The following is a 71,300-nucleotide window of genomic DNA, read 5'->3' as shown; positions in this document are numbered from 1 at the left end:
TTTACTATTGGCCACGAATGGCCGTACAAGTCAAAAATTACATTGCTGCATGTGATACGTGTAAGGAGGCGAAACATACCACGCAGACGACCAGACCAACTATGGGAGCAGAGGTGTGCACGTCGCGGCCGATACAGAAGCTGTATCTGGACTTCCTGGGCAAATATCCACGATCCCGAAAAAGTAATGCCTATATTCTAATAGTGTTGGATCACTTTACTAAGTTTGTGTGGCTCAAAACTATGCCAAAAGCGACGTCCGCAGCGACAATAAAGTTCTTGAGGGAGGAACTCTTTAACACGTTTGGAGTACCGGAGATAGTACACACCGACAACGGGAAACAGTTTACCTCCAAGGAGTTCGAGGAAATGGTGTCCCATTTCGGGATCACACATACGCGGACAGCAGCCTATTCACCCCAAGCAAACGCGTCGGAGCGGGGTGAATCAGTCTATTTTGACGGCGATAAGAACACATGTTGGCGAGGATCACAGCTAGGGAGATACAATACCGACCAGGTCAGGAGGTGTGGAAGCGCAACTTCGTTCTCAGCGACTTCAGGCGAAATATAAATGCAAAATTCTGCAAAAGGTATTCTCGATGCAGGATAATGAGACCAGTGTGCAAAAACATGTATGAATTAGAGAACTTACATGGCATCCAATTGGGAGTTTTCCACGCCAAGGACTTGAAGCAGTAGATGCAGATGCCTGTAGTTTAGCCCGGCTAACTAATGATTGTGGCGGAGAAATATGATCGGCTGACTGAGAGAAGGTATCTCCCACAAGGCCCACTTTTCACTCCTGTTTCCTGGTAAGACCGAAAACCGAAGTGTGCTGTTATGGGCCAAATAATTGATAAACAACAATACAGCTGTTATCGATGGGCTGGCTCGTTAGCTAGAAAATTAGCTGGGAATTTGGCGCGAAAAAACCAAGAGAACCGAGCTAGTTCTGGGAGCGGTTCCAAATCCGGGAACAAAATTTGAATTTTTAGGAATCTAAGAGAGTGGAGGAGTTGAGTCTTTTTTGGAAAAAAAGAGGAAGAGAACGAAGAAAAAAAAAGAGGAGTTAAGTTCTAGTAGTAATGAAAAAAGGAGAAATGTCTGAGTAGAGTCTTGTCTATGTGGGGGTGAGATGACGACGGGATAGTCCACAGAACATGGGGCTGCCAGGGAGTACGGGGCCCAAGGTAGGGTGGGTAGATCCTAGTTAATATACCAGCTAATTGTTAATTCCATAGTCCATCTTCCCGTCCGAGTGTAATGTTTTTTGTATAATTTTTGTTACCCGATTAATCCATCCATCGAGGTCGAATCCATTCCTGAGCCATGCGAGTTAGCCGGTGATCGATGATGGATTGCAGAAGAAAAATAATCGGATTATAACAAATTCGGTTAACTAAGCACCTGCTCACCCAGTTTAAATAAACGTTTGAAAAATAAGTGCAACAGTTTGAAGTGCATTTGCACTCTGTGTGTCAGAGTGTTTGAGTGTGTTTGTGTGTGTGTGTGTTACATTTACCCAGTTTGTTGAGTTTGTTTTGACTGCCCACCCGAAAATCCACTTTAATTACAGCTACAGTTTTACTGTCACTGGTCTGAGCAGGTTGCATACAATAATGCAAATAATAAAGGAAAGATATTCGAACCAGTTTTAAAAGCGTTTATTTTTGATTTCGTTTGCTATCTGGTTTTTGGATTTTGCCAACATATTCAAACGAGTCATTCCGACATGATACAAATATGATATCCGCCTTTCGGCCAAGAAATATTTATGCTAATCAATCATTTCAATTTTTTGTTTTGTTTTTTTGTGTACAAGGACACCTTGGCCCGACAATTAGAATGAGCAAAACTGATTTATATAGAACGTGGCCAACACCCGCACAAGAGGAAATGGAATGCCGTTGGCCAAATCAAACAACATTCTAAACCGAAGAAACCCGTTTATGAGTTGTATGTTACGTTTTGTCGTTGTTTGGCAATTATTTTTCCGTAATTGTATTTAATTTGCCCAGCACTTCACAGCATTAAGAGCAGGGCTGGAACAAGAGTGCTGTAAAGGGGGTGTTTGGCGTTGTCTGTATTTGTATCAATAATAAATTGACACTTGACTTAAACATTGTGGGTGTGGATAACCACGGTCTATGTTCGTGTCCACAAACCTCATAAACTGCATTCCTTAGAATCGCCACACTTCACTTTACTTCCTAGATTTTACTCTTGATATGAATATAGAGGTTTGACATTTTAATGATGGATTAATTTTGTGCCGAGCCCCATGAACAAATGGGTTAGAAATACACGAAAAAAACTTATATTTCTGGTTCATCCCTTTTCCTTTTAAAAACAACTAATCAATAAAGTATAACTAATCCATGTTATTTTACACTTTATTGTATTCTAAATCATAATGCTTTCTATTTTAAATTTATATTTCTAACTAGCAATCCTCGGTATATGAGTTGTCTAAGTGGCCCAGTCATTTAGTCAACTGAACAACGTTAAGTTGTGCAAGAAGAAAAAAAAACTGAAAAGTGCGTGTGCCTAGAAGGAGCATCCCACCCATCCTTGAAGACCAAGAATTGCATGCGAGACGCAGGACGGACACACACAGGAGCCTTCGGACAGCCAATTCGACGGGATCCAATCGGCCACCCAGGTCCGGGTGCTCCAGGTTTTTTTTCTCCATTTAACCTCAACATTAGGCTGTTAGAATAAGAAATTGTATTTTGTTTATTTATATAATTTATTTAATTTATATTTGTATACGTCCCAGTGGTACCCTGGTTAGGCTCAGTCAATATTGTAAAAAAAAAGTGAAATTGTTTAATATAATATATGTGTAATGAAAAAAGGAGAAATGTCTGAGTAGAGTCTTGTCTATGTGGGGTGAGATGACGACGGGATAGTCCACAGAACATGGGGGCTGCCAGGGAGTACGGGGCCCAAGGTAGGGTGGGTAGATCCTAGTTAATATACCAGCTAATTGTTAATTCCATAGTCCATCTTCCCGTCCGAGTGTAATGTTTTTTGTATAATTTTTTGTTACCCGATTAATCCATCCATCGAGGGCGAATCCATTCCTGAGCCATGCGAGTTAGCCGGTGATTGATGATGGATTGCAGAAGAAAAATAATCGGATTATAACAAATTCGGTTAACTAAGCACCTGCTCACCCAGTTTAAATAAACGTTTGAAAAATAAGTGCAACAGTTTGAAGTGCATTTGCACTCTGTGTGTCAGAGTGTTTGAGTGTGTTTGTGTGTGTGTGTGTTACATTTACCCAGTTTGTTGAGTTTGTTTTGACTGCCCACCCGAAAATCCACTTTAATTACAGCTACAGTTTTACTGTCACTGGTCTGAGCAGGTTGCATACAATAATGCAAATAATAAAAGAAAGATATTCGAACCAGTTTTAAAAGCGTTTATTTTTGATTTCGTTTGCTATCTGGTTTTTGGATTTTGCCAACATATTCAAACGAGTCATTCCGACATGATACAAATATGATATCCGCCTTTCGGCCAAGAAATATTTATGCTAATCAATCATTTAAATTTTGTTGTTTTGTTTTTTTGTGTACAAGGACACCTTGGCCCGACAATTAGAATCCGCAAAACTGATTTATATAGAACGTGGCCAACACCCGCACAAGAGGAAATGGAATGCCGTTGGCCAAATCAAACAACATTCTAAACTTTGTCGTTGGTTGGCAATTATATTGCCGTAATTGTATTTAATTTGCCCAGCACTTCACAGCATTAAGAGAAGGGCTGGAACAAGAGTGCTGTAAAGGGGGTGTTTGGCGTTGTCTGTATTTGTATCAATAATAAATTGACACTTGACTTAAACATTGTGGGTGTGGATAACCACGGTCTATGTTCGTGTCCACAAACCTCATAAACTGCATTCCTTAGAATCGCCACACTTCACTTTACTTTCTAGATTATACTCTTGATATGAATATAGAGGTTTGACATTTTAATGATGGATTAATTTTGTGCCGAGCCCCATGAACAAATGGGTTAGAAATACACGAAAAAAACTTATATTTCTGGTTCATCCCTTTTCCTTTTAAAAACAACTAATCAATAAAGTATAACTAATACATGTTATTTTACACTTTATTGTATTCTTATCATAATGCTTTATATTTTAAATTTATATTTCTAACTAGCAATCCTCGGTATATGAGTTGTCTAAGTGGCCCAGTAATTTAGTCAACTGAACAACGAGGATCCGGGTTCGAACTTCTTCTGGGGAATAAAAGTCTTTATAAAATAGGCTTAGTAAGAAATTTCGAATGATATAGAAAAATCGTATGAAATACAGAAATCTTTGAGAAACGTAACTTATGCAAAAAAATAAAGATTTTAAAAAGGATCGCACTGCAAGGGTATATAAACTTCGTTGCAGTCAAAGTTAGCTTATTTTTTATTTGTTTTTCAATCTCATCCTTAAAACTTTATAGAACAAAAGTGTACTGTACTTTTTGTATTTTTCTTTTAACCAGTTAAAGTTCAAATAAAATCTTCTGAAATTAATAAATACACAAACAAGTTGCCTCGCATGATATTTGCCAATTATCTAGCATCATCAAATCATACGATTTCCAAGATTAAAGATAATTGTTTCTTGTTTAAGATGCAACTCAATAATTTGATGTTTTCCAAAAAAGAAAAAAAAAACTTTCGAAGCGAAGAATGCCAACGAATAGAGTTTACCATTTAGCAACAAATTAATATAAATTATAGAAAGCTAATTTGCTGTACACTCAGTTATTGACGTTCGGCACACATGCATACATACATACATGCATACACGAATCGCTGTATGCCACCTAATTGGTAGCACTTTTCTGTTTTGTTGGCACATGTAAAGCTTTTAGTGGAGTAGTAGACAAACTTTGCGCATTTTGCTCCTACATGCATAAATGTTTGCATATGTATATCTCTCTCAACCACCAGCTCGAGCTCCAGCACCGTCACCACCGCCCCATATTTGTTTAGACAATGGCCAACACACACACACACACACAAAGCGGGCGAAGCAAGTTAAAAAAAACCAGCTGGAGAGCTTTGGCGCAATAGTTTTATTTTTTTTCTTTCTGTTTGTTTCTATGTTTTCTTTGTTTTGGTTTCTGTGTTGCTCGCTTTTCGGTTTGTTTTGTGTAACAAGTTTGCATATGTAATTAACCAACAGCTAACGTATTAGTAAATATAATTAAAACTAAAATTGGAATGTAATCGTCTATTATTTCTCCCTCACTGTATGAGTTGTGTGCATTTCATTTATAAATAATGCGACAAAAAATTATTCAATAAAAATCAAAAGACTTAGGCCACAAACTTGCCGACTAATAGAATTTCTTTCAACTCAATTTTTTTTTAGCTGATTCATTAAAACTTCTACATAACTTCCCTTTCTCTATCTTTATGTCTCTCTATCTGAATATCTCGCTTGACATTGACCTTCATCGGTGTATTATTTTCTAATTAACAACTCCCCCGGGCTAGAAGCAATAGAGAATATACCAAAGAGGAAGAGAATTCGTGCCCAATTCTTGAAAGATTTTTTCGATATACCCTAACGATAAGTGGGTATAGTGCTTATATTGCAGAGATATCACGTCTATATATTTGCTCGATTTGTTGCTATGCTTTAATGTCATCTTAACAAAATTCAAAAGGTATGAAAATATCGTATGCAGTTAACAAGACATTAACTGCCTCATTACTTTTTCATGTGGCCAAATCGATTCAGCATCATTATGTCAAAATTCTTGCGACTTTTATCACTCATCAAAGACCTAGCCAAACCCTTCTTTTGATTGCCCTTCTTTTGATTGCCCTTCTTTTGAATGCCCTTGATTTGATTGCCCTTCTTTTGGTTGCCCTTTTTTGGTTTGAGTAACATCAGATTTTGGACTTCCGCAATCTTGCGTCTTACCATAAGGATATAGTGCATGCGTTTAGGTGGCGGTAGATTATACCAGGCCAGACGTGAGAGACGACCAATTTGTCGCTTGCTGAGTCTAGCCACTTGACGAGCATCCATGGCAGCGACATAGTCCTTGTGGAAAAAATTATGGGAATGCAAACTTTTTATGTATTTTTTCATGTCTTCTATTGTTGGTGCCACGGGCTGCTTTGCAGGTAGCACGGGATGCTTTGTAGGGCGTCGTGGAAACATGGTGCGTGAGAGTGGGACTCCTTTCTTCTTGTTAATATTATAAATACTAAAAATTTAGTTAAAACGTTGATAACAAATTTAGAAAAATACTTTTTTTTTTAAGGGATTTTTCAACCGATTTGTTTGTTTCTATCTTTCAGACTGAAATGAATTTGTAGTTACATTTTTACATTTGAGCAGTGACAGAAATCGATATGTATAATTGATTATAAGTTTAAGTCATATTTTTTTACTTGATAGTTAGAATAAGAAGTAGATGCACGAATATCCAAGTAAATGGTGGAGAGGTTTATTCTGAATAGACCCAAATATGTAATAATTAGGAAGTAACCCCAAAAGCTTTCCTAAGTTGTTATGGTAACAATATAAAAAGTGTTTAATACGAATTTTTAAAGAACGTGCTTTATCCTCATCAATCGAATAAATCTGGTCTTGCGGGTATTGTGGAGCCACTTAAAAGCCATTAACTCAATATTCCACTGTAAATACAACTAGATTATAGACTAAAATCAGTTCTTTACCGACAAAGGCAGTAGGCGGGAGAGTGAAAAATAAAAAGTGAAAAGTAGGCCATGTCCATTTGCCTAGTTTACCTGCCTCATTTCCTACTTCCATATTTCACATTCTAGAAAATCGTGCTCGAGAGTATAGTTCTAATAATTAAAACAAATTTAAAGTAAAAATAAATTTCAAATAAAAATGCCCAATCCCTATTGGCCTAACTTTAACAAAAACGGCAAGTTTAAAAAATTTGCCCAAAAACTGAAGGTTCCAAAAAAATGGCTACAGACTGGCGCAGACAAATTATGAAGCCCAAGCCAAAATTTAATTTAAATTTAATGCTCGTCCAAAATTCAAAGGTTTAAAGCGGATAAAGTTAAACCTAGAACCAAAACGGAGAAGGCGGTATTTTCGCCTAATACGAAAGTGGCAGTGATTGCCCCTTTTGGCGGCAACGTGAACAAAATGGCGGTCAAAAGCCTGAAGTCAGATGGTAAAGAAGTACAAAAAATAAGAAATAAAAAGAATGGCTTAAGGCCGCAGCTAAGGTCGATCAACTGGAAAAGTTCAAGAAAATCGTTAATAAAAATCCCCGAGAGCTGGCCACACGAAAAGGACACACCAAGATAAATATCACTGGAAATGACCAAAAAGTTTTGGTTAAGGTGAAGAAAGATGAGGACAAAGCAAATAAAAGAAAATAAGGCTTACGTATATATTGAATTTTTTTGCATTAGAATTGACAACGATTCTATAAATTTTTTAAAATTTCTATAATTACTTTTTTCAACCCATATTTGGATTTGAAAATAAGTAAACATCTGGATTGTTAATGCAATTTATATCTTTTGCTCTTTACAATGGGGAAATTTGGTTGCTTGGTAGTTTGATTGGTCGTCCCGAGGAGCTCATCTTATTTTGGACCGGAATTCATCCAATTAGGTATTGCTTTCAGAGAGCTAAAAACAGGCGGACATTGCCAATTTTTCTAGCTAGCAGACTGATGTACATTTTTACATTTGAGCAGCCAAAATTTAATTTAAATTTAATGCTCGTCCAAAATTCAAAGGTTTAAAGCGGATAAAGTTAAACCTAGAACCAAAACGGAGAAGGCGATATTTTCGCCTAATACGAAAGTGGCAGTGATTGCCCCTTTTGGCGGCAACGTGAACAAAATGGCGGTCAAAAGCCTGAAGTCAGATGGTAAAGAAGTACAAAAAATAAGAAATAAAAAAGAATGGCTTAAGGCCGCAGCTAAGGTCGATCAACTGGAAAAGTTCAAGAAAATCGTTAATAAACATCCCCGAGAGCTGGCCACACGAAAAGGACACACCAAGATAAATATCACTGGAAATGACCAAAAAGTTTTGGTTAAGGTGAAGAAAGATGAGGACAAAGCAAATAAAAGAAAATAAGGCTTACGTATATATTGAATTTTTTTGCATTAGAATTGACAACGATTCTATAAATTTTTTAAAATTTCTATAATTACTTTTTTCAACCCATATTTGTATTTGAAAATAAGTAAACATCTGGATTGTTAATGCAATTTTATATCTTTTGCTCTTTACAATGGGGAAATTTGGTTGCTTGGTAGTTTGATTGGGCGTCCCGAGGAGCTCATCTTATTTTGGACCGGAATTCATCCAATTAGGTATTGCTTTCAGAGAGCTAAAAACAGGCGGACATTGCCAATTTTTCTAGCTAGCAGACTGATGTACATTTTTACATTTGAGCAGTGACAGAAATCGATATGTACTTATAATTGATTATAAGTTTAAGTCATATTTTTTTACTTGATAGTTTGAATAAGAAGTAGATGCACGAATATCCAAGTAAATGGTGGAAAGGTTTATCTTGAATAGACCCAAATATGTAATAATTAGGAAGTAACCCCAAAAGCTTTTCTAAGTTGTTATGGTAACAATATAAAAAGTGTTTAATACGATTTTTTAAAGAACGTGCTTTATCCTCATCCATCGAATAAATCTGGTCTTGCGGGTATTGTGGAGCCACTTAAAAGCCATTAACTCAATATTCCACTGTAAATACAATTAGATTATAGACTAAAATCAGTTCTTTACCGACAAAGGCAGTAGGCGGGAGAGTGAAAAATAAAAAGTGAAAAGTAGGCCATGTCCATTTGCCTAGTTTACCTGCCTCATTTCCTACTTCCATATTTCACATTCTAGAAAATCGTGCTCGAGAGTATAGTTCTAATAATTAAAACAAATTTAAAGTAAAAATAAATTTCAAATAAAAATGCCCAATCCCTATTGGCCTAACTTTAACAAAAACGGCAAGTTTAAACAATTTGCCCAAAAACTGAAGGTTCCCAAAAAAATGGCTACAGATTGGCGCAGGCAAATTATGAAGCCCAAGCCAAAGTGGAAGAATGCACCAAAATGTGCTTAATTTAATGCTCGTCCAAAATTCAAAGGTTTTAAAGCGGATAAAGTTAAACCTAGAACCAAAACGGAGAAGGCGGTATTTTCGCCTAATACGAAAGTAGCAGTGATTGCCCCTTTTGGCCACGTTTCCCGTGAGGTACGCCCACTCACTAGAAGTCCTACTCCCAAACCAAGGAGTATCAAGAAAAAACATCGTGTGGCCGATAACGTGAAAAAAATGGCGGTCAAAAGCCTGAAGTCAGATGGTAAAGAAGTACAAAAAATAAGAAATAAAAAAGAATGGCTTAAGGCCGCAACTAAGGTCGATCAACTGGAAAAGTTCAAGAAAATCGTTAATAAACATCCCCGAGAGCTGGCCATACGAAAAGGACACACCAAGATAAATATCACTGGAAATGACCAAAAAGTTTTGGTTAAGGTGAAGAAAGATTGAGGACAAAGCAAATAAAAGAAAATAAGGATTACGTATATATTGAATTTTTTTGCATTAGAATTGACAACGATTCTATAAATTTTTTTAAATTTCTATAATTACTTTTTTCGACCCATATTTGTATTTAAAAATAAGTAAACATCTGGATTATTAATGCAATTTTATATCTTTAGCTCTTTACAATGGGGAAATTTGGTTGCTTGGTAGTTCGATTGGGCGTCCCGAGGAGCTCATCTTATTTTGGACCGGAATTCATCCAATTAGCTATTGCTTTCAGAGAGCTAAAAACAGGCGGACATGGCCAATTTTTCTAGCTAGCAGACTGATGTACATTTTTACATTTGAGCAGTGACAGAAATCGATATGTATAATTGGTTATAAGTTTAAGTCATATTTTTTTACTTGATAGTTTGAATAAGAAGTAGATGCACGAATATCCAAGTAAATGATGGAAAGGTTTATCTTGAATAGACCCAAATATGTAATAATTAGGAAGTAACCCCAAAAGCTTTTTTAAGTTGTTATGGTAACAATGGAATAAGTGTTTAATTCGATTTTTTAAAGAACGTGCTTTATCCCCATCAATCTAAAAACTCTGGTCTTGCGGGTATTGTGGAGCCACTTAAATGCCATTCCCTTAATATTCCACTGTAAATACAACTAGATTATAGACTATTTGAAATATCTTAGAATGTTTATTGATTAGGTGATATTAAAATTACATATATATATATCGCAAGTTTATAACGCGAGTTATGCCATTAGCAACACTTCCCATAACAGCCGACCCAAGAGGTCTACACTCCACATTAATGTAAACATAAACAATACCATTCCATTAAACATAGAGTGTCACAAGATAAGTGACAGAGTCCCTAAACATAGAGTGTCACAAGATAAGTGACAGTTTCCCTAAACATAGAGTGTCACAAGAAAAGTGACCAGAAGAAAACATTATAAACACTTAGATGTAAGCCAAACCAGAATATGATTTGATTCAATAAAGCAGTCTTGATTTAACACTCAACCAGAACAGACTCAATCTTAATTGGCGCAGTCGGTACTCGAGTTCACAGCTAAAATATTGTGGAAACTTTGAACGCAATCAAAGATAACGAAACAATATAATACTGTGGAAAACAAAACATTTAGTGACAAAATAAAATATATATATTGTGGAAACTTTGGAGAAAATCTAAGCCAACGAAACAATATAATATTATAAAAACATTTTGTGACAAATAACGAAACAATAGAATATTGTAAAAACACTTTGTGCAAACAAACAGAATTATTGTGGAAACTTAAAAAAAAAAAAAAAGTTAACGAAACAATAAAACATACACCATTAAAATGGCACAAATTAACGAAATACAACAATGCATTCAAATGCTAACATCAATAATAATATCCAATCAAGAGATGCATTCTAATCCAACAACAAGGGAGAGAAACAGCATCGAGAAGGAAACAAGGTACTTGCCGGTGTTCACTGGACAGGAGGGAACGTTACATGGTTTCATTTCGGCAGTCAACCAAATCATGGAGGAGTATGATGATAACGACCAGGTCTTCACTGTTATATTCAACACCAAAATTCAAGGTCAGGCTAGAACTATGCTTAATATTAACCCCCCTACATCTTGGGCTGATTGCAAAACTCGTCTTCGACATCATTATCGCCCAAGAACGGATCAAATGGGTCTAACCAGAAAAATTAATAACTTAAGGGTAACTACCGTTCGAGATCTTGATTTTAAAGTAAGAGCAATTGTTGAGGAAATTACTGATTTTTCGGTCTTTGAAAACAATAGCAGATTAGTTGACATATTAAGTGGTCTCTTAATTCAAAGAGTAAAAGAATTATCTTGTGGTCCAATGGCCATTGCCTTAATGAATAAAACAACATTAACAGATATAAGAATTGAACTTGCAAATTATATTGGTCTGAATTATGGAAATTTAAATAAAAAACTATTATTAACCAAAAATGACAATGACCATAGTACATATAACAAACAGACAACTAATAAAAATACAAACCGAAATACTGAACAGAGTCAAAATGTAAAACAGTCTCAAAATCCAATAGACAACAGAGTCAAAATACGAGACAGTATCAAAATCCGAATAGACAACAGAGTCAGAACGTAAGACAAAATCAAAATTATCAGCAACCACAAAATAATCAGCAACCACCAGCAGAAGCAATGAGTGTAGATAATATAAATGAGGAAGTAGTAAACAGCACAGATAATCAAGAGTTTTTTACCAACTAGCCTCGAATGAAAAAAAAATTTTTATAAAAGGAACAATAGAGGAAGATACTTATATTATTTTAGTAGATACAGGATCAACCATAAGCATTTTAAACACAACTAATGTACATAATTCCAAATACAAAATAATTGAAAAATATTCAAAAACCATACATACAATAAAGGGAAAAATAGAAAGTGACAGTTACTTAGTGAAAACAAAAGTGCCAAGGGAGTTTAAATATATAAATTATGCAAGAACAAAATGGGTGGCTATGCCCCTGGAAAAATCATATGATTTTCTATTGGGTATGGACTTCATTCAAAGGAATTTTGCAAATATTGATTTTCAAAACAAAATTATTAAACTTAACAATGGGGTCGAAATTCCATTCCTTTCCAAACAATCAGAAGATGTTTGCGTAATGGAAGTAAGTGAAATTGATGATCTTAAGTTAAAAGAACTCAATACTGAGGAAGAACAAATAATAAGAAATCTTTCAAAAAAGTACGAAAAGTTATGTTTCAAAGAAGGGGATCACTTAACCAATACTAACACTATAGTTCATAGCATAAAAACTACTACAGACCAACCTATTAATTCAAAACTCTATCGGGTCTCCCCAAAATATGAAGAAGAAATAAAGAAACAAATAATTTATATGGAAAACAATGGAATTATAAGAAAAAGCAAAAGCAAATATAGTTCTCCAATATGTGTCATACCTAAAAAAAGAGATAGCTCTGGAATTCAAAAGTATCGTATTTGTGTAGACTATAGGCGTTTAAACCAAGTAACCGTTCCAGATAAGTAACCAATATCTATCATGGACGCTGTATTAGACAAACTCGGTAAAGCCCAATATTTTACTACATTAGATTTAGCAAAAGGCTATCACCAAATTTTAATGGCAGAAGAAGATATAGAGAAAACAGCATTCATTTCACCAATGGGTTTATATGAATATGTTAGAATGCCTTTTGGGTTAAAAAATGCCCCAGCCACATTTCAACGTTTAATGAATGAAATACTGAGGGATTATATAAACAAAAGTTGTGTTGTATACATGGACGATATTTTGATATTTTCAACAACACTTGAGGAACATAAGATTGCTCTAGAAAACATTTTCAAAATACTTAGAAAGCATAACTTAAAAATTCAACCAGACAAATGTTCCTTCATGAAACAATATACTGAATATTTAGGACACATTCTCACAAAGGAAGGGATTAAACCCAATCCACATAAAATAGAAGCAATAAAAGCAATGCAGCTACCTAAAACAGAAAAGCAATTGAAAGGATTTCTTGGTATGACAGGATTTTACAGAAAATTTATTAAGGACTATTCCAAAATAGCTTACCCAATGATCAGATATTTACAAAAAGGCACACAAATTAATACAAATGACCCACAGTTTATAGATGCCTTTGAAAACCTTAAAACACTTATAAGCTCACATCCAATCTTAAAATATCCAGAGTTTGATAAACCATTTACCATTACAACAGATGCCAGTGACTTCGCAATAGGTGCAGTATTGTCTCAACAAGAGCAACCAGTTGCATTCCTTTCAAGAACTCTAAATAAACACGAAAAAAACTACAGTACAATTGATAAAGAATTTTTATCCATTATACATGCAGTAAACTATTTTAGACACTATGTGATAGGTAATAAATTCCAAATTATAACAGATCATGCTCCGATAAAATATGTAAACGCAAAATACAAAGGGAAAGAAATGACAGCAAGACACCAAATATGGATTTTAAAATTACAAGAATTCGATTATGACATAATATATTTGAAAGGAAAAGACAATAAAGTGGCAGATTTTTTAAGTAGACAGGAAACAGCTGAACTAATAAACAAGGATAAAACAAATGAGTCAAACTTTGAACTATCAGATACACAGCATTCAGCAGAGGAAGGAGGATTTACAAATTTCTATATAAAAGACGATATTGTAAACAAATATAAAACTCAGATAATAGTAACTTATACAACAACGGACAATATTAATATTCAGCATGGTAGAAAAATAATAGAAGTAAGCCCAGCAGAAACAGAAATTGAAATCGAAATCAAAATGCAAAATAATATAAATAAAGGAACAGTAGGAATTTTTTCAGAAGTTCCAGACTCAGAATATTATAAGATACAATGTATCTTAATGAACATTTTTTCACACTGTAATAATATAAAATTTTTTAAATGTACCAAGAGAGCTCAGGAAATTTCAAGCGAGGAAGAGTTACACAAACAAATAGCTATTTACCACACCAAAGATTCATTACATAGCGGAATAAATGAAGCTTTTAATTCGTTAAAGAACAAAATATATTTTCCAAAGCTAAGAGACCATATTCAGTTGATAATTTCAAATTGTAAAAAATGTAAGGAAATTAAATATGACAGAAAACCAATCAAACCTAAGTTTCAATTCACAGAAACACCGGATGTCAAAAATCAAATTATACATTTGGACATATTTCATATAAAACACAAATCGTTTGTTACAATCATAGACAAGCTCACAAAATTCGCAGTCGCTTATAATATAACAGATAGAAACTGGAAAACTAAAATGGAAATTATGATTGAACACTTTGCCAAATTCAATAAGCCACATAAAATAATAATGGATAATGAATTTAGATCAGAACAGATAAAACAATACTTAAACCAAGAACAAATAGAAATCCATTATACAAAGCCAAATTCACATACAGGAAATGCAGACATAGAAAGACTACATTCTACTCTCATTGAAATAATAGCAGGAATAGATGATGATTTATCAATTTCATCCAAAATGCAATTAGCAATAACAGCTTATAATAACCGTTATCACTCTACAATAAAATGTACACCAAATTATGCAAAAAACATAGAAGATGAGGAAAAACTAAAAAACACTATTATCAAACACAAAGAAAAAATTTTAAGCAAACAAAATAATACAAGAGAAGATTATGAGGAGGAAAGACAGGAAGGACCAATTAAAAACTATAAACGAGTTAGGCATAAGGATGAACCTTATTTTAGAATTACAACATTAAATAATATTCATCCATGTAATATAAAAAGACCGTCAAAGCAGGAAAAAATTAATTTCCAACAAAAGACAGATTGACATCTTTGAAACAAAAATTTTTTTTCTCTTATCCTCAGATTTTCATAATTTTTTATGTTATAATGTGTGTTCAAGGCAGATTACAAATTGAACCAATTCAATCAAATGCAGGATATGCACCTATACAAACTTATTCCACGGAAATAGTTAATGAAACAGTAATTATACTACACATTATTAATATCGACCCTTTAAATAATATAATAAATCAAATGGAGACAAACATTAAAAATTTTAACATCACAGGAAAAAAGGAGCTATTAGCCGAAATAAATCTAATTAGAGCTAAAATAAAATCCATAACCCCAAACAACAGAATAAAAAGAGGAATGTTAAATATTGTAGGAACAACATACAAATGGCTTTTTGGAATTATGAACGATGAAGATAGAACAGATATTTTAGACCACCTTAACAATATTGACCAAAACAACCATAATATTATACAAGACATGAACCAACAAATTGTTATAAATACACATTTTAATAAAACAATACACAACTTAGCAGAAACAATTAAACAAGACAGAACAATAATCAAGGACATACTTACAAGCATGGACAATCAAAATCAAGAAATAGAAATGAAAATACTTCATAATGACCAAATGGGAAAATTAAAAAATATAGAATTCAAAATAAATTATATTCAGGAAAACATAGCATCAGCAAAAAATAATATAATCGTACCAGAAATTTTATCAGAAGAGGAAATAAATAAATTTGACATTGATTTTTATAAATTAAAGCTAATCCGTATGGGCATTTTAAAATATAAGAATAATTGCATCATAATCGCAATTAAAATCCCAAAATCATTTATAACCATAGATGTTAAGTTAATTATTCCTATACCAAATATAGATTATATACAAATAGACCAAGAAAATCAGTTAATTGCAGAAATAAATAATAAAACATTTACATATGAACCCAACAAAATTTTAAAAGAATTAAAATTAAGTAAAAGTTGTACCATTAATAATAATTGCAAATTTATATTCAACAATATAACGAGTATCGAAGAAATTGACGATGATACAATTATAATCAAAAATGCCAAGAATACAAAAATATATCAAAATTGCGATAAAAGAAATATTATACTTATGGGAAGTAACTTAATTCAATTCGGTAACTGTAAAATTCAAATTCTAAATGAAATATTTTTTAACGAAAAAACAGAATTTCACGAAAAATTTTTTTATCCAACAGAACTATTGAATCAAACCTATAAAAACACAATAAACTTTGATCATGTAACAATAGATAATTTTGACAATTTAAAAGAAATCACAGAACTTAAATACGAAAAGAAAATGACAAATGGCATATTTTTAACACTTTTTATTATTATTATTATATGTTTATCCATTTATATACATATATACTGTAAAAAGAAAAATATAAACATTAATGTAAACAGAATTCAGGAGAATTCATACTCTCAGAGGGGAGGAGTTATGCCATTAGCAACACTTCCCATAACAGCCGACCCAAGAGGTCTACACTCCACATTAATGTAAACATAAACAATACCATTCCATTAAACATAGAGTGTCACAAGATAAGTGACAGAGTCCCTAAACATAGAGTGTCACAAGATAAGTGACAGTTTCCCTAAACATAGAGTGTCACAAGAAAAGTGACCAGAAGAAAACATTATAAACACTTAGATGTAAGCCAAACCAGAATATGATTTGATTCAATAAAGCAGTCTTGATTTAACACTCAACCAGAACAGACTCAATCTTAATTCGCGTGTGCTTGCTGCGAACGACCGGCTGAACTGTTCATGGCGTCAAGCCAGCAGAGTTGCCAGATGGCTAACGTATGATAGGGCTGCATACACAACACCCCTTAACACCCAGATGATTCATAGAATTGAGTGGGTCGTCTCATGCGAGCAGAACGTCGTAGCATCGGTGAGGCATGCAATGACTGTGGATCTTCTTGAATAGGACTCTCTGGCCTAGAGTGGTTACTGGAAGCAGGATCTTCCGTGTTGTTATCAGTTGCTGATGGTGCCTGATGTGATATGTTTACATCTGTTTGTTCAACTCGGCTTCGAATTTGGTTATAATGACGCTTTATGATGCGATTGTCTGTCAGACGAACTTTGTAAGACACTGGTCCTGTTTGCTCGGATATGTAGGCTTTTATCCATTTTGGACCCGGTGCATAGTTTCGTACCCAAACGGATTTGCCTGTATCAAAACATTTCGATTGATTAATAAATGGCTCTGCTCCATTAGAAATTTCTTGTGGCTGTAGTTTATCAAAGTAGGACTTTAACTCCCGATTTAACAATAGCTGAGCTGGCGAGCGATTTGTCGGTGCATGTGGAGTTATGTGTTGATTAAACAAAAATCGAGCAAGGCTTAGATCCATATTATTGCTCGGAGATAGTTTTTTAAGGTAGTTTTTGGTGGTCTGCACCATGCGCTCTGCTTGGCCGTTTGTTGCTGGGTGAAACGGTGCTGATCTAATGTGTCGAATTAGATTGTTGTGGAGGAATTAGATTGTTGTGGAGGAATTAGATTGTTGTGTGCCATTGTCTGACACTAACTGATCTGGTAACCCATGAGTAGCAAACAGTTGCCTGAGAACTTTAATTGTAGCCGCTGTAGAAGTGGAGCTAACAACCGCAACCTCTAGCCATTTTGAGTAAGAATCCACGACCAGAAGAAAGGTTTTTCCTTGAAAAGGTCCTGCAAAATCGATGTGTAGACGGGACCACGGCCGCTTGGCTGACTCCCAATGATGCACCGGTGCCTCTGAATGATCGTTACGATTCTGCTGGCATGGAATACATTTCTTAACAATAAGCTCAATCTCAGCGTCAATGTTTGGCCACCAAACATAGCTAAGCGCTAACGCCTTCATTTTTACAATGCCTGGATGAGCGGCATGTAGAGCAGCTAAAATTGTTGCTCTGGATTTCGGTGGAACTACGGCGCGATTTCCCCAAATCAAAACTCCTTTATTTGTAGAGAGCTGTTCCCGACGGCAATAGTATGGATATGCAATATCTGATTGCTCCAATTTCATGTCAGGCCATCCCCTTAACACCCAGTTTGATACTTTCGCCAATAAGGGGTCCTTCGATGTTTTTTGCGGCCATCGCCTCAGCACTTATGATTGGCGTTGCTGCTAATTCGATCATTAGCACATCGTCGGTGCTAACAGCGTCCGATGCTGCTGACAGTGGACAACGACTTAGAAAATCCGCATTGCCCATTTTTAATCCGGAGCGGTGTACTAGCTCGAAAGTATATGCTGACAGGAACAAAGATCGACGTAGCATCTGATTTGAAATAATGTTTGGGATTGCTTTCGATGTGGTAAAAATACCCAACAGAGGTCGATGATCGGTGATTAGTGTGAAAGTAAGACCGTAGACGTAGTTGTGGAACTTCTTTACTCCTGCTACCAAAGCAATAGCTTCTCGATCAATCTGAGCATAATTTCGCTCAGCTTTGGATAAGGTACGGGAGTAAAAAGCGATGGGTTTCTCCGCTCCATTCGGCATTTTGTGACTTAAAACTGCACCGAGTCCATATGGTGACGCATCACAAGCTAGCACTAGTGGCAATGAACCATCATAATGCACTAGTACGTCGTCTGACCCAATAAGTTCCTTAAGTGTAGAAAAAGCCTTCTCACACTGTTTGTACCACCTCCAAGTTGCATTTTTATCCAAAAGACGATGTAAGGGTTCTGCCACTGTTGCTTTATGTGGCAAAAATGAGTGATAAAAATTTAGTAGTCCTAAGAAAGCCTGCAACTGCTTTTTATCCTTAGGTGCTGGTGCGTCTTTGATTGCCGAGACTTTATCGGCACATGGTCTTATACCAGTTGAGTCAATTTTGAAACCTAAAAACTCAACGAATGGTACTCCGAATTGGCATTTGTCCTTGCGTAGTCGCAGTCCGGCTTTGTCAAAACGTATAAACAGTTCCTGTAATCTAGTTGCCAACTCCGTTTCCGTTTTTCCAATTATTACAATGTCATCAAAATATGGTAAGACTCCGGAAATATTCTATAATCTCAATACAGCTTTGAAAAATGCCTGGTGCTGATGAAATGCCGAATTGCAATCGAGTAACTTTGAATGCACCCTTATGTGTACTGATTGTTTGCAGCAAAGACGAGTTTTCGTCGACTACTAACTGCTGATAAGCTTGAGCCAGATCAATTTTGGCAAAAATCGATCCACCTTCCATAGATGCCAGCAAAGTGTTGATCGCCGGTATTTGATGGCAGTGCGGCTTAACCGCTTTGTTTAAAGTTGATTTATAGTCGCCGCAAATACGAATTGAACCGTCCTTCTTGATAACTGGTACAATAGGAGTGGCCCAATCTGAATACTCCACAGGTTTAAGAATCCCTTGCTTGCATTGGCGATCCAGCTCCTCTTCGACTAGTCCCTTTAGAGCATATGGAATTCGGCGTGGAGGTAGTCGCACTGGTGGCACTGTAGCATCAATGTTTAATATGACTGGCGGACCAGTGTAACAACCAAGTTCTGTTGAGAATAAGTGTTCGAACTTATTCAGAATGCCTGCGATCTGTACGTCACTGCCCACTGAATGTATGCCCTTGATACTGATGCCTAGTGGGTCGAACCAGTTACAACCCAGAAGGTCGCTACAACCGCTTTTAGTGACGATGACTGGTAGATTATCAATATTACGACCGTTGTAATAAATTGATACATCAAAAACTCCTACTTAGTATCTGGATTGGGTTGTGTTGGTAGTCACTAAACCCCGGATCGTAGTTGTAAACTTTAGGCTTGTTTGTTGGCCAGATACGATCATAAGTCCGCAACGTCATCATAGTTACGTCAGATCCAGAATCCACTTCAAAAGTACACGATTTTCCATTAATCTGTACCGTGATACGTTTCTTCAGGCTCACCAGATTAGATATGAGGTTTACCGATTTCCCACGTGAATTTTTGCCCTTTACTGGATGAACATCGTTCGACGAGTCATTACTCCGGCAGACACGCTTAAGATGGCCCTTCCGGCCACAGCCGTGACATATTGCTTCACGATAAGGGCATTGCTGCCGGCCGTGTGCACCGGCACAACCCGCACATTGTTGTCCTTTTCCTTTATGTGGTTGTTGAGGGCGCTGTGATTTGATGCCGTGGATAGTCTCGTTAGGCTGTCTGATAGCCTTTGCACTCGCTGCTGCAGCTTCACTAGTAGTTGCTCTCTCCAAAACTTTCTGCACTGTCAATTCAGTGTCTGCAAGAAAACTTCTCTGTAAGCTTTCATCCCTCATGCCGCATACAAAACGACCACGCAGCATTCTGTCCAACGCTGCTCCAAAATTGCAACCCACTGCCAATGCCCGCAGGGCTGCGAGATAGTTTACTACGGTCTCATCCGGATGTTGATCACGTTTGTGAAAATGATAAAATGCCGCGATTTCCGATGGACGTGGACAAAGATGATCAGTTAGAATCTTCTCAATTTGGTCTAACGGTAATGTACTGACCTGGTTTGGAAACGCCAATGATGTCAAAAGATCGTAGACTGGTGCTCCGACCAATGTGAGGAAAGATGCTTTTTTGCGACCCTCGTCGTTGACATCATTGGCAAGCAGGAACAATTTAAATCGCTCCAAATATGAGCCCCATTTATTTGGCTGTCCCAAATCAAACGGTTCCAAACTTCCAACTGTCGTCATAATTGGGTTCCGTTGAGTATATTTAGCACTCGTAGAATCAATTACTTCCTTCTTTTCCTCAAAAACGCAGGCCAATCTAATCTCTCCAAATTCACCAGCAAGCGACTCTGCCATGCAAATGTGTGTGTAAACGTTTGCAAAATTTCACCACAGAATGTATATGTAAACGAATATGTATGCTTTGTGCGTGACAATTTTTTGATATTTTGCGTTAATAATTCCAAGTTTATTTCGGATGATAATTAGCATCCCATCCTCGTCGCCAGTTTGAAATATCTTAGAATGTTTATTGATTAGGTGATATTGAAATTACAAATATGTATATATATCGCAAGTTTATAACGCGTATGCTTGCTGCGAACGACCGGCTGAACTGTTCATGGCGTCAAGCCAGCAGAGTTGCCAGATGGCTAACGTATGATAACCATTCAAAGAAATAAAATTAAGACATAATATATTAGACTTAAATGTAATATTTATAGAATCACAACTAAAATATGTTAATAGAAAGATTATTATGAAATCCTGATCAGACACTGACCGACAAAGGCAGTAGGCGGGAGAGTGAAAAATAAAAAGTGAAAAGTAGGCCATGTCCATTTGCCTTGTTTACCTGCCTCATTTCCTACTCCGATATTTCACATTCTAGAAAATCGTGCTCGAGAGTATAGTTCTAATAATAAAAACAAATTTCAAGTAAAAACAAATTTCAAGTAAAAACAAATTTCAAGTAAAAATGACCAATCCTGACTGGCCTAACTTTAATAAACTGGGAAACGGCAAGTTTAAAAAATTTGCCCAAAAACTGAAGGTTCTAAAGATGGCCTTAGATTGGCGCCAAAGTGGAAGGATGCACCAAAATGTGCTAAATTTAATGCGGAAAAAGTTAAACCTAAGATCGAAGCGAAAAAGGCGGTAATTTCCCCTAATACGAAAGTAATGGTGATGGCTCCTTTTGGCCAAGTTTCCCTTGAGGTGCGCCCACTCACTAGAAGTCCGACTTCCAAACCAAGGAGTATCAAGAAAAAACGGCGTGTGGCCGATAACGTAAAAAAATGGCGGTCAAAAACCTGAAGTCAGTTGGTAAAGTACAAAAAATAAGAAATAAAAAAGAATGGCTTAAGGCCGCAACTAAGGTCGATCAACTGGAAAAGTGCAAGAAAATCGTTAATAAACATCCCCTAGAGCTGGCCATACGAAAAGGACACACCAAGATAAATATCACTGGAAATGACCAAAAAGTTTTGGTTAAGGTGAAGAAAGATGAGGACAAAGCAAATAAAAGAAAATAAGGATTACGTATATATTGAATTTTTTTGCATTAGAATTGACAACGATTCTATAAATTTTTTTAAATTTCTATAATTACTTTTTTCGACCCAAATTTGTATTTAAAAATAAGTAAACATCTGGATTGTTAATGCAATTTTATATCTTTTGCTCTTTACAATGGGGAAATTTGGTTGCTTGGTAGTTCGATTGGGCGTCCCGAGGAGCTCATCTTATTTTGGACCGGAATTCATCCAATTAGCTATTGCTTTCAGAGAGCTAAAAACAGGCGGACATGGCCAATTTTTCTAGCTAGCAGACTGATGTACATTTTTACATTTGAGCAGTGACAGAAATCGATATGTATAATTGGTTATAAGTTTAAGTCATATTTTTTTACTTAATAGTTTGAATAAGAAGTAGATGCACGAATATACAAGTAAATGGTGGAAAGGTATATCTTGACTAGGCCCAAATATGTAATAATTAGGAAGTAACCCCAAAAGCTTTTTTAAGTTGTTATGGTAACAATAGAATAAGTGTTTAATTCGATTTTTTAAAGAACGTGCTTTATCCCCATCAATCGAATAAATCTGGTCTTGCGGGTATTGTGGAGCCACTTAAAAGCCATTCCCTCAATATTCCACTGTAAATACAACTAGATTATAGACTATAATCAGTATTTTAGTGTTAACCATTCAAAGAAATAAAATTAAGACATAATATATTAGACTTAAATGTAATATTTAATAGAATCACAACTAAAATATGTTAATAGAAAGATTATTATGAAATCCTGATCAGACACTGACCGACAAAGGCAGTAGGCGGGAGAGTGAAAAATAAAAAGTGAAAAGTAGGCCATGTCCATTTGCCTTGTTTACCTGCCTCATTTCCTACTCCGATATTTCACATTCTAGAAAATCGTGCTCGAGAGTATAGTTCTAATAATTAAAACAAATTTCAAGTAAAAACAAATTTGAGGTAAAAATGACCAATCCTGACTGGCCTAACTTTAATAAACCGGGAAACGGCAAGTTTAAAAAATTTGCCCAAAAACTGAAGGTTCCAAAGATGGCCTTAGATTGGCGCCAAAGTGGAAGGATGCACCAAAATGTGCTAAATTGAATGCGGAAAAAGTTAAACCTAAGATCGAAGCGAAAAGGCGGTAATTTCCCCTAATACGAAAGTAATGGTGATGGCTCCTTTTGGCCACGTTTCCCGTGAGGTGCGCCCACTCACTAGAAGTCTGACTTCCAAACCAAGGAGTATCAAGAAAAAACGTCGTGTGGCCGATAACGTAAAAAAATGGCGGTCAAAAACCTGAAGTCAGTTGGTAAAGAAGTACAAAAAATAAGAAATAAAAAAGAATGGCTTAAGGCCGCAACTAAGGTCGATCAACTGGAAAAGTTCAAGAAAATCGTTAATAAACATCCCCGAGAGCTGGCCATACGAAAAGGACACACCAAGATAAATATCGCTAAAAATGACCAAAAAGTTTTGGTTAAAGTGAAGAAAGAAGAGGACAAAGCAAATAAAAGAAAAGGCTTATGTATATATTGAATTTTTTTGCATTAGAAATGACAACGATTCTACAAATTTTTTAAAATTTCTGTAATGACTTTTTTCAACCCATATTTGTATTTGAAAATAAGTAAACATCTGGATTGTTAATGCAATTTTATATCTTTTGCTCTTTACAATGGGGAAATTTGGTTGCTTGGTAGTTCGATTGGGCGTCCCGAGGAGCTCATCTTATTTTGGACCGGAATTCATCCAATTAGCTATTGCTTTCAGAGAGCTAAAAACAGGCGGACATGGCCAATTTTTCTAGCTAGCAGACTGATGTACATTTTTACATTTGAGCAGTGACAGAAATCGATATGTATAATTGATTATAAGTTTAAGTCATATTTTTTTACTTGATAGTTTGAATAAGAAGTAGATGCACGAATATCCAAGTAAATGGTGGAAAGGTTTATCTTGACTAGACCCAAATATGTAATAATTAGGAAGTAACCCCAAAAGCTTTTTTAAGTTGTTATGGTAACAATGGAATAAGTGTTTAATTCGATTTTTAAAGAACGTGCTTTATCCCCATCAATCGAATAAATCTGGTCTTGCGGGTATTGTGGAGCCACTTAAAAGCCATTCCCTCAATATTCCACTGTAAATACAACTAGATTATAGACTATAATCAGTATTTTAGTGTTAACCATTCAAAGAAATAAAATTAAGACATAATATATTAGACTTAAATGTAATATTTAATAGAATCACAACTAAAATATGTTAATAGAAAGATTATTATGAAATCCTGATCAGACACTGACCGACAAAGGCAGTAGGCGGGAGAGTGAAAAATAAAAAGTGAAAAGTAGGCCATGTCCATTTGCCTTGTTTACCTGCCTCATTTCCTACTCCGATATTTCACATTCTAGAAAATCGTGCTCGAGAGTATAGTTCTAATAATTAAAACAAATTTCAAGTAAAAACAAATTTGAGGTAAAAATGACCAATCCTGACTGGCCTAACTTTAATAAACCGGGAAACGGCAAGTTTAAAAAATTTGCCCAAAAACTGAAGGTTCCAAAGATGGCCTTAGATTGGCGCCAAAGTGGAAGGATGCACCAAAATGTGCTAAATTGAATGCGGAAAAAGTTAAACCTAAGATCGAAGCGAAAAAGGCGGTAATTTCCCCTAATACGAAAGTAATGGTGATGGCTCCTTTTGGCCACGTTTCCCGTGAGGTGCGCCCACTCACTAGAAGTCTGACTTCCAAACCAAGGAGTATCAAGAAAAAACGTCGTGTGGCCGATAACGTAAAAAAATGGCGGTCAAAAACCTGAAGTCAGTTGGTAAAGAAGTACAAAAATAAGAAATAAAAAAGAATGGCTTAAGGCCGCAACTAAGGTCGATCAACTGGAAAAGTTCAAGAAAATCGTTAATAAACATCCCCGAGAGCTGGCCATACGAAAAGGACACACCAAGATAAATATCGCTAAAAATGACCAAAAAGTTTTGGTTAAAGTGAAGAAAGAAGAGGACAAAGCAAATAAAAGAAAAGGCTTATGTATATATTGAATTTTTTTGCATTAGAAATGACAACGATTCTACAAATTTTTTAAAATTTCTGTAATGACTTTTTTCAACCCATATTTGTATTTGAAAATAAGTAAACATCTGGATTGTTAATGCAATTTTATATCTTTTGCTCTTTACAATGGGGAAATTTGGTTGCTTGGTAGTTCGATTGGGCGTCCCGAGGAGCTCATCTTATTTTGGACCGGAATTCATCCAATTAGCTATTGCTTTCAGAGAGCTAAAAACAGGCGGACATGGCCAATTTTTCTAGCTAGCAGACTGATGTACATTTTTACATTTGAGCAGTGACAGAAATCGATATGTATAATTGATTATAAGTTTAAGTCATATTTTTTTACTTGATAGTTTGAATAAGAAGTAGATGCACGAATATCCAAGTAAATGGTGGAAAGGTTTATCTTGACTAGACCCAAATATGTAATAATTAGGAAGTAACCCCAAAAGCTTTTTTAAGTTGTTATGGTAACAATGGAATAAGTGTTTAATTCGATTTTTTAAAGAACGTGCTTTATCCCCATCAATCGAATAAATCTGGTCTTGCGGGTATTGTGGAGCCACTTAAAAGCCATTCCCTCAATATTCCACTGTAAATACAACTAGATTATAGACTAAAATCAGTTCTTTACCGACAAAGGCAGTAGGCGGGAGAGTGAAAAATAAAAAGTGAAAAGTAGGCCATGTCCATTTGCCTAGTTTACCTGCCTCATTTCCTACTTCCATATTTCACATTCTAGAAAATCGTGCTCGAGAGTATAGTTCTAATAATTAAAACAAATTTAAAGTATAAATAAATTTCAAATAAAAATGCCCAATCCCTATTGGCCTAACTTTAACAAAAACGGCAAGTTTAAACAATTTGCCCAAAAACTGAAGGTTCCCAAAAAAATGGCTACAGATTGGCGCAGACAAATTATGAAGCCCAAGCCAAAGTGGAAGGATGCACCAAAATGTGCTAAATTTAATGCTCGTCCAAAATTCAAAGGTTTTAAAGCGGATAAAGTTAAACCTAGAACCAAAACGGAGAAGGCGGTATTTTCGCCTAATACGAAAGTAGCAGTGAATTCCCCTTTTGGCCACGTTTCCCGTGAGGTACGCCCACTCACTAGAAGTCCTACTCCTAAACCAAGGAGTATCAAGAAAAAACATCGTGTGGCCGATAACGTGAAAAAAATGGCGGTCAAAAGCCTGAAGTCAGATGGTAAAGAAGTACAAAAAATAAGAAATAAAAAAGAATGGCTTAAGGCCGCAGCTAAGGTCGATCAACTGGAAAAGTTCAAGAAAATCGTTAATAAACATCCCCGAGAGCTGGCCATACGAAAAGGACACACCAAGATAAATATCACTGGAAATGACTAAAAAGTTTTGGTTAAGGTGAAGAAAGATGAGGACAAAGCAAATAAAAGAAAATTAGGATTACGTATATATTGAATTTTTTTGCATTAGAATTGACAACGATTCTATAAATTTTTTAAAATTTCTATAATTACTTTTTTCGACCCAAATTTGTATTTAAAAATAAGTAAACATCTGGATTGTTAATGCAATTTTATATCTTTTGCTCTTTACAATGGGGAAATTTGGTTGCTTGGTAGTTCGATTGGGCGTCCCGAGGAGCTCATCTTATTTTGGACCGGAATTCATCCAATTAGCTATTGCTTTCAGAGAGCTAAAAACAGGCGGACATGGCCAATTTTTCTAGCTAGCAGACTGATGTACATTTTTACATTTGAGCAGTAAAAGAAATCGATATGTATAATTGGTTATAAGTTTAAGTCATATTTTTTTACTTAATAGTTTGAATAAGAAGTAGATGCACGAATATACAAGTAAATGGTGGAAAGGTATATCTTGAGTAGGCCCAAATATGTAATAATTAGGAAGTAAAAGCTTTTTTAAGTTGTTATGGTAACAATGGAATAAGTGTTTAATTCGATTTTTTAAAGAACGTGCTTTATCCCCATCAATCGAATAAATCTGGTCTTGCGGGTATTGTGGAGCCACTTAAAAGCCATTCCCTCAATATTCCACTGTAAATACAACTAGATTATAGACTAAAATCAGTTCTTTACCGACAAAGGCAGTAGGCGGGAGAGTGAAAAATAAAAAGTGAAAAGTAGGCCATGTCCATTTGCCTAGTTTACCTGCCTCATTTCCTACTTCCATATTTCACATTCTAGAAAATCGTGCTCGAGAGTATAGTTCTAATAATTAAAACAAATTATGAAGCCCAAGCCAAAGTGGAAGGATGCACCAAAATGTGCTAAATTTAATGCTCGTCCAAAATTCAAAGGTTTTAAAGCGGATAAAGTTAAACCTAGAACCAAAACGGAGAAGGCGGTATTTTCGCCTAATACGAAAGTAGCAGTGATTGCCCCTTTTGGCCACGTTTCCCGTGAGGTACGCCCACTCACTAGAAGTCCTACTCCCAAACCAAGGAGTATCAAGAAAAAACATCGTGTGGCCGATAACGTGAAAAAAATGGCGGTCAAAAGCCTGAAGTCAGATGGTAAAGAAGTACAAAAAATATGAAATAAAAAAGAATGGCTTAAGGCCGCAGCTAAGGTCGATCAACTGGAAAAGTTCAAGAAAATCGTTAATAAACATCCCCGAGAGCTGGCCATACGAAAAGGACACACCAAGATAAATATCACTGGAAATGACTAAAAAGTTTTGGTTAAGGTGAAGAAAGATGAGGACAAAGCAAATAAAAGAAAATTAGGATTACGTATATATTGAATTTTTTTGCATTAGAATTGACAACGATTCTATAAATTTTTTAAAATTTCTATAATTACTTTTTTCGACCCAAATTTGTATTTAAAAATAAGTAAACATCTGGATTGTTAATGCAATTTTATATCTTTTGCTCTTTACAATGGGGAAATTTGGTTGCTTGGTAGTTCGATTGGGCGTCCCGAGGAGCTCATCTTATTTTGGACCGGAATTCATCCAATTAGCTATTGCTTTCAGAGAGCTAAAAACAGGCGGACATGGCCAATTTTTCTAGCTAGCAGACTGATGTACATTTTTACATTTGAGCAGTAAAAGAAATCGATATGTATAATTGGTTATAAGTTTAAGTCATATTTTTTTACTTAATAGTTTGAATAAGAAGTAGATGCACGAATATACAAGTAAATGGTGGAAAGGTATATCTTGAGTAGGCCCAAATATGTAATAATTAGGAAGTAAAAGCTTTTTTAAGTTGTTATGGTAACAATGGAATAAGTGTTTAATTCGATTTTTTAAAGAACGTGCTTTATCCCCATCAATCGAATAAATCTGGTCTTGCGGGTATTGTGGAGCACTTAAAAGCCATTCCCTCAATATTCCACTGTAAATACAACTAGATTATAGACTATAATCAGTATTTTAGTGTTAACCATTCAAAGAAATAAAATTAAGACATAATATATTAGACTTAAATGTAATATTTAATAGAATCACAACTAAAATATGTTAATAGAAAGATTATTATGAAATCCTGATCAGACACTGACCGACAAAGGCAGTAGGCCGGAGAGTGAAAAATAAAAAGTGAAAAGTAGGCCATGTCCATTTGCCTTGTTTACCTGCCTCATTTCCTACTCCGATATTTCACATTCTAGAAAATCGTGCTCGAGAGTATAGTTCTAATAATTAAAACAAATTTCAAGTAAAAACAAATTTCAAGTAAAAATGACCAATCCTGACTGGCCTAACTTTAATAAACCGGGAAACGGCAAGTTTAAAAAATTTGCCCAAAAACTGAAGGTTCCAAAGAGGGCCTTAGATTGGCGCCAAAGTGGAAGGATGCACCAAAATGTGCTAAATTGAATGCGGAAAAAGTTAAACCTAAGATCGAAGCGAAAAAGGCGGTAATTTCCCCTAATACGAAAGTAATGGTGATGGCTCCTTTTGGCCACGTTTCCCGTGAGGTGCGCCCACTCACTAGAAGTCCGACTTCCAAACCAAGGAGTATCAAGAAAAAACGTCGTGTGGCCGATAACGTAAAAAAATGGCGGTCAAAAACCTGAAGTCAGTTGGTAAAGAAGTACAAAAAATAAGAAATAAAAACGAATGGCTTAAGGCCGCAACTAAGGTCGATCAACTGGAAAAGTTCAAGAAAATCGTTAATAAACATCCCCGAGAGCTGGCCATACGAAAAGGACACACCAAGATAAATATCGCTAAAAATGACCAAAAAGTTTTGGTTAAAGTGAAGAAAGAAGAGGACAAAGCAAATAAAAGAAAAGGCTTTTGTATATATTGAATTTTTTTGCATTAGAAATGACAACGATTCTACAAATTTTTTAAAATTTCTGTAATGACTTTTTTCAACCCATATTTGTATTTGAAAATAAGTAAACATCTGGATTGTTAATGCAATTTTATATCTTTTGCTCTTTACAATGGGGAAATTTGGTTGCTTGGTAGTTCGATTGGGCGTCCCGAGGAGCTCATCTTATTTTGGACCGGAATTCATCCAATTAGCTATTGCTTTCAGAGAGCTAAAAACAGGCGGACATGGCCAATTTTTCTAGCTAGCAGACTGATGTACATTTTTACATTTGAGCAGTGACAGAAATCGATATGTATAATTGATTATAAGTTTAAGTCATATTTTTTTACTTGATAGTTTGAATAAGAAGTAGATGCACGAATATCCAAGTAAATGATGGAAAGGTTTATCTTGAATAGACCCAAATATGTAATAATTAGGAAGTAACCCCAAAAGCTTTTTTAAGTTGTTATGGTAACAATGGAATAAGTGTTTAATTCGATTTTTTAAAGAACGTGCTTTATCCCCATCAATCGAATAAATCTGGTCTTGCGGGTATTGTGGAGCCACTTAAAAGCCATTCCCTCAATATTCCACTGTAAATACAACTAGATTATAGACTAAAATCAGTTCTTTACCGACAAAGGCAGTAGGCGGGAGAGAGAAAAATAAAAAGTGAAAAGTAGGCCATGTCCATTTGCCTAGTTTACCTGCCTCATTTCCTACTTCCATATTTCACATTCTAGAAAATCGTGCTCGAGAGTATAGTTCTAATAATTAAAACAAATTTAAAGTATAAATAAATTTCAAATAAAAATGCCCAATCCCTATTGGCCTAACTTTAACAAAAACGGCAAGTTTAAACAATTTGCCCAAAAACTGAAGGTTCCCAAAAAAATGGCTACAGATTGGCGCAGACAAATTATGAAGCCCAAGCCAAAGTGGAAGGATGCACCAAAATGTGCTAAATTTAATGCTCGTCCAAAATTCAAAGGTTTTAAAGCGGATAAAGTTAAACCTAGAACCAAAACGGAGAAGGCGGTATTTTCGCCTAATACGAAAGTAGCAGTGATTGCCCCTTTTGGCCACGTTTCCTGTGAGGTACGCCCACTCACTAGAAGTCCTACTCCCAAACCAAGGAGTATCAAGAAAAAACATCGTGTGGCCGATAACGTGAAAAAAATGGCGGTCAAAAGCCTGAAGTCAGATGGTAAAGAAGTACAAAAAATAAGAAATAAAAAAGAATGGCTTAAGTCTGCAACTAAGGTCGATCAACTGGAAAAGTTCAAGAAAATCGTTAATAAACATCCCCGAGAGCTGGCCATACGAAAAGGACACACCAAGATAAATATCACTGGAAATGACCAAAAAGTTTTGGTTAAGGTGAAGAAAGATGAGGACAAAGCAAATAAAAGAAATAAGGATTACGTATATATTGAATTTTTTTGCATTAGAATTGACAACGATTCTATAAATTTTTTTAAATTTCTATAATTACTTTTTTCGACCCAAATTTGTATTTAAAAATAAGTAAACATCTGGATTGTTAATGCAATTTTATATCTTTTGCTCTTTACAATGGGGAAATTTGGTTGCTTGGTAGTTCGATTGGGCGTCCCGAGGAGCTCATCTTATTTTGGACCGGAATTCATCCAATTAGCTATTGCTTTCAGAGAGCTAAAAACAGGCGGACATGGCCAATTTTTCTAGCTAGCAGACTGATGTACATTTTTACATTTGAGCAGTGACAGAAATCGATATGTATAATTGGTTATAAGTTTAAGTCATATTTTTTTACTTAATAGTTTGAATAAGAAGTAGATGCACGAATATACAAGTAAATGGTGGAAAGGTATATCTTGACTAGGCCCAAATATGTAATAATTAGGAAGTAACCCCAAAAGCTTTTTTAAGTTGTTATGGTAACAATGGAATAAGTGTTTAATTCGATTTTTTAAAGAACGTGCTTTATCCCCATCAATCGAATAAATCTGGTCTTGCGGGTATTGTGGAGCCACTTAAAAGCCATTCCCTCAATATTCCACTGTAAATACAACTAGATTATAGACTATAATCAGTATTTTAGTGTTAACCATTCAAAGAAATAAAATTAAGACATAATATATTAGACTTAAATGTAATATTTAATAGAATCACAACTAAAATATGGTAATAGAAAGATTATTATGAAATCCTGATCAGACACTGACCGACAAAGGCAGTAGGCGGGAGAGTGAAAAATAAAAAGTGAAAAGTAGGCCATGTCCATTTGCCTTGTTTACCTGCCTCATTTCCTACTCCGATATTTCACATTCTAGAAAATCGTGCTCGAGAGTATAGTTCTAATAATTAAAACAAATTTCAAGTAAAAACAAATTTCAAGTAAAAATGACCAATCCTGACTGGCCTAACTTTAATAAACCGGGAAACGGCAAGTTTAAAAAATTTGCCCAAAAACTGAAGGTTCCAAAGATGGCCTTAGATCGGCGCCAAAGTGGAAGGATGCACCAAAATGTGCTAAATTGAATGCGGAAAAAGTTAAACCTAAGATCGAAGCGAAAAAGGCGGTAATTTCCCCTAATACGAAAGTAATGGTGATGGCTCGTTTTGGCCACGTTTCCCGTGAGGTGCGCCCACTCACTAGAAGTCCGACTTCCAAACCAAGGAGTATCAAGAAAAAACGTCGTGTGGCCGATAACGTAAAAAAATGGCGGTCAAAAACCTGAAGTCAGTTGGTAAAGAAGTACAAAAAATAAGAAATAAAAAAGAATGGCTTAAGGCCGCAACTAAGGTCGATCAACTGGAAAAGTTCAAGAAAATCGTTAATAAACATCCCCGAGAGCTGGCCATACGAAAAGGACACACCAAGATAAATATCGCTAAAAATGACCAAAAAGTTTTGGTTAAAGTGAAGAAAGAAGAGGACAAAGCAAATAAAAGAAAAGGCTTATGTATATATTGAATTTTTTTGCATTAGAAATGACAACGATTCTACAAATTTTTTAAAATTTCTGTAATGACTTTTTTCAACCCATATTTGTATTTGAAAATAAGTAAACATCTGGATTGTTAATGCAATTTTATATCTTTTGCTCTTTACAATGGGAAATTTGGTTGCTTGGTAGTTCGATTGGGCGTCCCGAGGAGCTCATCTTATTTTGGACCGGAATTCATCCAATTAGCTATTGCTTTCAGAGAGCTAAAAACAGGCGGACATGGCCAATTTTTCTAGCTAGCAGACTGATGTACATTTTTACATTTGAGCAGTGACAGAAATCGATATGTATAATTGATTATAAGTTTAAGTCATATTTTTTTACTTGATAGTTAGAATAAGAAGTAGATGCACGAATATCCAAGTAAATGGTGGAAAGGTTTATCTTGAATAGACCCAAATATGTAATAATTAGGAAGTAACCCCAAAAGCTTTCCTAAGTTGTTATGGTAACAATGGAATAAGTGTTTAATTCGATTTTTAAAGAACGTGCTTTATCCCCATCAATCGAATAAATCTGGTCTTGCGGGTATTGTGGAGCCACTTAAAAGCCATTCCCTCAATATTCCACTGTAAATACAACTAGATTATAGACTAAAATCAGTTCTTTACCGACAAAGGCAGTAGGCGGGAGAGTGAAAAATAAAATGTGAAAAGTAGGCCATGTCCATTTGCCTAGTTTACCTGCCTCATTTCCTACTTCCATATTTCACATTCTAGAAAATCGTGCTCGAGAGTATAGTTCTAATAATTAAAACAAATTTAAAGTAAAATAAATTTCAAATAAAAATGCCCAATCCCTATTGGCCTAACTTTAACAAAAACGGCAAGTTTAAAAAATTTGCCCAAAAACTGAAGGTTCCCAAAAAAATGGCTACAGATTGGCGCAGACAAATTATGAAGCCCAAGCCAAAGTGGAAGGATGCACCAAAATGTGCTAAATTTAATGCTCGTCCAAAATTCAAAGGTTTTAAAGCGGATAAAGTTCAACCTAGAACCAAAACGGAGAAGGCGGTATTTTCGCCTAATACGAAAGTAGCAGTGATTGCCCCTTTTGGCCACGTTTCCCGTGAGGTACGCCCACTCACTAGAAGTCCTACTCCCAAACCAAGAAGTATCAAGAAAAAACATCGTGTGGCCGATAACGTAAAAAAAATGGCGGTCAAAAGCCTGAAGTCAGATGGTAAAGAAGTACAAAAAATAAGAAATAAAAAAGAATGGCTTAAGGCCGCAACTAAGGTCGATCAACTGGAAAAGTTCAAGAAAATCGTTAATAAACATCCCCGAGAGCTGGCCATACGAAAAGGACACACCAAGATAAATATCACTTGAAATGACCAAAAAGTTTTGGTTAAGGTGAAGAAAGATGAGGACAAAGCAAATAAAAGGAAATAAGGCTTATATATATTGAATTTTTTTGCATTAGAATTGACAACGATTATAGAAATTTTTTAAAATTTCTATAATGACTTTTTTCGACCCAAATTTGTATTTAAAAATAAGTAAACATCTGGATTGTTAATGCAATTTTATATCTGTTGCTCTTTACAATGGGGAAATTTGGTTGCTTGGTAGTTCGATTGGGCGTCCCGAGGAGCTTATATTATTTAGGACCGGATTTCATCGAATTAGCTATTGCTTTACTGCGGACATGGCAGCTTGACAATCTTACTAATGAATACATTTCAAAATGCTTTCTCCTCTCCTTGATCCGACCAATTTTGTGATACCCTCCGGATACTTCTTAGTTTTGGCCCATGTGGAAAGAGTATCAAAACAACGACATTGACGAAGGTCTTTTCTTCGTATTTGTTTGTGGATTTATTTTATATAATTTGTTATGGGCCAAATAATTGATAAACAACAATACAGCTGTTATCGATGGGGCTGGCTCGTTAGCTAGAAAATTAGCTGGGAATTTGGCGCGAAAAAACCAAGAGAACCGAGCTAGTTCTGGGAGCGGTTCCGGTTCCGGGAACAAAATTTGAATTTTTAGGAATCTAAGAGAGTGGAGGAGTTGAGTCTTTTTTGGAAAAAAAGAGGAAGAGGACGAAGAAAAAAAAAGAGGAGTTAAGTTCTAGAAGGCACGTGGAGTTGTTAAGTTGTGCAAGAAGAAAAAAAAACTGAAAAGTGCGTGTGCCTAGAAGGAGCATCCCACCCATCCTTGAAGACCAAGAATTGCATGCGAGACGCAGGACGGACACACACAGGAGCCTTCGGACAGCCAATTCGACGGGATCCAATCGGCCACCCAGATCCGGGTGCTCCAGGTTTTTTTTCTCCATTTAACCTCAACATTAGGCTGTTAGAATAAGTAATTGTATTTTGTTTATTTATATAATTTATTTAATTTATATTTGTATACGTCCCAGTGGTACCCTGGTTAGGCTCAGTCAATATTGTAAAAAAAAAGTGAAATTATTTAATATAATATATGTGTAATGAAAAAAGGAGAGATGTCTGAGTAGAGTCTTGTCTATGTGGGGGTGAGATGACGACGGGCTAGTCCACAGAACATGGGGGCTGCCAGGGAGTACGGGGCCCAAGGTAGGGTGGGTAGATCCTAGTTAATATACCAGCTAATTGTTAATTCCATAGTCCATCTTCCCGAATCCATCTTTATTGAAATGGTAAAGGTCAATAGTACGGAATGATGAGTACAGAGGAAATTAAAATCAAACAAATAGGATCAAGTTCAGGGGATTAAAGTTCTGGAATCATCTCACCTCCATTAACAAAGAATAAATAAAAAGAAAAAGAAAAAAAAGAAACAATCAAAGCATAGAATAAATAGAAAGGAATGTCAGTAGAAGAAAGAGATAGGATATCAAAAATCAGAAAATTTAGAAGAAGCTCGGAATACTTAAAGAATAGAGGAACAGAGGTAATGGGTCCGCCAATAACTCGATCCCAATCAGAAAACCGTGCAGACTCACGAATTTCAAACGTTTCACCGCCGACAGACTTCAACATGTCAACAGACCGAAAGATCAACGAAGAGGATGGGTGCCGTAGGGGGCAGCGGGGCAATCCCAAAACATAATATGGGAACAAGAATGATTCACCAGGCACCAGAAGGTGGATCATATATGGGACCGGAAAACCCACGGCCAGCCCTACCGACGGAAATCACATCGGCTATAAATCTAGCTGTAGCACAGGCGGAAGAGACGTACCGAGCGACAATGTCAGCAGAGAACTCTCGATTGCAATCACAAATTCGCCAAGAGATGCTAGATTTTATGAAGTAGATTCGGGAGGCGGTTCAAGGAGCGGCTCAGCAATCCACCACGATGAGATCCACCAATGTCCAAGGAGAGAGGGCTTCAATCCATCCTACAGAAGCCATAGACCAACGAGTATTGGAGCGACAGCAACGTGAGAATCTGGAAAGTCGTCCACCACAACAATCTTCCTGGCATTGGCCTGAAGATACGAGGCAACAATCTTGAGTGCCAATAACAACGGAACAGCGTCCCGAAATGGTACATCCGAGAAGATGGGGTCTGGTTTTTGATGGAGGATCAAAAGGAATGCCAGTAAATGAATTTATATTTCGTCTGGAGCACTTACAGAAGTTGTACCAAGTAAGTTGGGGCGAAGTACTGCAAGATTTCCACTGCTTGGTAGAAGGGCAGGCCAAGGACTGGTACTGGATGCACGTACGCTCGGCAGGACCAGCAGATTGGCCAAATATGAAGCACGCACTGCAGCAGAGATTCCAGACGCAACGATCAAACTTTGAGCGGGAACGTGAGTTGAGAGAGAGGCGACAAAGGACAGGAGAAAGCGTGGATGAATACCTCCAAGCGATGTTTAGCCTCCGATCACGCTTAGAAAGCAACTCCTCGGACCATGACCTGATCAGAGTAATTAAGGTTAATATCAAAGACAGTATATCAAAAATTATTTATCCAATATGGATATCAAACCTGGAGAAGTTGCGAGAGGAATGTCATGAGGCGGAGAGACTCTTAGCAACTAGATGGTCTCGTGTAGCGGGAGGAGCGGAGCCGCATAGAGTGCAGAGGGATCGGCATCAACTACATGAAGCGGTTTTGGCCGAACCCGAAGGTCATGAAGTGGAGTTTGTTGAAGCGGTGTATAAGCCACGCGAAGGCAGCAAGGATCGGCCAGAACTCGCCTGTTGGAACTGTGCGGAGAAGGGCCATACATTTTGGGAGTGCAAGAGTGTAGTTCGCAAGATATTCTGCTACAAATGCGGACTACCAGGAGTAGTGTTACCCAAATGCCCCAAATGCCAGGCGGGAAACGCGATGCGGAGCAAAACAAGGGAGGAGTTGCGCTCAATGCCGCGTAAGAACTAGTGAAAACCTCCAAAAATTTCATGTTAGAAATAGATATTGTTAATAGATTAAGGCCAATATATAATAAATTAGAATATAAACAATCTAACCTACCCATATCAGCATATTCTTACCAGCAATTTAGTGAAAAACGGAACCCATTTGGATTGGTAGAAGGAACCAATAGGAAAAAGGCCATATCTAGCCGAGTCAAGCGTGTGAGAGAGCGGTACAGACAACGAAGAACAAAACGCCAAGAGGTTTGTTCGGCCTTAGAAGCAGTGTCAAGGCAAAAGGAGAATCAGGCATTCGCTACGGTAAAGATGCAATAGTTTCACGTAGAAGGTCTGCTAGACACGGGAGCTTCAGTGAGTTTCCTGGGCGACGGATGTGAAGAGCTGGTGAATAAACTGGAATTAAAAAGAAAAACATCTTACTCGAAAGTTCAAACGGCAGGAGGAGTGAATCTTGCTATAACGGGAAAGGTGGATGTGCATATTACGTATCGAGGTAGAATACAAGAAATGACGCTGTACCTGTGCCCGTCACTGCGTCAAAGGCATAGATTTCTGCCGCAAATTCGAGCTCGCACCTGATCTCTTGGGAGTAGAGGAGTTGTCCATCGAGGATGAGGAGTTTAATTCCAAAAAGGAGCCGGTGGAACAAGAGGTCCTGGCAGAAGTCTGTGAGAAGTTTCAGGCGGACTCGGACGTACCACATTAGAAGAGCACACGATCCAACTGCTGGATACAGTGCCAGTGAAAGAGAGATTCTATCCAGTATCACCACCAAAGCAGAAGTTGTTGTTCCAAGAGGTCGACGAAATGCTCAAATTGGGAGTGATCAAACTGAGCGAAAGCCCTTGGAACAATAGGGTAACATTGGTGCCTGAAATCAAAAGGAAAATTCAAGTTAACAAAGGAGGCTACCGAGTCATTTAATTTACTAAAACAAGCCCTAACCAACGCTCCAGTATTAGTACATCCTGATTTTAGCCGCAGATTCTTCATTCAGTGTGATGCGAGCCATGTAGGATTGGGAGCCGCCCTGTTCCAGCAGGATGACGAAGGAAACGAGAGGCCTATCTCATTCTTTTCACAGAAGCTACGAGGAGCCCAGTTAAATTATACGGTAACGGAGAAGGAATGTTTAGCAGCAGTCAAGGCGATAGAGAGATTCCGTCCATATGTAGAGCTTATGCCGTTTACCGTCATCACAGATCATTCGAGTCTCCAGTGGTTGATGACGCTGAAAGATTTAAATGGGAGATTAGCTCGCTGGTCATTGGCATTGCAGTCATACGATTTCGTGATAGAGCATAAGAAAGGAAAGGACAACGTTGTGGCAGATATGTTGTCGTGGACCGCGGTAATCGAGGAATTGAATTTTTTTGATTTTGAGACTACCGAATTTGAGAGCGAGGAGTACCGGCAACGATACAAGTGCGTGCTGTCCAATCCAGATAAATTTCCGGACCTACATGCAGAGGACGGATTGGTGCTGAAGAGGATACGGATTACCGATAATGAAATCGGGGATGTGGCGTGGAAATTGTGGATACCAGAGGCATCGACCCATACACTCATACAGCAAGCGCATTATACCGAAGAGGCAATGCACGGTGGAGTCGCACGAACGCTCGGCAGGCTTAAACAGTTTTACTATTGGCCACGATTGGCCGTGCAAGTCAAAAATTACAGACGGACAGACGGACGGACGGACGGACGGACGGACGGACGGACAGACGGACATGGCTAGATCGACTCGGTTGTTGATCCTGATCAAGAATATGTGTACTTTGTGGGGTCGGAGATGCTTCCTTCTGCCTGTTACATACATTTTGGCGACTTTAATATACCATTTCACCCTATGGGTGTATGGTATAATAAGTAAACATCTGGATTGTTAATGCAATTTTATATCTTTTGCTCTTTACAATGGGGAAATTTGGTTGCTTGGTAGTTCGATTGGGCGTCCCGAGGAGCTCATCTTATTTTGGACCGGAATTCATCCAATTAGCTATTGCTTTCAGAGAGCTAAAAACAGGCGGACATGGCCAATTTTTCTAGCTAGCAGACTGATGTACATTTTTACATTTGAGCAGTGACAGAAATCGATATGTATAATTGATTGTAAGTTTAAGTCATATTTTTTTACTTGATAGTTTGAATAAGAAGTAGATGCACGAATATCCAAGAAATGGTGGAAAGGTTTATCTTGAATAGACCCAAATATGTAATAATTAGGAAGTAACCCCAAAAACTTTCCTAAGTTGTTATGGTTAATACGATTTTTTAAAGAACGTGTTTTATCCTCATCAATCGAATAAATCTGGTCTTGCGGGTATTGTGGAGCCACTTAAAAGCCATTAACTCAATATTCCACTGTAAATACAACTAGATTATAGACTAAAATCAGTTCTTTACCGACAAAGGCAGTAGGCGGGAGAGTGAAAAATAAAAAGTGAAAAGTAGGCCATGTCCATTTGCCTAGTTTACCTGCCTCATTTCCTACTTCCATATTTCACATTCTAGAAAATCGTGCTCGAGAGTATAGTTCTAATAATTAAAACAAATTTAAAGTAAAAATAAATTTCAAATAAAAATGCCCAATCCCTATTGGCCTAACTTTAACAAAAACGGCAAGTTTAAAAAATTTGCCCAAAACTGAAGGTTCCCAAAAAAATGGCTACAGATTGGCGCAGACAAATTATGAAGCCCAAGCCAAAGTGGAAGGATGCACCAAAATGTGCTAAATTTAATGCTCGTCCAAAATTCAAAGGTTTTAAAGCGGATAAAGTTCAACCTAGAACCAAAACGGAGAAGGCGGTATTTTCGCCTAATACGAAAGTAGCAGTGATTGCCTCTTTTGGCCACGTTTCCCGTGAGGTACGCCCACTCACTAGAAGTCCTACTCCCAAACCAAGAAGTATCAAGAAAAAACATCGTGTGGCCGATAACGTAAAAAAAATGGCGGTCAAAAGCCTGAAGTCAGATGGTAAAGAAGTACAAAAAATAAGAAATAAAAAAGAATGGCTTAAGGCCGCAACTAAGGTCGATCAACTGGAAAAGTTCAAGAAAATCGTTAATAAACATCCCCGAGAGCTGGCCATACGAAAAGGACACACCAAGATAAATATCACTTGAAATGACCAAAAAGTTTTGGTTAAGGTGAAGAAAGATGAGGACAAAGCAAATAAAAGGAAAAAAGGCTTACGTATATATTGAATTTTTTTGCATTAGAATTGACAACGATTATAGAAATTTTTTAAAATTTCTATAATGACTTTTTTCGACCCAAATTTGTATTTAAAAATAAGTAAACATCTGGATTGTTAATGCAATTTTATATCTGTTGCTCTTTACAATGGGGAAATTTGGTTGCTTGGTAGTTCGATTGGGCGTCCCGAGGAGCTTATATTATTTAGGACCGGATTTCATCGAATTAGCTATTGCTTTACTGCGGACATGGCAGCTTGACAATCTTACTAATGAATACATTTCAAAATGCTTTCTCCTCTCCTTGATCCGACCAATTTTGTGATACCCTCCGGATACTTCTTAGTTTTGGCCCATGTGGAAAGAGTATCAAAACAACGACATTGACAAAGGTCTTTTCTTCGTATTTGTTTGTGGATTTATTTTATATAATTTGTTATGGGCCAAATAATTGATAAACAACAATACAGCTGTTATCGATGGGGAGAAGTTGCGAGAGGAATGTCATGAGGCGGAGAGACTCTTAGCAACTAGATGGTCTCGTGTAGCGGGAGGAGCGGAGCCGCATAGAGTGCAGAGGGATCGGCATCAACTACATGAAGCGGTTTTGGCCGAACCCGAAGGTCATGAAGTGGAGTTTGTTGAAGCGGTGTATAAGCCACGCGAAGGCAGCAAGGATCGGCCAGAACTCGCCTGTTGGAACTGTGCGGAGAAGGGCCATACATTTTGGGAGTGCAAGAGTGTAGTTCGCAAGATATTCTGCTACAAATGCGGACTACCAGGAGTAGTGTTACCCAAATGCCCCAAATGCCAGGCGGGAAACGCGATGCGGAGCAAAACAAGGGAGGAGTTGCGCTCAATGCCGCGGAAGAACGAGTGAAAACATCCAAAAATTGCATGTTAGAAATAGATATTGTTAATAGATTAAGGCCAATATATAATAAATTAGAATATAAACAATCTAACCTACCCATATCAGCATATTCTTACCAGCAATTTAGTGAAAAACGGAACCCATTTGGATTGGTAGAAGGAACCAATAGGAAAAAGGCCATATCTAGCCGAGTCAAGCGTGTGAGAGAGCGGTACAGACAACGAAGAACAAAACGCCAAGAGGTTTGTTCGGCCTTAGAAGCAGTGTCAAGGCAAAAGGAGAATCAGGCATTCGCTACGGTAAAGATGCAATAGTTTCACGTAGAAGGTCTGCTAGACACGGGAGCTTCAGTGAGTTTCCTGGGCGACGGATGTGAAGAGCTGGTGAATAAACTGGAATTAAAAAGAAAAACATCTTACTCGAAAGTTCAAACGGCAGGAGGAGTGAATCTTGCTATAACGGGAAAGGTGGATGTGCATATTACGTATCGAGGTAGAATACAAGAAATGACGCTGTACCTGTGCCCGTCACTGCGTCAAAGGCATAGATTTCTGCCGCAAATTCGAGCTCGCACCTGATCTCTTGGGAGTAGAGGAGTTGTCCATCGAGGATGAGGAGTTTAATTCCAAAAAGGAGCCGGTGGAACAAGAGGTCCTGGCAGAAGTCTGTGAGAAGTTTCAGGCGGACTCGGACGTACCACATTACAAGAGCACACGATCCAACTGCTGGATACAGTGCCAGTGAAAGAGAGATTCTATCCAGTATCACCACCAAAGCAGAAGTTGTTGTTCCAAGAGGTCGACGAAATGCTCAAATTGGGAGTGATCAAACTGAGCGGAAGCCCGTGGAACAATAGGGTAATATTGGTGCAGAAACCTGGGAAAAATAGACTTTGTTTAGATGCACGGAAATTGAATAAAGTAACAATCAAAGATGCTTACCCGTTGCAAAATACTGAGTACATTCTGAGCCGGGTGGAGGATACGATCTTCATTAGTAGTGTTGACCTAAGGCACGCGTTCTGGCAGGTAGAGTTGGAGGTGGAAAGTCGGAAATACACGGCGTTTACCATCCCGGGACGCCCGCTGTATCAGTTCCGCAGAATGCCTTTCGGGCTTTGCAATGCGGCGCAGCGCTTGTGCCGACTCATGGATAAGGTCATCCCCCAAGGCTTGAGAAGCCACGTATTCGTATATCTGGATGATCTTCTGATTATATCCCGCACATTTGAAGAGCACATGAAGCATCTGGAGGCAGTAGCTGAATGTTTGAAGAAGGGCAATCTAACTATCGGATTAAAAAAATCAAAATTTTGCTTCAGATTCCTTAAATACCTGGGATTTGTGATCGGAGATGGAAAATAAAAAACAGATCCCGATGGAAAATAAATAAAGCGATCACGGAAATTCCATTGCCAAACACCGTGAGACAGCTCCGTAGCTTTTTAGGGACGGCCGGCCTGAAATCAAAAGGAAAATTCAAGTTAACAAAGGAGGCTACCGAGTCATTTAATTTACTAAAACAAGCCCTAACCAACGCTCCAGTATTAGTACATCCTGATTTTAGCCGCAGATTCTTCATTCAGTGTGATGCGAGCCATGTAGGATTGGGAGCCGCCCTGTTCCAGCAGGATGACGAAGGAAACGAGAGGCCTATCTCATTCTTTTCACAGAAGCTACGAGGAGCCCAGTTAAATTATACGGTAACGGAGAAGTAATGTTTAGCAGCAGTCAAGGCGATAGAGAGATTCCGTCCATATGTAGAGCTTATGCCGTTTACCGTCATCACAGATCATTCGAGTCTCCAGTGGTTGATGACGCTGAAAGATTTAAATGGGAGATTAGCTCGCTGGTCATTGGCATTGCAGTCATACGATTTCGTGATAGAGCATAAGAAAGGAAAGGACAACGTTGTGGCAGATATGTTGTCGTGGACCGCGGTAATCGAGGAATTGAATTTTTTTGATTTTGAGACTACCGAATTTGAGAGCGAGGAGTACCGGCAACGATACAAGTGCGTGCTGTCCAATCCAGATAAATTTCCGGACCTACATGCAGAGGACGGATTGGTGCTGAAGAGGATACGGATTACCGATAATGAAATCGGGGATGTGGCGTGGAAATTGTGGATACCAGAGGCATCGACCCATACACTCATACAGCAAGCGCATTATAGCGAAGAGGCAATGCACGGTGGAGTCGCACGAACGCTCGGCAGGCTTAAACAGTTTTACTATTGGCCACGATTGGCCGTGCAAGTCAAAAATTACAGACGGACAGACGGACGGACGGACGGACGGACAGACGGACATGGCTAGATCGACTCGGTTGTTGATCCTGATCAAGAATATGTGTACTTTGTGGGGTCGGAGATGCTTCCTTCTGCCTGTTACATACATTTTGGCGACTTTAATATACCATTTCACCCTATGGGTGTATGGTATAATAAGTAAACATCTGGATTGTTAATGCAATTTTATATCTTTTGCTCTTTACAATGGGGAAATTTGGTTGCTTGGTAGTTCGATTGGGCGTCCCGAGGAGCTCATCTTATTTTGGACCGGAATTCATCCAATTAGCTATTGCTTTCAGAGAGCTAAAAACAGGCGGACATGGCCAATTTTTCTAGCTAGCAGACTGATGTACATTTTTACATTTGAGCAGTGACAGAAATCGATATGTATAATTGATTGTAAGTTTAAGTCATATTTTTTTACTTGATAGTTTGAATAAGAAGTAGATGCACGAATATCCAAGAAATGGTGGAAAGGTTTATCTTGAATAGACCCAAATATGTAATAATTAGGAAGTAACCCCAAAAACTTTCCTAAGTTGTTATGGTTAATACGATTTTTTAAAGAACGTGCTTTATCCTCATCAATCGAATAAATCTGGTCTTGCGGGTATTGTGGAGCCACTTAAAAGCCATTAACTCAATATTCCACTGTAAATACAACTAGATTATAGACTAAAATCAGTTCTTTACCGACAAAGGCAGTAGGCGGGAGAGTGAAAAATAAAAAGTGAAAAGTAGGCCATGTCCATTTGCCTAGTTTACCTGCCTCATTTCCTACTTCCATATTTCACATTCTAGAAAATCGTGCTCGAGAGTATAGTTCTAATAATTAAAACAAATTTAAAGTAAAAATAAATTTCAAATAAAAATGCCCAATCCCTATTGGCCTAACTTTAACAAAAACGGCAAGTTTAAAAAATTTGCCCAAAAACTGAAGGTTCCCAAAAAAATGGCTACAGATTGGCGCAGACAAATTATGAAGCCCAAGCCAAAGTGGAAGGATGCACCAAAATGTGCTAAATTTAATGCTCGTCCAAAATTCAAAGGTTTTAAAGCGGATAAAGTTCAACCTAGAACCAAAACGGAGAAGGCGGTATTTTCGCCTAATACGAAAGTAGCAGTGATTGCCTCTTTTGGCCACGTTTCCCGTGAGGTACGCCCACTCACTAGAAGTCCTACTCCCAAACCAAGAAGTATCAAGAAAAAACATCGTGTGGCCGATAACGTAAAAAAAATGGCGGTCAAAAGCCTGAAGTCAGATGGTAAAGAAGTACAAAAAATAAGAAATAAAAAAGAATGGCTTAAGGCCGCAACTAAGGTCGATCAACTGGAAAAGTTCAAGAAAATCGTTAATAAACATCCCCGAGAGCTGGCCATACGAAAAGGACACACCAAGATAAATATCACTTGAAATGACCAAAAAGTTTTGGTTAAGGTGAAGAAAGATGAGGACAAAGCAAATAAAAGGAAAAAAGGCTTACGTATATATTGAATTTTTTTGCATTAGAATTGACAACGATTATAGAAATTTTAAAAAATTTCTATAATGACTTTTTTCGACCCAAATTTGTATTTAAAAATAAGTAAACATCTGGATTGTTAATGCAATTTTATATCTGTTGCTCTTTACAATGGGGAAATTTGGTTGCTTGGTAGTTCGATTGGGCGTCCCGAGGAGCTTATATTATTTAGGACCGGATTTCATCGAATTAGCTATTGCTTTACTGCGGACATGGCAGCTTGACAATCTTACTAATGAATACATTTCAAAATGCTTTCTCCTCTCCTTGATCCGACCAATTTTGTGATACCCTCCGGATACTTCTTAGTTTTGGCCCATGTGGAAAGAGTATCAAAACAACGACATTGACAAAGGTCTTTTCTTCGTATTTGTTTGTGGATTTATTTTATATAATTTGTTATGGGCCAAATAATTGATAAACAACAATACAGCTGTTATCGATGGGGAGAAGTTGCGAGAGGAATGTCATGAGGCGGAGAGACTCTTAGCAACTAGATGGTCTCGTGTAGCGGGAGGAGCGGAGCCGCATAGAGTGCAGAGGGATCGGCATCAACTACATGAAGCGGTTTTGGCCGAACCCGAAGGTCATGAAGTGGAGTTTGTTGAAGCGGTGTATAAGCCACGCGAAGGCAGCAAGGATCGGCCAGAACTCGCCTGTTGGAACTGTGCGGAGAAGGGCCATACATTTTGGGAGTGCAAGAGTGTAGTTCGCAAGATATTCTGCTACAAATGCGGACTACCAGGAGTAGTGTTACCCAAATGCCCCAAATGCCAGGCGGGAAACGCGATGCGGAGCAAAACAAGGGAGGAGTTGCGCTCAATGCCGCGGAAGAACGAGTGAAAACATCCAAAAATTGCATGTTAGAAATAGATATTGTTAATAGATTAAGGCCAATATATAATAAATTAGAATATAAACAATCTAACCTACCCATATCAGCATATTCTTACCAGCAATTTAGTGAAAAACGGAACCCATTTGGATTGGTAGAAGGAACCAATAGGAAAAAGGCCATATCTAGCCGAGTCAAGCGTGTGAGAGAGCGGTACAGACAACGAAGAACAAAACGCCAAGAGGTTTGTTCGGCCTTAGAAGCAGTGTCAAGGCAAAAGGAGAATCAGGCATTCGCTACGGTAAAGATGCAATAGTTTCACGTAGAAGGTCTGCTAGACACGGGAGCTTCAGTGAGTTTCCTGGGCGACGGATGTGAAGAGCTGGTGAATAAACTGGAATTAAAAAGAAAAACATCTTACTCGAAAGTTCAAACGGCAGGAGGAGTGAATCTTGCTATAACGGGAAAGGTGGATGTGCATATTACGTATCGAGGTAGAATACAAGAAATGACGCTGTACCGGGTGGAGGATACGATCTTCATTAGTAGTGTTGACCTAAGGCACGCGTTCTGGCAGGTAGAGTTGGAGGTGGAAAGTCGGAAATACACGGCGTTTACCATCCCGGGACGCCCGCTGTATCAGTTCCGCAGAATGCCTTTCGGGCTTTGCAATGCGGCGCAGCGCTTGTGCCGACTCATGGATAAGGTCATCCCCCAAGGCTTGAGAAGCCACGTATTCGTATATCTGGATGATCTTCTGATTATATCCCGCACATTTGAAGAGCACATGAAGCATCTGGAGGCAGTAGCTGAATGTTTGAAGAAGGGCAATCTAACTATCGGATTAAAAAAATCAAAATTTTGCTTCAGATTCCTTAAATACCTGGGATTTGTGATCGGAGATGGAAAATAAAAAACAGATCCCGATGGAAAATAAATAAAGCGATCACGGAAATTCCATTGCCAAACACCGTGAGACAGCTCCGTAGCTTTTTAGGGACGGCCGGCCTGAAATCAAAAGGAAAATTCAAGTTAACAAAGGAGGCTACCGAGTCATTTAATTTACTAAAACAAGCCCTAACCAACGCTCCAGTATTAGTACATCCTGATTTTAGCCGCAGATTCTTCATTCAGTGTGATGCGAGCCATGTAGGATTGGGAGCCGCCCTGTTCCAGCAGGATGACGAAGGAAACGAGAGGCCTATCTCATTCTTTTCACAGAAGCTACGAGGAGCCCAGTTAAATTATACGGTAACGGAGAAGTAATGTTTAGCAGCAGTCAAGGCGATAGAGAGATTCCGTCCATATGTAGAGCTTATGCCGTTTACCGTCATCACAGATCATTCGAGTCTCCAGTGGTTGATGACGCTGAAAGATTTAAATGGGAGATTAGCTCGCTGGTCATTGGCATTGCAGTCATACGATTTTGTGATAGAGCATAAGAAAGGAAAGGACAACGTTGTGGCAGATATGTTGTCGTGGACCGCGGTAATCGAGGAATTGAATTTTTTTGATTTTGAGACTACCGAATTTGAGAGCGAGGAGTACCGGCAACGATACAAGTGCGTGCTGTCCAATCCAGATAAATTTCCGGACCTACATGCAGAGGACGGATTGGTGCTGAAGAGGATACGGATTACCGATAATGAAATCGGGGATGTGGCGTGGAAATTGTGGATACCAGAGGCATCGACCCATACACTCATACAGCAAGCGCATTATAGCGAAGAGGCAATGCACGGTGGAGTCGCACGAACGCTCGGAAGGCTTAAACAGTTTTACTATTGGCCACGAATGGCCGTGCAAGTCAAAAATTACATTGCTGCATGTGATACGTGTAAGGAGGCGAAACATACCACGCAGTGTGCACGTCGCGGCCGATACAGAAGCTGTATTTGGACTTCCTGGGCAAATATCCACGATCCCGAAAAAGTAATGCCTATATTCTAATAGTGTTGGATCACTTTACTAAGTTTGTGTGGCTCAAAACTATGCCAAAAGCGACGTCCGCAGCGACAATAAAGTTCTTGAGGGAGAAACTCTTTAACACGTTTGGAGTACCGGAGATAGTACACACCGACAACGGGAAACACGGGAGTACCGGAGATAGTACACACCGACAACGGGAAACAGTTTACCTCCAAGGAGTTCGAGGAAATGGTGTCCCATTTCGGGATCACACATACGCGGACAGCAGCCTATTCACCCCAAGCAAACGCGTCGGAGCGGGTGAATCAGTCTATTTTGACGGCGATAAGAACACATGTTGGCGAGGATCACAGCTAGGGAGATACAATACCGACCAGGACAGGAGGTGTGGAAGCGCAACTTCGTTCTCAGCGACTTCAGGCGAAATATAAATGCAAAATTCTGCAAAAGGTATTCTCGATGCAGGATAATGAGACCAGTGTGCAAAAACATGTATGAACCAGAGGGCCGGGGCTAACTTCGACCGCGTCAAAGTTTGTATACCCTTGCAACTTTTATGGTAACTCTTTCCTTACCTAAAGCCATCAAAGTGGAAAAACGTTCAAGCTAAAAAGTCTAACATTTGCGAAAGAACGGCCTACAATCTTAGTATAGGAAATAACTAAGATTTGATAAAAGTCACTGTTTTCCACCGATCGTTCCTATGGGAGCTATATGATATAGTAACCCGATATTTTTCAAATTCGGCACAGTCATTAACAGATATACTAAACTAACAAATATTTAATTTAAAAGCAATCGCGTCAAAAGTAACGAAGTTATTGACAAAAGTCACTGTTTTCGAAAGATCGTTTCTATGGGAGCTATATGATATAGTCACCCGATCTTGATCAAATTTAGCTCAGTCGTTTATATGTGTAATTAATTCACCAATTCAATTTCATGACAATAGCTCAGAAAATAACAAAGTTATTGAGAAAAGTCACTGTTCGTGACTTTGCCATTTGTATGGGAGCTATATGATATAGTGATCCGATCGGGCTGAATCCGAGATATACAACGCCTGCAGTATATACAAGCCTACATGCAAAATTTCAGCTCTGTAGCTTTTACGGTCTAGGAGGAGTTTGCGTTGATCCAGACGGACGGACGGACGGACGGACGGACGGACGGACGGACGGACGGACGGACAGACGGACGGACGGACGGACGGACGGACGGACATGGCTATTTGAACTCGTCTCGTCGTGGTGATCAAGAATATATATACTTTATATGGTCGGAAATGCTTCCTTCTATGCGTTGCACACTTCTGACCAAAATTAATATACCCTTTTTGCAAGGGTATAATTAGAGAACTTACATGGCATCCGATTGGGAGTTTTCCACGCCAAGGACTTGAAGCAGTAGATGCAGATGCCTGTAGTTTAGCCCGGCTAACTAATGATTGTGGCGGAGAAATATGATCGGCTGACTGAGAGAAGGTATCTCCCACAAGGCCCATTTTTCACTCCTGATTCCTGGTAAGACCGAAAACCGAAGTGTGCTGTTATGGGCCAAATAATTGATAAACAACAATACAGCTGTTATCGATGGGGCTGGCTCGTTAGCTAGAAAATTAGCTGGGAATTCGGCGCTAAAAAACCAAGAGAACCGAGCTAGTTCTGGGAGAGAGGAGGAGTTGAGTCTTTTTTGGAAAAAAAGAGGAAGAGTACGAAGAAAAAAAAAGAGGAGTTAAGTTCTAGAAGGCACGTGGAGTTGTTAAGTTGTGCAAGAAGAAAAAAAAACTGAAAAGTCCGTGTGCCTAGAAGGAGCATCCCATCCTTGAAGACCAAGAATTGCATGCGAGACGCAGGACGGACACACACAGGAGCCTTCGGACAGCCAATTCGACGGGATCCAATCGGCCACCCAGGTCCGGGTGCTCCAGGTTTTTTTTCTCCATTTAACCTCAACATTAGGCTGTTAGAATAAGTAATTGTATTTTGTTTATTTATATAATTTATTTAATTTATATTTGTATACGTCCCAGTGGTACCCTGGTTAGGCTCAGTCAATATTGTAAAAAAAAAGTGAAATTGTTTAATATAATATATGTGTAATGAAAAAAGGAGAAATGTCTGAGTAGAGTCTTGTCTATGTGGGGGTGAGATGACGACGGGATAGTCCACAGAACATGGGGGCTGCCAGGGAGTACGGTGCCCAAGGTAGGGTGGGTAGATCCTAGTTAATAGTCCATCTTCCCGTCCGAGTGTAATGTTTTTTGTATAATTTTTTGTTACCCGATTAATCCATCCATCGAGGTCGAATCCATTCCTGAGCCATGCGAGTTAGCCGGTGATCGATGATGGATTGCAGAAGAAAAATAATCGGATTATAACAAATTCGGTTAACTAAGTTTAACCCAGTTTAAATAAACGTTTGAAAAATAAGTGCAACAGTTTGAAGTGCATTTGCACTCTGTGTGTCAGAGTGTTTGAGTGTGTCACAGCTACAGTTTTACTGTCACTGGTCTGAGCAGGTTGCATACAATAATGCAAATAATAAAAGAAAGATATTCGAACCAGTTTTAAAAGCGTTTATTTTTGATTTCGTTTGCTATCTGGTTTTTGGATTTTGCCAACATATCCAAACGAGTCATTCCGACATGATACAAATATGATATCCGCCTTTCGGCCAAGAAATATTTATGCTAATCAATCATTTCAATTTTTTTGTTTTGTTTTTTTGTGTACAAGGACACCTTGGCCCGACAATTAGAATGCGCAAAACTGATTTATATAGAACGTGGCCAACACCCGCACAAGAGGAAATGGAATGCCGTTGGCCAAATCAAACAACATTCTAAACCGAAGAAACCCGTTTATGAGTTGTTTATTACGTTTTGTCGTTGGTTGGCAATTATTTTGCCGTAATTGTATTTAATTTGCCCAGCACTTCACAGCATTAAGAGAAGGGCTGGAACAAGAGTGCTGTAAAGGGGGTGTTTGGCGTTGTCTGTATTTGTATCTCTTTTTTACTCTTGATATGAATATAGAGGTTTGACATTTTAATGATGGATTAATTTTGTGCCGAGCCCCATGAACAAATGGGTTAGAAATACACGAAAAAAACTTATATTTCTGGTTCATCCCTTTTCCTTTTAAAAACAACTAATCAATAAAGTATAACTAATCCATGTTATTTTACACTTTATTGTATTCTTATCATAATGCTTTCTATTTTAAATTTATATTTCTAACTAGCAATCCTCGGTATATGAGTTGTCTAAGTGGCCGAGTCATTTAGTCAACTGAACAACGAGGATCCGGGTTCGAACTTCTTCTGGGGAAAAGTCTTTATAAAATAGGCTTAGTAAGAAATTTCGAATGATATAGAAAAATCGTATGAAATACAGAAATCTTTGAGAAACGTAACTTATGCAAAAAAATAAAGATTTTAAAAAGGATCGCACTGCAAGGGTATATAAACTTCGTTGCAGTCAAAGTTAGCTTATTTTTTATTTGTTTTTCAATCTCATCCTTAAAACTTTATAGAACAAAAGTGTACTGTACTTGTACTTGTACTGTACTAAAATCTTCTGAAATTAATAAATACACAAACAAGTTGCCTCGCATGATGTTTGCCAATTATCTAGCATCATCTAATCATACGATTTCCAAGATTAAAGATAATTGTTTCTTGTTTAAGATGCAACTCAATAATTTGATGTTTTCCAAAAAAGAAAAAAAAAAAACTTTCGAAGCGAAGAATGCCAACGAATAGAGTTTACCATTTAGCAACAAATTATTATAAATTATAGAAAGCTAATTTGCTGTACACTCAGTTATTGACGTTCGGCACACATACATACATACATGCATACACGAATCACTGTATGCCACCTAATTGGTAGCACTTTTCTGTTTTGTTGGCACATGTAAAGCTTTTAGTGGAGTAGTAGACAAACTTTGCGCATTTTGCTCCTACATGCATAAATGTTTGCATATGTATATCTCTCTCAACCACCAGCTCGAGCTCCAGCACCGTCACCACCGCCCCATATTTGTTTAAACAATGGCCAACACACACACACACACACAAAGCGGGCGAAGCAAGTTAAAAACCAGAGGGCCGGGGCTAACTTCGACCGCGTCAAAGTTTGTATACCCTTGCAACTTTTTTGGTAACTTTTTCCTTACCTATAGCCATCAAAATGGAAAAACGTTTTTTCTAAAAAGACTAAAGTTTGCGAATGAACGGCCTACAATCTTAGCATAGGAAAGATATTGATCAAAGTCACTGTTTTCCACCGATCGTTCCTATGGGAGCTATATGATATAGTCACCCGATCATTATCAAATTCGGCACAGTCATTAACAGATATATTAAACTAACAAATGTTTAATTTGAAAGCAATCGCGTCAAAAGTAACGAAGTTATTCACCAAAGTCACTGTTTTCGAAAGATCGTTCCTATGGGAGCTATATGATATAGTCACCCGATCTTGATCAAATTTGGCATAGTAGTTAATATGTGTTATTAACTCACCAATATTAAATTTCACGACAATAGCTCGGAAAATAATGAAGTTTTTGAGAAAAGTCACTGTTTGTGACTTTGCCGTTTGTATGGGAGCTATATGATATAGTGGTCCGATCCGGCTGAATCCGAGATATACAACGCCTGCAGTATATACAAGCCTACATGCAAAATTTCAGCTCTGTAGCTCTTACGGTCTAGGAGGAGTTTGCGTTGATCCAGACGGACGGACGGACGGACGGACGGACATGGCTATTTGAACTCGTCTCGGCATGCTGATCAAGAATATATATACTTTATATGGTCGGAGATGCTTCCTTCTATGCGTTGCACACTTCTGACCAAAATTAATATACCCTTTTTGCAAGGGTATAAAAACCAGCTGGAGAGCTTTGGCGCAATAGTTTTATTTTTTTTCTTTCTGTTTGTTTCTATGTTTTCTTTGTTTTGGTTTCTGTGTTGCTCGCTTTACGGTTTGTTTTGTGTAACAAGTTTGCATATGTAATTAACCAACAGCTAACGTATTAGTAAATATAATTAAAACTAAAATTGGAATGTAATCGTCTATTATTTCTCCCTCACTGTATGAGTTGTGTGCATTTCATTTATAAATAATGCGACAAAAAATTATTCAATAAAAATCAAAAGACTTAGGCCACAAACTTGCCGACTAATAGAATTTCTTTCAACTCAATTTTTTTTTAGCTGATTCATTAAAACTTCTACATAACTTCCCTTTCTCTATCTTTATGTCTCTCTTTCTGAATATCTCGTTTGACATTGACCTTCATCGGTGTATTATTTTCCAATTAACAACTCCCCCGGGCTAGAAGCAGTAGAGAATATACCAAAGAGGAAGAGAATTCGTGCCCAATTCTTGAAAGATTTTTTCGATATACCCTAACGATAAGTGGGTATAGTGCTTATATTGCAGAGATATCACGTCTATATATTTGCTCGATTTGTTGCTATGCTTTAATGTCATCTTAACAAAATTCAAAAGGTATGAAAATATCGTATGCAGTTAACAAGACATTAACTGCCTCATTACTTTTTCATGTGCCCAAATCGATTCAGCATCATTATGTCAAAATTCTTGCGACTTTTATCACTCATCAAAGACCTAGCCAAACCCTTCTTTTGATTGCCCTTCTTTTGATTGCCCTTCTTTTGATTGCCCTTCTTTTGATTGCCCTTGATTTGATTGCCCTTTTTTGGTTTGAGTAACCTCAGATTTTGGACTTCCGCAATCTTGCGTCTTACCATAAGGATATAGTGCATGCGTTTAGGTGGCGGTAGATTATACCAGGCCAGACGTGAGAGACGACCAATTTGTCGCTTGCTGAGTCTAGCCACTTGACGAGCATCCATGGCAGCGACATAGTCCTTGTGGAAAAACTTATAGGGATGCAACCTTTTTATGTATTTTTTCATGTCTTCTATTGTTGGTGCCACGGGCTGCTTTGCAGGTAGCACGGGATGCTTTGTAGGGCGTCTTGGAAACATGGTGCGTGAGAGTGGGACTCCTTTCTTCTTGTTAATATTATAAATACTAAAAATTTGGTTAAAACGTTGATAACAAATTTAGAAAAATACTTTTTTTTTAAGGAATTTTTCAACCGATTTGTTTGTTTCTATCTTTCAGACTGAAATGAATTTGTAGTTACATTTTTACATTTGAGCAGTGACAGAAATCGATATGTATAATTGATTATAAGTTTATGTCATATTTTTTTACTTGATAGTTTGAATAAGAAGTAGATGCACGAATATCCACGTAAATGGTGGAAAGGTTTATCTTGAATAGATAATTGAATAGCTTTTTTAAGTTGTTATGGTAAAAATGGAATAAGTGTTTAATTCGATTTTTTAAAGAACGTGCTTTATCCCCATCAATCGAATAAATCTGGTCTTGCGGGTATTGTGGAGCCACTTAAAAGCCATTCCCTCAATATTCCATTGTAAATACAACTAGATTATAGACTATAATCAGTATTTTAGTGTTAACCATTCAAAGAAATAAAATTAAGAAATTAAGAATTAAAATTAATATATTATTATTAGACTTAAATGTAATATTTAATAGAATCACAACTAAAATATGTTAATAGAAAGATTATTATGAAATCCTGATCAGACACTGACCGACAAAGGCAGTAGGCGGGAGAGTGAAAAATAAAAAGTGAAAAGTAGGCCATGTCCATTTGCCTTGTTTACCTGCCTCATTTCCTACTCCGATATTTCACATTCTAGAAAATCGTGCTCGAGAGTATAGTTCTAATAATTAAAACAAATTTCAAGTAAAAACAAATTTCAAGTAAAAATGACCAATCCTGACTGGCCTAACTTTAATAAACCGGGAAACGGCAAGTTTAAAAAATTAACAAATTTTTTAAAATTTCTGTAATGACTTTTTTCAACCCATATTTGTATTTGAAAATAAGTTAACATCTGGATTGTTAATGCAATTTTATATCTTTTGCTCTTTACAATGGGGAAATTTGGTTGCTTGGTAGTTCGATTGGGCCGTCCCGAGGAGCTCATCTTATTTTGGACCGGAATTCATCCAATTAGGTATTGCTTTCAGAGAGCTAAAAACAGGCGGACATGGCCAATTTTTCTAGCTAGCAGACTGATGTACATTTTTACATTTGAGCAATGACAGAAATCGATATGTATAATTGATTATAAGTTTAAGTCATATTTTTTTACTTGATAGTTTGAATAAGAAGTAGATGCACGAATATCCAAGTAAATGGTGGAAAGGTTTATCTTGAATAGACCCAAATATGTAATAATTAGGAAGTAACCCCTAAAGCTTTCCTAAGTTGTTATGGTAACAATATAAAAAGTGTTTAACACGATTTTTTAAAGAACGTGCTTTATCCTCATCAATCGAATAAATCTGGTCTTGCGGGTATTGTGGAGCCACTTAAAAGCCATTAACTCAATATTCCACTGTAAATACAACTAGATTATAGACTAAAATCAGTTCTTTACCGACAAAGGCAGTAGGCGGGAGAGTAAAAAATAAAAAGTGAAAAGTAGGCCATGTCCATTTGCCTAGTTTACCTGCCTCATTTCCTACTTCCATATTTCACATTCTAGAAAATCGTGCTCGAGAGTATAGTTCTAATAATTAAGACAAATTTAAAGTAAAAATAAATTTCAAATAAAAATGCCCAATCCCTATTGGCCTAACTTTAACAAAAACGGCAAGTTTAAACAATTTGCCCAAAAACTGAAGGTTCCCAAAAAATGGCTACAGATTGGCGCAGACAAATTATGAAGCCCTAGCCAAAGTGGAAGAATGCACCAAAATGTGCTAAATTTAATGCTCGTCCAAAATTCAAAGGTTTTAAAGCGGATAAAGTTAAACCTAGAACCAAAACGGAGAAGGCGGTATTTTCGCCTAATACGAAAGTCCTACTCCCAAACCAAGGAGTATCAAGAAAAAACATCGTGTGGCCGATAACGTGAAAAAAATGGCGGTCAAAAGCCTGAAGTCAGATGGTAAAGAAGTACAAAAAATAAGAAATAAAAAAGAATGGCTTAAGGCCGCAGCTAAGGTCGATCAACTGGAAAAGTTCAAGAAAATCGTTAATAAACATCCCCGAGAGCTGGCCATACGAGAAGGACACACCAAGATAAATATCACTGGAAATGACCAAAAAGTTTTGGTTAAGGTGAAGAAAGATGAGGACAAAGCAAATAAAATAAAATAAGGCTTACGTATATATTGAATTTTTTTGCATTAGAATTGACAACGATTATAGAAATTTTTTTAAAATTTCTATAATGACTTTTTTCGACCCAAATTTGTATTTAAATGGAAAAATATCAAAGAAGCTAACTTCGGCTATGCCGAAGTTTATATACCCTTGCAGTATACTTGGCAATAATATTTTTCCTTTTTGAAATTTCTTTCCCTGCAACTCAATTCATCAATACACAAACAAAATATTTCTCTTTTTACCACAAGTTTTTCTTCTTCCATCATTTTCTAAGCAAAGCACGGCACGCATACACATACAGTTCATGTAGCGTTGCGTCTGTGTGTGTATGCGTGTGCTCCGTTTTGATGATGGCAGTAGTAGGCAGCAAGCAGCGCTGCCGGCAGCGTTTGAACCGATTTATATTGACTGTAACTTGTGTTCTATTTATCGGATCAGATTCAAATTTTGGGATCTGAGATTTTATATCTATTACTATCATATTGGTAAATTTCATGGGGATACTCCAATTTTTGCAAAAATGTTTCTTCTAGAGCTATATGTTATAGTGGTCCGATCCCAAAGATTTTCATACTTTATCTCACCCGGGTAAAAAAAAGCTCCAAAAAAAATTTCATCCCGATAGCTCTTAAGATGGCTGAGTAAAACGCGTACGCACCGACGGACAGACGGACAGACGGTCAGACGGACAGACGGACATGGCTATATCGACTTAGCTTCTCATGCTGATCAAGAATATATATACTTTATGGGGTCGGAAACGTCTCCTTCTGTGCGTTACAAACATCTGACCAATTTTATAATACCCTCTGCAAGGGTATAATAAGTAAACATCTGGATTGTTAATGCAATTTTATATATTTTGCTCTTTACAATGGGAAAATTTGGTTGCTTGGTAGTTCGATTGGGCGTCCCGAGGAGCTCATCTTATTTTGGACCGGAATTCATCCAATTAGCTATTGCTTTCAGAGAGCTAAAAACAGGCGGACATGGCCAATTTTTCTAGCTAGCTGACTGATGTACATTTTTACATTTGAGCAGAGTACCGGCAACGATACAAGTGCGTGCTGTCCAATCCAGATAAATTTCCGGACCTACATGCAGAGGACGGATTGGTGCTGAAGAGGATACGGATTACCGATAATGAAATCGGGGATGTGGCGTGGAAATTGTGGATACCAGAGGCATCGACCCATACACTCATACAGCAAGCGCATTATAGCGAAGAGGCAATGCACGGTGGAGTCGCACGAACGCTCGGCAGGCTTAAACAGTTTTACTATTGGCCACGAATGGCCGTGCAAGTCAAAAATTACATTGCTGCATGTGATACGTGTAAGGAGGCGAAACATACCACGCAGACGACCAGACCAACTATGGGAGCAGAGGTGTGCACGTCGCGGCCGATACAGAAGCTGTATCTGGACTTCCTGGGCAAATATCCACGATCCCGAAAAAGTAATGCCTATATTCTAATAGTGTTGGATCACTTTACTAAGTTTGTGTGGCTCAAAACTATGCCAAAAGCGACGTCCGCAGCGACAATAAAGTTCTTGAGGGAGGAACTCTTTAACACGTTTGGAGTACCGGAGATAGTACACACCGACAACGGGAAACACGGGAGTACCGGAGATAGTACACACCGACAACGGGAAACAGTTTACCTCCAAGGAGTTCGAGGAAATGGTGTCCCATTTCGGGATCACACATACGCGGACAGCAGCCTATTCACCCCAAGCAAACGCGTCGGAGCGGGTGAATCAGTCTATTTTGACGGCGATAAGAACACATGTTGGCGAGGATCACAGCTAGGGAGATACAATACCGACCAGGACAGGAGGTGTGGAAGCGCAACTTCGTTCTCAGCGACTTCAGGCGAAATATAAATGCAAAATTCTGCAAAAGGTATTCTCGATGCAGGATAATGAAACCAGTGTGCAAAAACATGTATGAACCAGAGGGCCGGGGCTAACTTCGACCGCGTCAAAGTTTGTATACCCTTGCAACTTTTATGGTAACTCTTTCCTTACCTAAAGCCATCAAAGTGGAAAAACGTTCAAGCTAAAAAGGCTAACATTTGCGAAAGAACGGCCTACAATCTTAGTATAGGAAATAACGAAGATTTGATCAAAGTCACTGTTTTCCACCGATCGTTCCTATGGGAGCTATATGATATAGTAACCCGATATTTATCAAATTCGGCACAGTCATTAACAGATATACTAAACTAACAAATATTTAATTTAAAAGCAATCGCGTCAAAAGTAACGAAGTTATTGACAAAAGTCACTGTTTTCGAAAGATCGTTTCTATGGGAGCTATATGATATAGTCACCCGATCTTGATCAAATTTAGCACAGTCGTTTATATGTGTAATTAATTCACCAATTCAATTTCATGACAATAGCTCAGAAAATAACAAAGTTATTGAGAAAAGTCACTGTTCGTGACTTTGCCATTTGTATGGGAGCTATATGATATAGTGATCCGATCCGGCTGAATCCGAGATATACAACGCCTGCAGTATATACAAGCCTACATGCAAAATTTCAGCTCTGTAGCTTTTACGGTCTAGGAGGAGTTTGCGTTGATCCAGACGGACGGACGGACGGACAGACGGACAGACGGACGGACGGACGGACAGGGCTATTTGAACTCGTCTCGTCGTGCTGATCAAGAATATATATACTTTATATGGTCGGAAATGCTTCCTTCTATGCGTTGCACACTTCTGACCAAAATTAATATACCCTTTTTGCAAGGGTATAATTAGAGAACTTACATGGCATCCGATTGGGAGTTTTCCACGCCAAGGACTTGAAGCAGTAGATGCAGATGCCTGTAGTTTAGCCCGGCTAACTAATGATTGTGGCGGAGAAATATGATCGGCTGACTGAGAGAAGGTATCTCCCACAAGGCCCATTTTTCACTCCTGTTTCCTGGTAAGACCGAAAACCGAAGTGTGCTGTTATGGGCCAAATAATTGATAAACAACAATACAGCTGTTATCGATGGGGCTGGCTCGTTAGCTAGAAAATTAGCTGGGAATTCGGCGCGAAAAAACCAAGAGAACCGAGCTAGTTCTGGGAGAGAGGAGGAGTTGAGTCTTTTTTGGAAAAAAAGAGGAAGAGTACGAAGAAAAAAAAGAGGAGTTAAGTTCTAGAAGGCACGTGGAGTTGTTAAGTTGTGCAAGAAGAAAAAAAAACTGAAAAGTCCGTGTGCCTAGAAGGAGCATCCCATCCTTGAAGACCAAGAATTGCATGCGAGACGCAGGACGGACACACACAGGAGCCTTCGGACAGCCAATTCGACGGGATCCAATCGGCCACCCAGGTCCGGGTGCTCCAGGTTTTTTTTCTCCATTTAACCTCAACATTAGGCTGTTAGAATAAGTAATTGTATTTTGTTTATTTATATAATTTATTTAATTTATATTTGTATACGTCCCAGTGGTATCCTGGTTAGGCTCAGTCAATATTGTAAAAAAAAAGTGAAATTGTTTAATATAATATATGTGTAATGAAAAAAGGAGAAATGTCTGAGTAGAGTCTTGTCTATGTGGGGGTGAGATGACGACGGGATAGTCCACAGAACATGGGGGAGTACGGGGCCCAAGGTAGGGTGGGTAGATCCTAGTTAATAGTCCATCTTCCCGTCCGAGTGTAATGTTTTTTGTATAATTTTTTGTTACCCGATTAATCCATCCATCGAGGTCGAATCCATTCCTGAGCCATGCGAGTTAGCCGGTGATCGATGATGGATTGCAGAAGAAAAATAATCGGATTATAACAAATTCGGTTAACTAAGCACCTGCTCACCCAGTTTAAATAAACGTTTGAAAAATAAGTGCAACAGTTTGAAGTGCATTTGCACTCTGTGTGTCAGAGTGTTTGAGTGTGTCACAGCTACAGTTTTACTGTCACTGGTCTGAGCAGGTTGCATACAATAATGCAAATAATAAAAGAAAGATATTCGAACCAGTTTTAAAAGCGTTTATTTTTGATTTCGTTTGCTATCTGGTTTTTGGATTTTGCCAACATATCCAAACGAGTCATTCCGACATGATACAAATATGATATCCGCCTTTCGGCCAAGAAATATTTATGCTAATCAATCATTTCAATTTTTTTGTTTTGTTTTTTGTGTACAAGGACACCTTGGCCCGACAATTAGAATGCGCAAAACTGATTTATATAGAACGTGGCCAACACCCGCACAAGAGGAAATGGAATGCCGTTGGCCAAATCAAACAACATTCTAAACCGAAGAAACCCGTTTATGAGTTGTTTGTTACGTTTTGTCGTTGGTTGGCAATTATTTTGCCGTAATTGTATTTAATTTGCCCAGCACTTCACAGCATTAAGAGAAGGGCTGGAACAAGAGTGCTGTAAAGGGGGTGTTTGGCGTTGTCTGTATTTGTATCTCTTTTTATACCCTTGCAAAAAGGTATATTAATTTTGGTCAGAAGTGTGCAACGCATAGAAGGAAGCATTTCCGACCATATAAAGTATATATATTCTTGATCAGCACAACGAGACGAGTTCAAATAGCCATGTCCGTCCGTCCGTCCGTCCGTCCGTCCGTCCGTCCGTCTGTCCGTCCGTCTGGATCAACGCAAACTCCTCCTAGACCGTAAGAGCTACAGAGCTGAAATTTTGCATGTAGGCTTGTATATACTGCAGGCGTTGTATATCTCGGATTCAGCCGAATCGGATCACTATATCATATAGCTCCCATACAAATGGCAAAGTCACGAACAGTGACTTTTCTTAATAACTTCGTTATTTCTGACCTATTGTCATGAAATTCAATATTGGTGCGTCAATTACACATATAAACGACTGTGCCAAATTTGATCATATGATCATATAGCTCCCATAGGAACGATCTTTCCAAAACAGTGACTTTGGTCAATAACTTCGTTACTTTTGACGCGATTGCTTTTAAATTAAATATTTGTTAGTTTAATATATCTGTTAATGACTGTGCCAAATTTGATAAGGATCGGGTAACTATATCATATAGCTCCCATAGGAACGATCAGTGGAAAACAGTGACTTTGATCAATATCTTAGTTTTTCCTATGCTAAGATTGTAGGCCGTCCTTTCGCAAACATTAGCCTTTAGCCTTTAGCCTATAGGTAAGGAAAGAGTTACCATAAAAGTTGCAAGGGTATACAAACTTTGACGTGGTCGAAGTTAGCCCCTGCCCTCTGGTTTACTCTTGATATGAATAAAGAGGTTTGACATTTTAATGATGGATTAATTTTGTGCCGAGCCCCATGAACAAATGGGTTAGAAATACACGAAAAAAACTTATATTTCTGGTTCATCCCTTTTCCTTTTAAAAACAACTAATCAATAAAGTATAACTAATCCATGTTATTTTACACTTTATTGTATTCTTATCATAATGCTTTCTATTTTAAATTTATATTTCTAACTAGGAATCCTCGGTATATGAGTTGTCTAAGTGGCCGAGTCATTTAGTCAACTGAACAACGAGGATCCGGGTTCGAACTTCTTCTGGGGAAAAGTCTTTATAAAATAGGCTTAGTAAGAAATTTCGAATGATATAGAAAAATCGTATGAAATACAGAAATCTTTGAGAAACGTAACTTATGCAAAAAAATAAAGATTTTAAAAAGGATCGCACTGCAAGGGTATATAAACTTCGTTGCAGTCAAAGTTAGCTTATTTTTATTTGTTTTTCAATCTCATCCTTAAAACTTTATAGAACAAAAGTGTACTGTACTTGTACTTGTACTGTACTAAAATCTTCTGAAATTAATAAATACACAAACAAGTTGCCTCGCATGATGTTTGCCAATTATCTAGCATCATCTAATCATACGATTTCCAAGATTAAAGATAATTGTTTCTTGTTTAAGATGCAACTCAATAATTTGATGTTTTCCAAAAAAGAAAAAAAAAAACTTTCGAAGCGAAGAATGCCAACGAATATAGTTTACCATTTAGCAACAAATTATTATAAATTATAGAAAGCTAATTTGCTGTACACTCAGTTATTGACGTTCGGCACACATGCATACATACATACATGCATACACGAATCGCTGTATGCCACCTAATTGGTAGCACTTTTCTGTTTTGTTGGCACATGTAAAGCTTTTAGTGGAGCAGTAGACAAACTTTGCGCATTTTGCTCCTACATGCATAAATGTTTGCATATGTATATCTCTCTCAACCACCAGCTCGAGCTCCAGCACCGTCACCACCGCCCCATATTTGTTTAAACAATGGCCAACACACACACACACAAAGCGGGCGAAGCAAGTTAAAAACCAGAGGGCCGGGGCTAACTTCGACCGCGTCAAAGTTTGTATACCCTTGCAACTTTTTTGGTAACTTTTTCCTTACCTATAGCCATCAAAATGGAAAAACGTTTTTTCTAAAAAGACTAAAGTTTGCGAATGAACGGCCTACAATCTTAGCATAGGAAAGATATTGATCAAAGTCACTGTTTTCCACCGATCGTTCCTATGGGAGCTATATGATATAGTCACCCGATCATTATCAAATTCGGCACAGTCATTAACAGATATATTAAACTAACAAATGTTTAATTTGAAAGCAATCGCGTCAAAAGTAACGAAGTTATTCACCAAAGTCACTGTTTTCGAAAGATCGTTCCTATGGGAGCTATATATGATATAGTCACCCGATCTTGATCAAATTTGGCATAGTAGTTAATATGTGTTATTAACTCACCAATATTAAATTTCACGACAATAGCTCAGAAAATAATGAAGTTATTGAGAAAAGTCACTGTTCGTGACTTTGCCGTTTGTATGGGAGCTATATGATATAGTGGTCCGATCCGGCTGAATCCGAGATATACAACGCCTGCAGTATATACAAGCCTACATGCAAAATTTCAGCTCTGTAGCTCTTACGGTCTAGGAGGAGTTTGCGTTGATCCAGACGGACGGACGGACGGACGGACATGGCTATTTGAACTCGTCTCGTCATGCTGATCAAGAATATATATACTTTATATGGTCGGAGATGCTTCCTTCTATGCGTTGCACACTTCTGACCAAAATTAATATACCCTTTTTGCAAGGGTATAAAAACCAGCTGGAGAGCTTTGGCGCAATAGTTTTATTTTTTTTCTTTCTGTTTGTTTCTATGTTTTCTTTGTTTTGGTTTCTGTGTTGCTCGCTTTACGGTTTGTTTTGTGTAACAAGTTTGCATATGTAATTAACCAACAGCTAACGTATTAGTAAATATAATTAAAACTAAAATTGGAATGTAATCGTCTATTATTTCTCCCTCACTGTATGAGTTGTGTGCATTTCATTTATAAATGATGCGACAAAAAATTCTTCAATAAAAATCAAAAGACTTAGGCCACAAACTTGCCGACTAATAGAATTTCTTTCAACTCAATTTTTTTTTAGCTGATTCATTAAAACTTCTACATAACTTCCCTTTCTCTATCTTTATGTCTCTCTTTCTGAATATCTCGTTTGACATTGACCTTCATCGGTTTATTATTTTCCAATTAACAACTCCCCCGAGCTAGAAGCAGTAGAGAATATACCAAAGAGGAAGAGAATTCGTGCCCAATTCTTGAAAGATTTTTTCGATATACCCTAACGATAAGTGGGTATAGTGCTTATATTGCAGAGATATCACGTCTATATATTTGCTCGATTTGTTGCTATGCTTTAATGTCATCTTAACAAAATTCAAAAGGTATGAAAATATCGTATGCAGTTAACAAGACATTAACTGCCTCATTACTTTTTCATGTGCCCAAATCGATTCAGCATCATTATGTCAAAATTCTTGCGACTTTTATCACTCATCAAAGACCTAGCCAAACCCTTCTTTTGATTGCCCTTCTTTTGATTGTCCTTCTTTTGATTGCCCTTGATTTGATTGCCCTTCTTTTGATTGCCCTTCTTTGGTTTGAGTAACATCAGATTTTGGACTTCCGCAATCTTGCGTCTTACCATAAGGATATAGTGCATGCGTTTAGGTGGCGGTAGATTATACCAGGCCAGACGTGAGAGACGACCAATTTGTCGCTTGCTGAGTCTAGCCACTTGACGAGCATCCATGGCAGCGACATAGTCCTTGTGGAAAAACTTATAGGGATGCAAACTTTTTATGTATTTTTTCATGTCTTCTATTGTTGGTGCCACGGGCTGCTTTGCAGGTAGCACGGGATGCTTTGTAGGGCGTCTTGGAAACATGGTGCGTGAGAGTGGGACTCCTTTCTTCTTGTTAATATTATAAATACTAAAAATTTAGTTAAAACGTTGATAACAAATTTAGAAAAATACTTTTTTTTTAAGGAATTTTTCAACCGATTTGTTTGTTTCTATCTTTCAGACTGAAATGAATTTGTAGTTACATTTTTACATTTGAGCAGTGACAGAAATCGATATGTATAATTGATTATAAGTTTAAGTCATATTTTTTTACTTGATAGTTTGAATAAGAAGTAGATGCACGAATATCCACGTAAATGGTGGAAAGGTTTATCTTGAATAGACCCAAATATGTAATAATTAGGAAGTAACCCCAAAAGCTTTTTTAAGTTGTTATGGTAAAAATGGAATAAGTGTTTAATTCGATTTTTTAAAGAACGTGCTTTATCCCCATCAATCGAATAAATCTGGTCTTGCGGGTATTGTGGAGCCACTTGAAAGCCATTCCCTCAATATTCCACTGTAAATACAACTAGATTATAGACTATAATCAGTATTTTAGTGTTAACCATTCAAAGAAATAAAATTAAGACATAATATATTAGACTTAAATGTAATATTTAATAGAATCACAACTAAAATATGTTAATAGAAAGATTATTATGAAATCCTGATCAGACACTGACCGACAAAGGCAGTAGGCGGGAGAGTGAAAAATAAAAAGTGAAAAGTAGGCCATGTCCATTTGCCTTGTTTACCTGCCTCATTTCCTTCTCCGATATTTCACATTCTACAAAATCGTGCTCGAGAGTATACTTCTAATAATTAAAACAAATTTCAAGTAAAAACAAATTTCAAGTAAAAATGACCAATCCTGACTGGCCTAACTTTAATAAACCGGGAAACGGCAAGTTTAAAAAATTTGCCCAATAACTGAAGGTTCCAAAGATGGCCTTAGATTGGCGCCAAAGTGGAAGGATGCACCAAAATGTGCTAAATTGAATGCGGAAAAAGTTAAACCTAAGATCGAAGCGAAAAAGGCGGTAATTTCCCCTAATACGAAAGTAATGGTGATGGCTCCTTTTGGCCACGTTTCCCGTGAGGTGCGCCCACTCACTAGAAGTCCGACTTCCAAACCAAGGAGTTACCTGCCTCATTTCCTACTTCCATATTTCACATTCTAGAAAATCGTGCTCGAGAGTATAGTTCTAATAATTAAGACAAATTTAAAGTAAAAATAAATTTCAAATAAAAATGCCCAATCCCTATTGGCCTAACTTTAACAAAAACGGCAAGTTTAAACAATTTGCCCAAAAACTGAAGGTTCCCAAAAAAATGGCTACAGATTGGCGCAGACAAATTATGAAGCCCTAGCCAAAGTGGAAGAATGCACCAAAATGTGCTAAATTTAATGCTCGTCCAAAATTCAAAGGTTTTAAAGCGGATAAAGTTAAACCTAGAACCAAAACGGAGAAGGCGGTATTTTCGCCTAATACGAAAGTCCTACTCCCAAACCAAGGAGTATCAAAAAAAACATCGTGTGGCCGATAACGTGAAAAAAATGGCGGTCAAAAGCCTGAAGTCAGATGGTAAAGAAGTACAAAAAATAAGAAATAAAAAAGAATGGCTTAAGGCCGCAGCTAAGGTCGATCAACTGGAAAAGTTCAAGAAAATCGTTAATAAACATCCCCGAGAGCTGGCCATACGAGAAGGACACACCAAGATAAATATCACTGGAAATGACCAAAAAGTTTTGGTTAAGGTGAAGAAAGATGAGGACAAAGCAAATAAAATAAAATAAGGCTTACGTATATATTGAATTTTTTTGCATTAGAATTGACAACGATTATAGAAATTTTTTAAAATTTCTATAATGACTTTTTTCGACCCAAATTTGTATTTAAAAAATATCAAAGAAGCTAACTTCGGCTATGCCGAAGTTTATATACCCTTGCAGTATACTTGGCAATAATATTTTTCCTTTTTGAAATTTCTTTCCCTGCAACTCAATTCATCAATAGACAAACAAAATATTTCTCTTTTTACCACAAGTTTTTCTTCTTCCATCATTTTCTAAGCAAAGCACGGCACGCATACACATACAGTTCATGTAGCGTTGCGTCTGTGTGTGTATGCGTGTGCTCTGTTGATTTGATGATGGCAGTAGTAGGCAGCAAGCAGCGCTGCCGGCAGCGTTTGAACCGATTTATATTGACTGTAACTTGTGTTCTATTTATCGGATCAGATTCAAATTTTGGGATCTGAGATTTTATATCTATTACTATCATATTGGTAAATTTCATGGGGATACTCCAATTTTTGCAAAAATGTTTCTTCTAGAGCTATATGTTATAGTGGTCCGATCCCAAAGATTTTCATACTTTATCTCACCCGGGTAAAAAAAAGCTCCCAAAAAAAATTTCATCCCGATAGCTCTTAAGATGGCTGAGTAAAACGCGTACGCACCGACGGACAGACGGACAGACGGACATGGCTATATCGACTTAGCTTCTCATGCTGATCAAGAATATATATACTTTATGGGGTCGGAAACGTCTCCTTCTGTGCGTTACAAACATCTGACCAATTTTATAATACCCTCTGCAAGGGTATAATAAGTAAACATCTGGATTGTTAATGCAATTTTATATATTTTGCTCTTTACAATGGGGAAATTTGGTTGCTTGGTAGTTCGATTGGGCGTCCCGAGGAGCTCATCTTATTTTGGACCGGAATTCATCCAATTAGCTATTGCTTTCAGAGAGCTAAAAACAGGCGGACATGGCCAATTTTTCTAGCTAGCTGACTGATGTACATTTTTACATTTGAGCAGTGACAGAAATCGATATGTATAATTGATTATAAGTTTAAGTTATATTTTTTACTTGATACTTAGAATAAGAAGTAGATGCACGAATATCCAAGTAAATGGTGGAAAGGTTTATCTTGACTCGGCCCAAATATATAATAATTAGGAAGTAACGCCAAAAGCTTTCTTAAGTTGTTATGGTAAAAATGGAATAAGTGTTTAATTCGATTTTTTAAAGAACGTACTTTATCCTCATCAATCGAATAAATCTGGTCTTGCGGGTATTGTGGAGCCACTTAAAAGCCATTAACTCAATATTCCACTGTAAATACAACTAGATTATAGACTAAAATCAGTTCTTTACCGACAAAGGCAGTAGGCGGGAGAGTGAAAAATAAAAAGTAAAAAGTAGGCCATGTCCATTTGCCTTGTTTACCTGCCTCATTTCCTACTCCGATATTTCACATTCTAGAAAATCGTGCTCGAGAGTATAGTTCTAATAATTAAAACAAATTTCAAGTAAAAACAAATTTCAAGTAAAAATGACCAATCCTGACTGGCCTAACTTTAATAAACCGGGAAACGGCAAGTTTAAAAAATTTGCCCAAAAACTGAAGGTTCCAAAGATGGCCTTAGATTGGCGCCAAAGTGGAAGGATGCACCAAAATGTGCTAAATTGAATGCGGAAAAAGTTAAACCTAAGATCGAAGCGAAAAAGGCGGTAATTTCCCCTAATACGAAAGTAATGGTGATGGCTCCTTTTGGCCACGTTTCCCGTGAGGTGCGCCCACTCACTAGAAGTCCGACTTCCAAACCAAGGAGTATCAAGAAAAAACGTCGTGTGGCCGATAACGTAAAAAAATGGCGGTCAAAAACCTGAAGTCAATTGGTAAAGAAGTACAAAAAATAAGAAATAAAAAAGAATGGCTTAAGGCCGCAACTAAGGTCGATCAACTGGAAAAGTTCAAGAAAATCGTTAATAAACATCCCCGAGAGCTGGCCATACGAAAAGGACACACCAAGATAAATATCGCTAAAAATGACTAAAAAGTTTTGGTTAAAGTGAAGAAAGATGAGGACAAAGCAAATAAAAGAAAATAAGGCTTATGTACACATTGAATTTTTTTGCATTAGAAATGACAACGATTCTACAAATTTTTTAAAATTTCTGTAATGACTTTTTCAACCCATATTTGTATTTGAAAATAAGTAAACATCTGGATTGTTAATGCAATTTTATATCTTTTGCTCTTTACAATGGGGAAATTTGGTTGCTTGGTAGTTCGATTGGGCGTCCCGAGGAGCTCATCTTATTTAGGACCGGAATTCATCCAATTAGGTATTGCTTTCAGAGAGCTAAAAACAGGCGGACATGGCCAATTTTTCTAGCTAGCAGACTGATGTACATTTTTACATTTGAGCAGTGACAGAAATCGATATGTATAATTGATTATAAGTTTAAGTCATATTTTTTTACTTGATAGTTTGAATAAGAAGTAGATGCACGAATATCCAAGTAAATGGTGGAAAGGTTATCTTGAATAGACCCAAATATGTAATAATTAGGAAGTAACCCCAAAAGCTTTCCTAAGTTGTTATGGTAACAATATAAAAAGTGTTTAATACGATTTTTTAAAGAACGTGCTTTATCCTCATCAATCGAATAAATCTGGTCTTGCGGGTATTGTGGAGCCACTTAAAAGCCATTAACTCAATATTCCACTGTAAATACAACTAGATTATAGACTAAAATCAGTTCTTTACCGACAAAGGCAGTAGGCGGAGAGTGAAAAATAAAAAGTGAAAAGTAGGCCATGTCCATTTGCCTAGTTTACCTGCCTCATTTCCTACTCCGATATTTCACATTCTATAAAATCGTGCACGAGAGTATAGTTCTAATAATTAAAACAAATTTAAAGTAAAAATAAATTTCAAATAAAAATGCCCAATCCCTATTGGCCTAACTTTAACAAAAACGGCAAGTTTAAACAATTTGCCCAAAAACTGAAGGTTCCCAAAAAAATGGCTACAGATTGGCGCAGACAAATTATGAAGCCCAAGCCAAAGTGGAAGAATGCACCAAAATGTGCTAAATTTAATGCTCGTCCAAAATTCAAAGGTTTTAAAGCGGATAAAGTTAAACCTAGAACCAAAACGGAGAAGGCGGTATTTTTTAGCCTAATACGAAAGTAGCAGTGATTGCCCCTTTTGGCCACGTTTCCCGTGAGGTACGCCCACTCACTAGAAGTCCTACTCCCAAACCAAGGAGTATCAAGAAAAAACATCGTGTGGCCGATAACGTGAAAAAATGGCGGTCAAAAGCCTGAAGTCAGATGGTAAAGAAGTACAAAAAATAAGAAATAAAAAAGAATGGCTTAAGGCCGCAGCTAAGGTCGATCAACTGGAAAAGTTCAAGAAAATCGTTAATAAACATCCCCGAGAGCTGGCCATACGAAAAGGACACACCAAGATAAATATCACTGGAAATGACTAAAAAGTTTTGGTTAAGGTGAAGAAAGATGAGGACAAAGCAAATAAAATAAAATAAGGCATACGTATATATTGAATTTTTTTGCATTAGAATTGACAACGATTATAGAAATTTTTTAAAATTTCTATAATGACTTTTTCGACCCAAATTTGTATTTAAAAAATATCAAAGAAGCTAACTTCGGCTATGCCGAAGTTTATATACCCTTGCAGTATACTTGGCAATAATATTTTCCTTTTTGAAATTTCTTTCCCTGCAACTCAATTCATCAATACACAAACAAAATATTTCTCTTTTTACCACAAGTTTTTCTTCTTCCATCATTTCTAAGCAAAGCACGGCACGCATACACATACAGTTCATGTAGCGTTGCGTCTGTGTGTGTATGCGTGTGCTCTGTTGATTGATGATGGCAGTAGTAGGCAGCAAGCAGCGCTGCCGGCAGCGTTTGAACCGATTTATATTGACTGTAACTTGTGTTCTATTTATCGGATCAGATTCAAATTTTGGGATCTGAGATTTTATATCTATTACTATCATATTGGTAAATTTCATGGGGATACTCCAATTTTTGCAAAAATGTTTCTTCTAGAGCTATATGTTATAGTGGTCCGATCCCAAAGATTTTCATACTTTATCTCACCCGGGTAAAAAAAGCTCCCAAAAAATTTCATCCCGAGATCAGTTCAAGAAAATCGTTAATAAACATCCCCGAGAGCTGGCCATACGAAAAGGACACACCAAGATAAATATCGCTAAAAATGACTAAAAAGTTTTGGTTAAAGTGAAGAAAGATGAGGACAAAGCAAATAAAAGAAAATAAGGCTTATGTACATATTGAATTTTTTTGCATTAGAAATGACAACGATTCTACAAATTTTTTAAAATTTCTGTAATGACTTTTTTCAACCCATATTTGTATTTGAAAATTTCTGTAATGACTTTTTTCAAGCCATATTTGTATTTGAAAATAAGTAAACATCTGGATTGTTAATGCAATTTTATATCTTTTGCTCTTTACAATGGGGAAATTTGGTTGTTTGGTAGTTCGATTGGGCGTCCCGAGGAGCTCATCTTATTTAGGACCGGATTTCATCCAATTAGCTATTGCTTTACTGCGGACATGGCAGCTTGACAATCTTACTAGAGAATACATTCAAAATGCTTTCTCCTCTCCTTGATCCGACCAATTTGTGATACCCTCCGGATACTTCTTAGTTTTGGCCCATGTGGAAAGAGTATCAAAACAACGACATTGACGAAGGTCTTTTCTTCGTATTTGTTTGTGGATTTATTTTATATAATTTGTTATGGGCCAAATAATTGATAAACAACAATACAGCTGTTATCGATGGGGCTGGCTCGTTAGCTAGAAAATTAGCTGGGGATTTGGCGCGAAAAAACCAAGAGAACCGAGCTAGTTCTGGGAGCGGTTCCGGTTCCGGAAACAAAATTTGAATTTTTAGGAATCTAAGAGAGTTGAGTCTTTTTTGGAAAAAAAGAGGAAGAGGACGAAGAAAAAAAAGAGGATTTAAGTTCTAGAAGGCACGTGGAGTTGTTAAGTTGTGCAAGAAGAAAAAAAAACTGCAAAGTGCGTTGCCTAGAAGGAGCATCCCACCCATCCTTGAAGACCAAGAATTGCATGCGAGACGCAGGACGGACACACACAGGAGCCTTCGGACAGCCAATTCGACGGGGTCCAATCGGCCACCCAGGTCCGGGTGCTCCAGGTTTTTTTTCTCCATTTAACCTCAACATTAGGCTGTTAGAATAAGTAATTGTATTTTGTTTATTTATATAATTTATTTAATTTATATTTGTATACGTCCCAGTGGTACCCTGGTTAGCTCAGTCAATATTGTAAAAAAAAAGTGAAATTGTTTAATATAATATATGTGTATGGGGCCAAGTTAGGGTGGGTAGATCCTAGTTAATATACCAGCTAATTGTTAATTCCATAGTCCATCTTCCCGTCCGAGTGTAATGTTTTTTGTATAATTTTTTGTTACCCGATTAATCCATCCATCGAGGTCGAATCCATTCCTGAGCCATGCGAGTTAGCCGGTGAGCGATAATGCATTGCAGAAGAAAAATAATCGGATTATAACAAATTCGGTTAACTAAGCACCTGCTCACCCAGTTTAAATAAACGTTTTTTAAAATAAGTGCAACAGTTTGAAGTGCATTTGCACTCGTGTGTCAGAGTGTCTGAGTGTTTTGTTGTGTGTGTGCTTTATGTGTTGTTACATTACCAGTGTTGAAAGTTTGTTATTGACTGCCCATAGAAATCCACTTTAATTGCAGCCACAGT

The 71,300-nt window shown here is 37.4% G+C and overlaps 2 protein-coding genes across 3 annotated transcripts; both read right to left on the bottom strand.

Moving 5' to 3' along the window:
- Positions 1-17,992: 17,992 nt before the first annotated feature.
- Positions 17,993-19,782, bottom strand: LOC124461278. Its single transcript, XM_047012819.1, has 3 exons — positions 19,674-19,782; positions 19,160-19,615; positions 17,993-18,417 (listed from the first exon to the last, which is right to left on the bottom strand). Exons 1-3 carry the CDS (start codon positions 19,780-19,782, stop codon positions 17,993-17,995), a joined length of 990 nt encoding a protein of 329 aa, XP_046868775.1.
- Positions 19,783-35,511: 15,729 nt separating this feature from the next.
- Positions 35,512-37,450, bottom strand: LOC124461279. Of its 2 annotated transcripts, XM_047012821.1 has the most exons (4): positions 37,117-37,449; positions 36,715-36,990; positions 35,847-36,133; positions 35,512-35,779 (listed from the first exon to the last, which is right to left on the bottom strand). In XM_047012821.1, the coding sequence occupies exons 2-4, from the start codon at positions 36,777-36,779 to the stop codon at positions 35,610-35,612; spliced, it is 522 nt and encodes a 173-aa protein (XP_046868777.1). In that variant the 5' UTR covers positions 36,780-36,990; positions 37,117-37,449; the 3' UTR covers positions 35,512-35,609. The 2 variants fall into 2 exon arrangements, with proteins under 2 accessions (XP_046868777.1, XP_046868776.1); XM_047012820.1 differs by having other exon boundaries at positions 35,512-36,133; positions 37,117-37,450.
- Positions 37,451-71,300: the final 33,850 nt, after the last annotated feature.

Source organism: Drosophila willistoni, unplaced genomic scaffold (genome assembly GCF_018902025.1).
Source record: "Drosophila willistoni isolate 14030-0811.24 unplaced genomic scaffold, UCI_dwil_1.1 Seg299, whole genome shotgun sequence".
Classification (NCBI taxonomy): Eukaryota; Metazoa; Arthropoda; class Insecta; order Diptera; family Drosophilidae; genus Drosophila; species Drosophila willistoni.
Note: the sequence above shows the minus strand (reverse complement) of the source record. Positions and strands in the feature narration are given on the sequence as shown.

Excerpts from the sequence above, each read along its gene's own strand:
- LOC124461278 (XM_047012819.1), bottom strand. The coding sequence starts at position 19,782 with ATGATGACGTTGCGGACTTATGATCGTATCTGGCCAACAAACAAGCCT. Across the intron at positions 19,616-19,673 it reads CAACCCAATCCAGATACTAA|TCATCGTCACTAAAAGCGGT; the intron begins GTAGGAGTTTTT and ends ATAATCTACCAG. Across the intron at positions 18,418-19,159 it reads TTTGCTGGCATCTATGGAAG|CTGAGCGAAATTATGCTCAG; the intron begins GTGGATCGATTT and ends CCTTATCCAAAG.
- LOC124461279 (XM_047012820.1), bottom strand. The coding sequence starts at position 36,779 with ATGGCCTTTTTCCTATTGGTTCCTTCTACCAATCCAAATGGGTTCCGT. Across the intron at positions 36,134-36,714 it reads CGTTTTTCACTAAATTGCTG|GTCATGGTCCGAGGAGTTGC; the intron begins GTAAGAATATGC and ends TACTCTGATCAG.